Genomic DNA, 69,197 nt, shown 5'->3' with positions numbered 1-69,197 from the left:
GAAGGGTTTCTTGGAGAGTTTGGACTTGGCCACGCCCCTCAGAACTGTGACGACCCGGTTGAAGAACCCGACCAAATTAATCAAACTGAAAGGTTCCAGATGGAAACCTGTTTAAATACAAACCCCGCCCTTCTGTTCTGTGTAAAAACGATATCAAACGCTCTTTGAGTTCTTGCCCTGGAAACATTTACCTGCAACAAACACAGGATGAGCCAAAATAACCTGGTCGCCGTGGCAACCAATAAACACAAATACACCGCCGGACGGAATGGAAAATGAAATCCAGAAATGAATTCATCAGCCAGGAAAAGAAGGCCGCGTCCATCTTAAAGTCAAATTAACAACATACGCCCATATATGGTCAAGAAGACCTTTCTTAGGTTCCTGCTCGGTTCCCGTCTGGGTTTGTGGATGGAGAAGAGAGAATTCAATCAGATTTCAATGATGGGATAAAATAATGTGCTGCAGCTGGTGCCGATGCCAGCTGGCTACACCCCGGATGAGACGCCAGGTCATTCAGCTGTAACGAATAAAGGCTGATGAAACGAGCTGAATCCACAAGTAAATGGTATTCAGCTGCAAATCCAGACATGTTACTGGTGTTATCGTGTGTGTGTGTGTGTGTGTGTGTGTGTGTGTGTGTGTGTGTGTGTGTGTGTGTGTGTGTGTGTTGCATCACCAGTATGGATCTCCATTAGTCTGGATGTGAACATGTGACAGTACCAGACCACTTGGATCTATGGCTGGTAAAAATAGCCTGAAGCAGCTGTAGCCTGTTGCTAACGCGCTGCGCCTGCAGCAACACAACCGGACCGCCGCGTCCATAAATCAGGCGTTAACTTCCTGTGTTAAAGGATCCGCCGACACGCTGGCGTTAAATTTGACCGAGTCGCTCCGAAATTTTAGCGTTTGTGACATCAAGCACCTCCGAGATGCGAAATACGTGTAGACAGGAAGTTACTCGTGGGCAATCTGTTAGCCGTTTGACCTCTAGAGCCGGTGACCCCGTGTTCCAGGTTCCACGCTGATAGTTTATATTTCTTTTTCAACTTTTAAAGCGCCAGATGTTCCGTTTGTGAACCCTTGAGCGGGCGACGCCCCGTTCGTGACGCGCAAAGAGTCCCCCGTCCCCCCAAAAACCAGACCCCTGATGGATTGGACTCGGTCCCAAACAGACCCAACAGCAACGTCGATACCTTTAAATTTCAAATCGGTCACGCAGAGCAAAAAAAGGGGGAGGCGCCAACGCCTGGCAGCCAAAGCGCAGGGCATAATGAATCAACAGCATCAGATATCGACAGGTAGGTAATGGAGCGATGAGAGAGAGTGACGGAGGACGAGTCCAGGTGGGATCACGCCCCCGAAAGGGAGAGGTGAGAGTGAGAGATGATGGATGGACGAGAGGGGAAGGTGCGTGGGGGGGGGTGATATGACAGGTATCTGGTGAGTAAGGAGGGGGCTCGGGGCAAAATAACTCCTCACCAGGATTACACATGGGAGTCCGTGTGCATGTAAAACACGCCACACGTGTGTGCATGCAGGGCGTGTGCATCACACATGTCGGTGCAGGGAAACCGTGGCCGGGGAGGCGACAGGAATCAGGAATGATGGGAAGGGAAGGATGACAGGACCGACGGTGGGTGAGGAAGGTCGTGGCGACCAATCGAGACACGCCTCTGCTGACGCCGGTGCGATGGGAGTGATGGAAGAAACCTATAGGTGTGTCGTCGCTACGACGACGGATGTGTCAACACGGAGGTTCAGTTAGCCAGGAGCATCGTTACAGGAAGTCAGAATGTCGTCGGCGTAGGTGAAGATGGCGGGCGGACCACGCCTCCTCCGCGCTCCCCTACATCTGATTGGGCGTCTGCGATCCGAGCAGCGTGAGTCATCTCAGGAGGACATGCGTGTGCAGAAACACGTACATGTCAAAACGAACGCACACTCAACGCTAGCCCACGCACACGCGGCGCTATTATCAGCAAGATCGCATCCGCATCAGGTTTCCGTCAGGACTTCTGGCCCCGGCAGCCCACATGTGGAGGACATGCGGACGCAAACACGCGTCGCGTGCGCACGCCAAGCACACGGAACTCACATTGTGTAACACGCTGGATTTATGTAAGAGCGTCGCACGCCCACTCCCTGGTCGACAGTTCGCAGAGCGCCGAGGTAAAAGAGAGCAGGAGAAACAACAGACCGGGAAAGTTTCTAGCCAGGAGCTCGCGCTCGCTTGAGAACCTCCCTTTCTCGAGGCTGGAGGAATTCCAGGCAAACGTTCCGTTTGTGCAAAGCGACAAACTCCAAAAGGGATTTGATTACATATGCGTGACGATAAGAACGCGGCGACCTGGAATGCCTCCGAGCAGGAGTCCGGCGTCCAGGAAAAATGGGAGTCTCTTTCTCAAAGTTTACAGCGTGATGTTTAAGCCTTTTACTTGATTCTATTTCTACGTCGGACTCCGGGTCGTCAGAACCCCAAGCTGTGGTGAATCGGCATCATTTCATTCCCCATCCAGGAACTTCCAAGTTGGGGTCGCCGGAGGCTTGACAGAGTCCTGCGCGGAGACAGTCCACGCTGGATTGACCGCTCTGGGACGCGGATCCAGCCGGTTCGTTCGAACCGGCTGGAGGCTGATAAGTTTTCCTTGGCATTGCCGCTGTTGTTTTTGCCGTTAAGTTTACCGGCAGCCCGTTTGCTCGAGGCTGTTGCTAAGGAACGCATCCAAGGAATTCCCACACTGTCTAAAACATGCAAAATCCTGGTTATCGTGACGTTTTCAGTGCGAGACCGTCGAGCGTTCGCGTCCTAACGGACGTGTGCAATCGTGCAGGCAGGTGAGGGCATAATCCAACAGGAAGTGATGCAACAAACGATCAGGAAACAGGGGAGGACTTCCTGTCCTGACGGGGTGTTGGGTGGTTCCCCTTCTGTTGGGGCAGTAACTGAACTGGAACCAGGACAACTTTTTTGAGATTAAAGCCACCTGTTAGCAACATCACAAAACCGCCCTCTGGTTTGCTTCCCTGCAGAGATTCGAACCTGAACCCCGTCTCGAGAACTTCGTTAACCCAACAACCTCCTTGTTTCTTTGCCCAGCAGCGGAGAAACTTCCCTGTCTTCCTCGCGGTTTCCAGGCTTTCCTGGATGCTGTTTCCAATCCGTTACACTGACATCCGGCGCCGGTGCGAGGTGTTCCCCCTCCCGCATCCAGCCTTCCTCTCACAACAAACGAACGAGTGCAGCGCGAGGCGAGCGATCCGTCTAACAACAGGCGCGATCAAACGCTCCCCTTCGGTTAGACGGAGCAGAAAACTCGAGACGATTGCATCATTCATTTCCCGCCAAGCAGCATGTCGCGCTTTCCTTCCATCTGCTGCGAGTGAAACGCGTGACGTTCCTCCGTCTCTCGCCACAGACTCTCATTTAGCCGGGAAGCTTCTGCTCAAGCTGTGCAGCAATGTGCCGGAAAAGATGTTTCAGGTGTGAATCATTACCAAACGTCTATCCGCTCCCTCCAAGACGGGACCTTCAGAGGCGACACTCGGTATTCCACGCGTGCCGTCCGTGTGTTTTCGCGAGAAGGGTCAAAGGTCAGGGGGGAATGTGACGCATCACTTCAGCATCTCAATCAGGAGCTTCCTGGGAGAAGACCATCCCCAGACATCCTCTGAGAAACATCTTCACCGTAAACGATGCCAGTGGAGACAAATGGCTCTTGGACGTGTCTATTTCCTGTCCGTTTTCCTTCACTTTCTTCCTTCAAACCTTTCTTTTCTTTTCAAAACCAGACCCACCGACAACACCGACACCCCTAAGCGCTGTCAAATAACGTGCTGTGTGAACAAAAAAATGTATGCAAACTTAAAGAAGTGAGATACGTCAATTAAAAATAAATAAGCCAAGTTAACTTGATTATTTTAAGTGGGCAATACTTCATACTTCAAATTTATCAAAAAACTTGAATATTTTAAGTCCTGCTGACTTAAAATAATCAAATTCAGGTAACATTTATTTTAAACGCACTCTCCCTCCTCGCCTTCATCTCAGAGGAAACTCTTGAAGCTCTTCTTCCTCAACCGCCGTCCACTTGGAGAGTTATAGCTATAATATCTCTGCCTGTCTCCCGCCTCCAGCGTCACATACGCTCCACTTTCCTTAAGTAGGCTTCTGCTTTTTTTTACCGTCAATGAAAAGTGAAATGATTTACGCGGACAGTCGTTTCCCACCATCAGGTATGGTGAAGTCATCTCTGATGTGGCGCCAGGCGGACAGTCCGCACCTTATTACGATCCTCGCTGCAGGCTAGCCACGCTAGAAATAGCCTCCCAACTAGCCAATTAGCTAGCTTAGCATAGTGATTAATAGAGTGGTTATCCATCCAGTGGAGACCATCATTTACCCAACGTGAGCTAAAAATATTTCTCCGCCAGCTTGAAGGATGTCCAGCATCATGTGAAATTAATTGTGTGGCGTGTTTGGTGGCAGAACGGCTTCAACCATCTGCAGCCATTAGCGCAGCCATGTCCGCGCGTCTCGTTTGCACACAGGTGTGTAAAACCTCTCCATAACGACCACGACCGTCGTCAGGCAACAGTTATAAATGAGACTCGGCTGCCGGCTGTTCCAAGAAAATGATGAGCTAAATCATGTCTGTGCTGCTTTTATACGGCTGTTTAGCGCCGTAATTCATTTAAAAAACAACCAGCTTGCAGCGTTTAGTCATTTCAGACCTGACTGCCAATAAAACTGGGCTGGATCTGCCAGAGAACGAAGGGAGAGGAGTGGAGGTAGAAGTGACGCGAGCGAACAGATGGAGACGACAGCGACCGAGTAACAGAAAGAGAAACCGACAATCAAAGTTGTGATCAAAACCAGATCGGTTGCACCTGAACGCGCACAAGCCTTTGTGTGTTTTCAAACTTCTTTGGATTTGGAAGCGATCACCCGTTGTCAACTGAATCGGGGTTGCGCGTCTGTTTGGTGCTAATCAAGCGTCGACTTCAATGAGATGAAGGCTTTCCTTTGTTTCGTTTTCCCGCTGACATTTATAAAGAATTCAACAGGAAGGTTGGTTACCTGGGTTGTTCTACTTCTCACTTTTTCCACCGTCTTAATCTTAAAACCAAGAAGAAAACACTTCATTACAAACATGTGATGCAAGCTATTGAGAAAACAGTTAGTCCTCAACATACGAACATCCAACTTACATACAAACATGCTTCAACATACCTATCGTCCTGCAGTTCCGCTTTCTGCCCCGTTATTCTGATCTACTGTACAGTAACATGATATCATGAGCTTTTAACAGTTTTCTAGTGACTTTTAGAGTCCAGTATCTGTGGTGGACAGACGTTAATCCAGAGAAACGACCTTAACTTGATTTTTATTTTTCAAACTAATAATCAGAACGACTGAACTCTAAACAACCTGAACTTTAATTTAATTTATTATGGGATGTTTTAATGTTGTGTAATTGTTTCTGGTCAGTCTGAGGGAATAGAACTTTAGTATTTAGAGTAGTAATGACATTACTTTAGTATTTATATTATTGAGATTACTCTAGTATTTAGAGTAACACTGAGATTACTTTAGTATTTAGAGTAGTAATGACATTACTTCAGTATTTATATTAGTAGTGGCAATACTTTAGTATTTAAAGTAGTAATGACATTACTTTAGTGTTTAAAGTAGTGATGAGATTACTTTCGTATTTACAGTAGTAATGACATTACTTTAGTATTTGGAATAGTAATGACATTACTTTAGTATTTAAAGTAGTAATGAGATTACTTTAGTATTCAGACTAGTAATGAGATTACTTTAGTATTCAGACTAGTAATGAGATTGCTTTAGTATTCAGACTAGTAATGAGATTACTTTAGTATTCAGACTAGTAATGAGATTACTTTAGTATTTAGAGTAGTAATGAGATTACTTTAGTATTTAGAGTAGTAATGACATTTATTGACCTCAGATGGAGATTATAGATTGAATTAATAAATAACGAGTTAACAACAGCGTCTCGGTTTGTAAGTCTGAAAATCTACACGTCTGCATCTGATAGGACGACGGCTGCAGGTATGAATTCAGTTCTCCTGCAGGACGATTTCGATCGTCTCTGACATTCGGTGGAGATAAGAATATTAACATATCAGATTGTGAAATAAAAAATCCATACAACATGCAAACAATTCATCCCGGGAAGGATGCTGTGAAATCTGTCGACTGCGTTGCTGCAGGGGAAAATATTTTCAGATATTTGTCAGAAAAGTTTTTTCACTCAGGCAGAAAGTTTCCACGGAAACACAAAAAAAGCATAATCAACTTTTCTTATTTAAAGTTTTACATGCCTCAGCCGGGGCGTCCATCGCTACGCCCGTCTTACTTTAATTGCAGTTCATTTTTGGCCACGGTGAGAATCGCTTGACCTTTGGACAGATGTGATGTCACCGCCGCGCCATCAGGAGGCGAGTCCCCAGACGGGACGCTAACAGATCGTATCTGACATTTAGACGCCTCTGCTGGGGCTTGATGCAGCAGCCGTGGGAGGGGAACCGCACCGGAGCATCGATTAGCGTGTGGGCGAGCTAACAAGCATATTTTACATTTAAAAAAAAAAAAGATCTGTTTCCCGCTACACTGATGTGATCGTGTTACGTGGCTCTAAAAAAAAGGCGAAGGACAAACCGAACAGATTGGTGTTATTTGAAAATCAATTTCAATACAACAAACGTCTGTTGTCGTTGTTGATTTTGCTCATTTTAGTGAATAATTAACAAACGCAACCGATCGACCCAAACCGATTCAACCACTCCTAGATGAACTACTCCATATTTGTGGACGTTACGTACGACAAAGAGAGCAAAAGAATAAGACGTCAGTTTAAGCTCGTTCTTTAAATTTCCCAATTTGAGATAAATGAAGTACATCTTATCTTATATTACCTTATATTAGAGGAAACAACATCAAAACATCTACAACAGACTTCTGAATTTAAACTCTGAGCTCATTAAGCAGGAAATCCTGCATGTTTTAGTTGTGTATAAAAAACACATCTTTGCCCAACGATGGTTTAAATTATTTCACACTAAAAAGCAAAAGTTGATTCAGGTCGAAGTCGACTTCTTTTATATTTTTTAACTGTTTAACCCCAACCCATAACTGTCCTATGTCCATAAAATATGGACATAAAAGGGGAATTCCCAGCAGGGAACAGAACCTTGGCAAAGACTTCACTTTGAAATCCTGTGACTCGCTAACTCTTGCTATCGCGCGCTACCTTGACTGCAAGCTACTATTTTGTCATCTGCATTTCATCACTAGCGCGGCGCTAATTAACACAACAAAGAGCTCGGCGTCCCGAGGTGACGGCACTCGGAGGAAACTCCGACCCCAGGAAGGCGATAAGGCCGAACAATGGGCAGTAAAGATAAAAGATTCCGCTCCCGTTTTCATATTTCAGAAAAGTAGTTAAGGAAGAGAGCAGAGCCGACGCGGGCGTGGAGAACATCCATATTTATAGAGGGCAGGTGCATTCAATCTGTTTAATACGGGTTCTGTTTATGGAACGTCTAACAAGTCTACATTATTTTTTACGCGTTTGTTTAATTCAGAGGAAGTCGTGAACGTCAGGTCGAGACGTTTCCTTAGATAACAATAAAAAGTGCTGTTGCGATGTTTTTCTTTAACGGCCGTCCGAACATATTGAATCTCCGCTGAGTTGAATACCCAGAATGCCTCTGGGCTCCCGGGATGGAGGCAATAATTACTTTTAATAAACAGCTGCCGTGATGAGAGAGAATAAAAAGACAGTGAGAAAAACGGCTACGCTGTTGTGAATAGTCGTAATTACAGCCGGATGGATTGATAATTATTCTCCGTTTTGTCCCGACTCTGAAAAGGTGATGAAGAAAAGACGGACGGCGAGGAAATCAAATCTCCTCCTCCCTCAGGTCCGGCCATTATGGCTGGTTCTGGATGACACTGATCCAGAACCAGCCATAATAAGATGTGGGTCTCGCCTGCAAGACTGCAAACCTGTTGATTTAGGTTCCAATCCTGGACTCTTGGGGTCTTGGGGTCTGAGTGGTGACTGAAACACCCCCGCAACGGTGGATGGAATCAGTTTGGACAGTCTAGACTCCAGATCGGGTGAAGAGTCCGGACAACTGGACAAATCTTGGAATAGATGTTTGATTGGGTTCTGGACTTGGGTGAGAATGCCTCCCCATCACCAGATATAGGAGGCCTTCCAGTTCCAGTTTCCTCAAAGTGTGAGGAGGCCTCATGGGAATCAAAGAACCCTCCAGGAACATCTCAGAGGCACCCCATAAAATAGAATCATGGCTTCCTGGGAAGCCAGGACATGATCCGAAACCAAAACTGAGACCTAGTTTAAAGCATCACATATTATTAAATTGGGTTCGGGTCCCTCTTAGAGAGTTCTTTGAGAATGATGCTGACAGAAAACACCTCAACCTTACACACCGTCACGCCTCCCCCACGCACACTAGACCTGGATTACGAACCGCCCACATCCTGTCAGGCTTAGCATCCATCGCTCCTCCAAGCCCGTCACCAGTGTTACATCATCAGGTTCATGTGACTCCATGCCAAACCGAGCCCTTCATTAAAATATGCAGATGATACCAGCCTGGTTGTGTTCATTAGCTTGTTTACCAGTAAACAATCTACTCATTATAATCTCTGAAGAGCCGATGTCAAAAAAGACAAGACGGAAGCGTCTTTCTTCAAAGTGTTAATCCAAACATTTCCTGCCCCCTCCTCTCCCTGGAGGTCATTACTGACACCCACTAACCCCCCCCTGAGACAAACTATTCTAAGCGACTGCTGGCATTGTGGCCACCAGTGTACCCTCGACTACCATCGAGGAGCCTCGAGGGCTTGAAAGCCCACAATTGGTCGGAGCTTCTCTGGGGTACTTCTCTCATTGGCTGCCGTGGTCCCCCTCAGAAAGTCCTGACGAAGCAGGCCATTAAATGTTCCCGCACTTGGCTCGGATCCAGACCCACATGAGTACCTTCAAAGACAGGAGCGGGGTTTTAGTGAATCCCGTCAATACCGGAGAGAAAGTTTCAAAGCAAAGCAGGAAAGTTCCAACAGGGCTGGAGGTCGGGGGTAAAAAGGCGGCTCAAATCCGGGAGACACCCCCGTCTTGGCACAATCGCACCGCTTGTCTTTGCTTTCCAAAGTCCTGGAAGCCAAAATGACTTGGAAGACGGTCGAGACTCGCAACTGAAGTCGACGGCGAGAACCAAACGTAACTGTTGGGACCAACCAGCCAGGCTGGGTTAATTTTAGAATTCCTGAGATATAAAAAGACCGAAATTCACAATTTGACTTGCCAAGCGTTTGCTCGCGTTAGCGTCTTCCTTTCCGTTAGAACCACTTCACTAGAAGAGTGAAGCTTTTCAAACCGCGGATTCATCAGATTCCCTCAGAGCTTCGAGATTCCTTATTTGGTAAATGAAAAGAGATTTAAAGTTCTGAACCAAAGCGGACCAAACCCATCAATCACGCTAGCCTCATCAATAGTCTCGGCATAGCTCAGACTTTCACACCACAACAGCCAACGGGCGCCATCGTCAGAACCCTCTGGTACCTGATGCAAGACTTGTAACTGGAAGAGACACTACTTCCTGTTGGGTCACCAACAATACCTGAAAGCCTTCTGCTCGGAGCTCCCCCAACATCAGAACCAGAACCTCCAGCAAGACTTTCTTCCAGGGCAGAAAACCCAAAAGAACCCACGAATTTTAAACGATTCTTTCATCCTGAAAACCTACGTCTAGATGCAGATTTTCAGTGGAGCGAACTGACTTTCAACCGAATGAAGGATTTTACATTTGATCAGAAAGAAAATCACAGCAAATGTCAAACGTCTCGACTTCAAGGAGCTCCTTTGATTCTGGTTCTTGAGGATCCATTGAACCCCTAGAGGCGATAAGGCAGAGATCCGTCGCTGTCTAGTCGGGTTACCGCGGCAGCGCAGGAGGCTAAAGGTCGCCGAAAAGAGAAGAGAGATGATAAAGGTGGATGTAACAGCTGGTGATTGATTCCTAATCTACCTATATATCGGTTATTAATTGATCAGCTCAGTCAGGATTAATGGGATAAATAAAGAATACGTTTAATCCACCAACAACCAGGATCCATCAGGAAGACTTCCTGCTTTCCTTTACCAGATGCCTCAGACGGGACTTCCTGTTTCTTGACCCTCTGGGATCAGAGGTTCAGACACCAAAACAACAGAACGCTGAGTCGGAGTCCACGTGGCGGGTTCCAATGTGAACCGCCAAATTGAAATTAAAACCACCCGCCTTTAGACGCCGTCGTCACCGCCGCGACGCTCAGACATACGATGTGTCCCTGAAGGCCTCGTTTCCTCTCTTCTGTCGGTCGTTCTGCGTAAAGATTCGCTTTTAATTATCAGCTGGCTGCCACCGACACGAGAACCCACCGCTGACGAGCAGGTGTGGAATGACAGGGACACACACACACACACACACACACACACACACACACACACACACACACACACACACACACACACAGTAAACAATGATATTGCAGGCTGCTTGGATTAATTACAGGTACGGAAGAAGTCGAGAGGACAGGAGGTGCAGGATGGGAAAAAATAGAGCTGCTGTTGACGCTGAGGAGAAAATAAGGTGCTGGTGGTGAGTAAACCAAACTAACCCCCCCTATACCCACATCCCGGGGGGGTCAGGTCCACATCAGAGGATCCACAAACACAGGCTGGCGCTGAAGGACCCGGTTTAGTTGTGGTTTTAGCTCATCGCTCACAGAAAGCAAACATCCCGACAAGAACGACGCTAACTCTGCCAAAGTCTGAATAATGAATAGAAAGAGAGTTCTAGAAGAGTTCTAGAAGAGTTCTGTGGTTTACCGACAAAAACAGCAGAACCACAAAGTCCAAACAAACGTGTTGATTCTAAAAGTCAGGAATAAAACATGAGAAATAAAACACAGAAAATAAAGAAGAGAATCTCCTGACAAAACCAGAAAACACTCAACTGAAGGCTGACCGCGACAAACGGAGAATCCCGTTGGATTGGAACCCTGATTTTCAGGACTAAACCGCCTTCTGAAAGCGTTTCCATGGTGATAAAGTGAAGCCAAAGCTCTGATGCTGGATTAAAAAACCCGTTAAAGGAAGTTTCTCTTGTTGGAAGAAGGGAAACACTCTCACTCGTCCTCCGGGAAGTCGAACAAAAAGCTGCTGAACTTTTTTGTTTTTCTGATCAGATGGAATATCTGAAGAACACAAACGGAGATAAATTTACCTGAAAGGAGATTTTGTCTCTATTTTTCTTTTCTAGTTTTTTGTTAGAAACACGTTTTGCATTGATTTATATTATTAACAAACCCAAACGGACAAAAATGCATCGTCTGCATAGAAGGAATATGGATCCGACCTCACGGAGACTAAATAAACATGTTTCAAAGTTTAGCAGATGCTAACCCTTTGTTAGCCTTTAGCTCACAGCACAAACAGCACCTACAGGCCACCGTAGTTGAGGACAATAACCCAAACCGGGTCATCTACAACAGAACATGTAGAATTAATGTGGGTTGTCTGTGGCGTTCTGATCGTACTCCATCTCCGTCGGCGTTGCATCGATTGTGAACGCGTTGCATCAGATGGAAATGCCAAACTTCAAAGATTCCACGCTGAAATAATGAGCGCTAAAGTTCAGATCGGTTTTTCTCTGGAGTATTGACTCTTGGGAAAATTACAAAATGATACCAAGTCGACGTGTCACGACGCTCCGATCACCCCACCCCACCCCAAAAAAAACCTTGTTGTTGTTGTTGTTGTTGTTGTTGTGATCCCAGCGACGTCGCCGGGGTGCGTGTTGTGTTTACTGTCTGGCACGGATACCTGGAATTCTGCACGCCGTCGGAGGAAGAACAGATGTCTTCCTCCTCTGCTCCACTTCGGGAACCGAGAACAAAACCACAGCAACAATGGAGGCCAAGTTCCTCCTCGCCAAACGGTCTATAAATACCGGGGCAGATGGTTAAAAATGTAAAGGGAGCGAGGGAAGACGTGGAGGCGATGAAGGGATGGAGGAAGACGCGCCGGCGCCGTTAAGAAAGGGTTGATCTGAGCGCCGCGCCGCCGCCCGAGACTCCCACGATGGAGATTCTCCTCCAATTAGCCAATAGGGATCCTCCAACGGAGCAAACACACCTACACACACCTCATTAATACACTGATTGAGGAGCCGGCTCAGTATGTGTGTGTGTGTGTGTGTGTGTGTGTGTGTGTGTGTGTGTGTGTGTGTGTTCTAAGTCCGATAACACTGTCAATCAATCGATTGATCGATTGATCCCTTCATGGAGGAAACTGTCCCGACTTCAGCGATGGAGGAAGGCGTCTCCGTGTATGTTTAGCTCCTCCTCCCCCTCCTGTCTCTCCTTGTGTGCCAGGGTGTGGCTACCAAGTTAGTCTCCGCCCACCTGAGGGCGGAGCTTAGCTCCTGCCCCGCCCTGGAACTTGTTTTTCTGGAGCTTTTCTTTTTGGATCGGCTTCGTTTTCTCTTCTGCATCTCGGGTTCTTAACTTCACGCCGATTTGTGCGTCGCCGTCGGAGACGCGTCCGATCCCTGACTTACGAGTTTTCCCGAACGTTCCGGCTGTGATCCGCACGGCGTTTCATTTCGGGCGCTTGGAGGCGCATCTCAAACTTTCTAAATCTTGTTATTTATTTTTTTGTAGCGTACACCCCATCTCGTGTACGCTACCAGATGAAGGAGTCAGCCTTCAGACGTCTGCAACAAGCTAAGCTAATGTTAGCGCACGCTCATCTCATTTTTAACAGTTTTCTGGCCTTTTTTAAATGTGTGCAGATAATATAAGCTTATCTTTTATGCCCAGAAGTTAATTTTAAACTTCCTGACGTGGGCTGCAGCCTTTAAAAATAAACCCAGCACTAAAAACGTAATGAAGCAATCTGTTCTTCTTTCTACTCTGCGTCCACTTCTTCGCTAATATTCCAATATTCCGATCCTCAGTTGAACCGTTAGCGACTTCAGAGCTAAAGAGCTTCAGCTTCTGACGGCAATAAGAAATAAAAATCAGACAAATGTCAATAATCACCAGTCATGCAGCAAAACTACGGATGTGGGGGGTGAGTCATGTGACCCAGCTGATCAATCCCCTCCTAACGGGATCGTTGGGCGTTTATTTCCTGACAGTCGGAGGCTGAACGAGTTTAAAGGGAGAAATGGAGACGCGGCCGCTGCTGAAGCGTTGGTTTGATGCTGTTTTTGTCCCATCAGCCCCGTCACCGGGCGCCAGCGCACGATGAAGATGTTGTGATGCTGAGAACGTCATTAAAGTTTGAAGACACCTGGATACCGGTGGGGAGGAACAGGAAGTGGGGAGGAAGGGGATGTGGGGAGAAAAAGGAGGTGGGGTGGAAGAGGAAGTGGAAGTGGGGAGGAAGAGGAAGTGGGGATGAAAAGGATATGGGGAGGAAGAGGAAGTGGGGAGGAAGAGGAAGTGGGGAGGAAGGGGATGTGGGGAGGAAAAGGAGGTGGGGTGGAAGAGGAAGTGGAAGTGGGGAGGAAGAGGAAGTGGGGATGAAAAGGATATGGGGATGAAGAGGAAGTGGGGAGGAAGAGGAAGTGGGGAGGAAGGGGATGTAAAGAGAAAGAGGATGTGGGGATGAAAAGGAAGTGGGAAGGAAGAGGAAGTGGAAGTGGGGAGGAAGAGGAAATGGGGGGGAAGAGGAAGTGGAAGTAGGGAGAAAGAGGAAGTGGGGAGGAAGAGGAAGTTGGAGGAATAGGAAGTGGATGTGGAATTGGCAAGCTGCTGGTCACTGGGTTAACCGCCGCTCAGCACGCACACACACACACACACACACACACACACACACACGCACACACACACACGCACACACACACACACACACACACACAGGTGAGAACTTCCTGTTCTCCTCAGATCATCAGTTTATCGATTATTTCACTCATAAAATGTTCCATAACCAAGACGATAAAAGTAATAAAACACACACCATCCCATAATAACCCCGTCCGTTTCTCCTGGTTGTTCTCCCCCTTCATCAGTCCTCCTCCCCCACCTCCAACACTCCTTCTGTTTGCATGTGTGTGTGTGTGTGTGTGTGTGTGTGTGTGTGTGTGTCGTTAACGATTGGCCGTCGCGGTCGGGGGTCCTGATCCGTGAGAAGCATCGATCCCGTTCCGCCCGGCGCTGACGGAGGGACGTTTGTTCAGACGGCGGCGCAGCCCAACCGGGTGGAGACACGTCTCCTCGTTCATCCCGCCCCCTCGCAGAGGAACACCGGTCAAGGGGGAGGAGCCAGTGAGCCGTTGATGACGCTCATCCATCACCTGCTGATGGTTAGCGGAGCGGTCCTGATGCTGCTCATCCTGTCGCCGACGGCGACGGGGCCGTCCTAACCCCCGATCAGCTACCCTGACACCTCCATCCACGATCACAGGTGTGAACGACCCCTGGGGGGGCGACCCTGGTCACCAATCTGAGTCAATAATCACACACCACCTCAGCGCCCAGCTCTGATTGGCTCCTTATCATCGGCCTGGCCCCGCCCACCTTCTCCATCACCACCACCTTGGCCGGAGACGTGGTTTGGGAGCGATTCAGTGGATAAGTGGATTAGATGGGGGGGCGGGAGGGGGGTGCCCTTGAGAAAATGTCCATTTGCTCTGGAGCTGCTCTCTGTTTCTCCAACGGCGTCCAGATTTCCTCCCGTCCACAAACGCACCACGGCGGCGGCGGCGATGGCGTTTCGTTGCTGTGAAACGGCGTCCCCGTTTCAGGTCGCTTAAGAAAACCAACCCGTCTCCCGGCGGTGACATTTCCTGACATGTTTGCAGCAGGAAATCGTTTTATTGGTCGACAGGCGGTGAACGCAGAGGGAGGGGGCGGGGCGTCCAAAAAACCGGTTCACGCCAACCGGATGATGCTGTTTCCATAGCAACGATTCTCCAGATTTTTCAGGTTCTCCTGAATAAAAGTCTGGAAACGTGAATGTCGGTGAGAGAGTTTGACGCTGTTTGGTTAAATTCTCTTCAGCCAATCAGGTGACAGCTTGGAGCTGATTGGCCGCTGAGACGGGTTTGTTTTTCTGGCTGTTTTTTTTTTTTTTTTGCGTTTTTATGTTTCCTCTTTTATTTTGAAAGGTCGTTCGCTTCAATCCTGAGATAACGAAACAGCGTCACCGATTGGAGAATCATCATCACCGCAAGCCCCGCCCACCTAAAGGGCGTTAAATAAAGAGGCGGAGCCACGCCGGGGAACAAAAACGGGTAGACAGTTACCGCTGGGGCAGCTAAGTGGTGGAATACTAAGTGGTGAAAACCACGCCCCCTCCCGGGTCAAAGGTCAACAGGCGGGCTGAGGATGACGTCATCTGAACAGTTTGACCTGCTCTGAACAGGTACAGATGACTCCACCCCTCCCTCCGATCCGACCTACCAGGGTTATTATAGGACACCCCCTCTACACCCGCCCCCCATCACCGCATCACCATCAGAGCATCGATCACACGCCCTCACCCCTGATCAGCGATCAATGATCTCATGACCCGCAGCAGCAGCAGCGGTCTTCAAACCAGCTGAACGAGCGCCCCCTGCCGCCTGATGGGGGGGGGGGTCAGCGCAGGAGCGCTAAGGGAGAAAGAGGGGGGGGAGACCTGTTGACCCATTATTGGACTGAAGCGCATGATTGAAAGCTTCTTTTTTTGGGGGGGGGGGTGAACTTGTTCTTCTAATCAATAACCAGCAGAGCCCCGACATCCCATGATAATCCCACTCCAGAAACAACTAAAGGTGTGACGTCCCTGATAATAAAACACCGATAATAAACCGGGGGCGCGTTCCGTTTTGCGCATTTCTCCACAGCCGCTCCGCAACAAGGCGCGAAACTTGAGGCGCAAAAAGAAAAAAAACCTCTGCGACAAAACTTGTGCTAAATAAAGAGACAAATCCACTCCGCTGTGACCCCCCCCCCCCCCCCCAGGGAATAAAATCCACACAGAATAGTGAGAAAACGCTGCCTTACCTTCCCGGACATGAAACAGGAGCGCGGCGACAGTTCAGGAGAAAAAGCCGCTAATCCGTTAATTGCGTCCAATCCGGCCGTTAACTCCACACCATCTGAGGGGGGGGCGGGGGTGATGGGGTGGGGGGGTTCGATAGATCCGAGGGGTTCAAACCCGACGCCAACAACATCCGAGCGGGAGCGTCCCCGCGTGCGCACCGCTCCTCCTCATCCTCCTCAGGTCTGAGCGGAGCGGCGAGGAGGGAGCGGACGCGGCGCGGCGCGCGGCGCGGCGGTGGTGCGGTGCGCGGCGCGGCGCGGCGCGGCGCGGCGCGGCAGGCGCGGCGCGGCGCACCTCTGGAATCCACGTGCCCTCCCCCACCCCCAATCCCACCCCCCCTCGTCTGGTTCCTACTTTTATGTTCTCCAGGAGGCGCGTGCTGCCGATGATGATGATGATGATGATGATGATGATGATGATGATGATGAAGGCTCCCTATCCGCGCTGCGCCCCCCCCCCCCGCAGAGAGGAGCGGAGGAGTCGGGCTCAACTTTCACTCAGGGGTCCCCCTCCCCCCCACGCGAAACAGATGCCCCCCCCTTGTTGATGATAAAGTACCGGGGGGGTCTAAACTCCCGGTGTCACGCGCGGGGGGGGGGGGTTCCTCAGCCGGTGCCGGTAAACCTCACGGTGCGTTTCCAGGCGGGTGGGGGCGGCACCAACAGGCGGACGCGCTCTGGGGGGGTAGAGGGGGGGGGCACATTTATCAGATGGAGACTCGGTGAACGCGGACACAGGTGTGTGTGTGTGTGTGTGTGTGTGTGTGCGGGCAGGAGGGGGGGGACACAGGTAGGGGGGGTAAAAAGACCTTTGAGGTGTCGCGAATGAATATTTTAACAGCGGGGGGGGGGAGACGGGGGGGGCTACAGGAAGTGATGGAGCGTGAATTCCTCCATCGATCCGGATCGGAACCTGGAATCGATCCATCTGAAGCTCCGAACTTCTCCTTAACACCAGGAGAGGAGGTTGGGATGGGGGGGGGGGGGGGTGCGGGGGGGTCGAACCGGGATTGGAGCCCAAATTCAAACCTTAGAATAAAAAACAAAAAGAATTCCTGTCATTTTAAAAAAGGTTGAAGAAAAACTGAACCCGCAGTTTATCTAACCCCCCCCCCGACCCGACCCCCACCCCCCCACACACACCGGAACGCGCTCTATCTGGCGGAGAGGGGCCACCGTGACAGCACGCTTTATCAAAACTTTATTAGATTCCACCCCCCCCCCCCAACGCGAACACAACAAGGAAGGTCAAGCAACCTCCAAACACCCCCCCCCCCCCAGGCTGAGCATCCCGGACCCCGGTCACGTCCCGGCCCTATGCCCACTTGTTCACATACATCCCACTGATGGGGGGGGGGGGGGGGGGCTGGGGGGGCACTGGAACATGACGTCACCCCTGATTGATTTTCATTCTAAGCCTCCACTTGTGTTAACATCTCTATGGAGACACGTGCTGGTGGGGGGGGGGGGCATGGAGGGGGGGTCAGGGCAAGGTGAATAAATACTAATTTACCTGATTGAGTATCGATCAGGTAAATTAGTGGCCCGGGGGCCTCTTGTGGCCCCGACCCGGGGGTCATGTGGCCCCCCCAGAGCCAACGAGGGTGAAGACGGCGTCTCAGAATCTCCTTCCTCTCTTCTTGTTGAGGAACTGTCGCTTTTGTCTCTCCGAAGGGCGTCGAGGTCACATGACCTCCAGGGATGAACACAGAGGTCACATGACCTGGGACACACGCGGAGGTCACATGACCGTCACGACAAACAGGTCGACTCGTTTCACAACGACTGAGCCTCAAACTTTGACCTTCCTGCTTTTAACGGAGCCCCAGAGGAGCGTTGGTGTTCTCCCAACACGCCGAGAGCGACGGGCGTGGCACGATGGGCGTGGCACGATGGGCGTGGCACGATGGGCGTGTCCCGACACCGATGAAATCCGATTACAGGAGTAATCGATTACAAATGACACCTCTACTCAACCAGTAGATAGATGGATAAATGTTTGCCCACACATGTTTCTCATGTAGCCAACTAGAGACTCTACACCTACACACACACACACACACACACACACACACACACACACACACACACACACACACACACACACACACACACACACACACACACACACACACACACACACACACACACACACACACACACACACGGTTAAATGGTGCTTTTCCAGCGATGCCCATGAGCCAAAGAATTTCTCTGCTCTCAGCACGACTCGCATTTTACTGTCTGCCAAGTGTGTGTGTGTGTGTGTGTGTGTGTGTGTGTGTGTGTGTGTGTGTGTGTGTGTGTGTGTGTGTGTGTGTGTGTGTGTGTGTGTGTGTGTGTGTGTGTGTGTGTGTGTGTGTACTTGTCACAGAGCATCTGTCAACACATGCTACAGCACACACGTGAACTGACAGCCACGCCTCTAAGTGTCGTTCATGTATTATTCATGGCGCAGCGTTAGCGTTAGCCGTTAGCCGCAAACAGGAAGTGGCCCGGATCCAGGGCGTGGCTAAAGCCCAGATTAGGGGCCTGTGACAAACACACACACAACCTGTGTGACACCTGACACACACACACACAGACACACAACCTGTGTTGTCGTCTCCGTGAATCGACCAATCCGGTAGGTTAATAAAGTGGGCGGGGCTGAGGAAAGAGGCGTGTCATTCTCCTGGCGTGATCCCAGTGACGTTTCACCTGCGTGATGCTTTCAGGACAGTCAGGAGAAACGTAATTCTAAGCGACAGCTGGATCCTAAAGGTGACTCTGATGGGGCGTTCAATGTCAGCGGGACGTCTGAAACGTCCAATCAGGCGCCTCACCACCTGCCAGGCTCAACAGGTAAAGAACAGGCCGACGCCCCCCAGATCGGTTCGCACCGGGGTGCTGGAGGCAGGAACACCTCCTGCCCCCTACTGGCTGCAAATGTTCTCCTGCCCCCTACTGGCAGCAAATGTTCTCCTGCCCCCTAGTGGCAGCAAATGTTCTCCTGCCCCCTAGTGGCAGCAAATGTTCTCCTGCCCCCTAGTGGCAGCAAATGTTCTCCTGCCCCCTAGTGGCAGCAAATGTTCTCCTGCCCCCTACTGGCAGCAAATGTTCTCCTGCCCCCTAGTGGCAGCAAATGTTCTCCTGCCCCCTACTGGCAGCAAATGTTCTCCTGCCCCCTACTGGCAGCAAATGTTCTCCTGCCCCCTAGTGGCAGCAAATGTTCTCCTGCCCCCTACTGGCAGCAAATGTTCTCCTGCCCCCTAGTGGCAGCAAAAGTTCTCCTGCCCCCTAGTGGCAGCAAATGTTCTCCTGCCCCCTACTGGCAGCAAATGTTCTCCTGCCCCCTACTGGCAGCAAATGTTCTCCTGCCCCCTAGTGGCAGCAAATGCTCTCCTGCCCCCTAGTGGCAGCAAATGTTCTCCTGCCCCCTAGTGGCAGCAAATGTTCTCCTGCCCCCTAGTGGCAGCAGGTTTTTGTTTCGATGTTTAGAAACTCGCTGATGAAGCACGAGTCTGGGGGATGAAGGTGAGACGTGAACTGTGACAAAGATATATAGGGTCCCTGCTCAAAGTGGGGGGTGTCACCAACAAGGTGGGAGGGGAGGGGTGTGGCGGGGGGAGGGGAGGGGCTTAATCGATTCTCTCTTCACTTCGGTCCATTCTCCTCAGAGGTCAAGGTCACCCGCCGGTGGAGTTGGACTTAATTCGGTTTTCACTGGTGAAAGCTTCGACGATCTTGATGGGAGGGGGGTGGATGAGAGTGTGTGTGTGTGTGTGTGGGGGGGGGGGGTTCAAAATGACCAGACCCCTGAAAGGTCGTTGAGGTAAAACGATTCAAAAGCGGCGTCCGCTCGGAGAATGTTAATCCGTCCAGTCTCCATGTCGTCGTGTGCATCAGTGCCCCCCCACCCCCACCCCCACCCCTCCGCCGCCCCCCCCTCACCGCTCCTTCATCCGTCCACACTAGCCTCTCTCTCTTCTGCTTCATCTTGTCTCCTTTCTTTTCTTAGCTGACTCTTGATCCCACACCTGTCACCCCCGCCTACACACACACACACACACACACACACACACACACACACACACACTAACACACACACACACACACACACACACACACACACACACACACACACACACACACACACACAGGTAGTCCTCAACATATGAAACATATGCAACTGGTTCTTAGGGGTTGTTACTATAGTAATCTCATTACTACTGTAAATACTAAAGTAATCTCATTACTACTGTAAATACTAAAGTAATCTCATTACTACTGTAAATACTAAAGTAATCTCATTACTACTGTAAATAATAAAGTAATCTCATTACTACTGTAAATACTAAAGTAATCTCATTACTACTGTAAATACTAAAGTAATCTCATTACTACTGTAAATACTAAAGTAATCTCATTACTACTGTAAATACTACAGTAATCTAATTACTACTCTAAATACTAAAGTAATCTCATTACTACTGTAAATACTAAAGTAATCTCATTACTACTCTAAATACTAAAGTTCTATTCCCTCAGACTGACCAGAGAAAATTCCAGGACATTAACACATCCCATAATAAATAAAATCCAGGTTCAGGTAATTTAGAGTTCAGTCGTTCTGATTATTCGTCAGTTTAACAATAAAACTGTAGTTTCGGTCGTTTCTCTGGATTAACGTCTGTCCACCACAGATACTGGACTCTAGAAATCACTAGAAAACCGTTCAGAGTTCATGATCTCATGTTACTGTACAATAGATCAGAATAAAAACACGTAATCGTGTTAAAATACGTACGTATAGTTCCAATATCTACCGTTAAACGTCGCTCATGATTCAGGTGATTGTTTTAATCCAGATTAGTTTACTGAAAACTGATAATCCTGATAATTTAATCCTGGAGGGGAAGAAAAAACTCTCTTCAGTTTAAGATCATCAACAACAAGAGTCAGTGTCACTGTAGCATGTAGCATGTAGCATGATCCACTGTAGCATGTAGCATGATCCACTGTAGCATGTAGCATGTAGCATGATCCACTGTAGCATGTAGCATGATCCACTGTAGCATGTAGCATGTAGCATGATCCACTGTAGCATGTAGCATGTAGCTTACCTTCAGAGTGAAGGAGGAGGAGGGAGGAGTCATTGTGGGTCAGAGTTGTCCTCAGAGAGATGGTCACCTCTCTTCACTAGCTTTGCTTTATACTACACGGTAAACAGTAAAGTATCCGAGATAAGAAGCCTGACGCTCTGAGATGCTAACAGACGACTGTGGCGTTGCTGCACTAGAGAACAAGACAGTGTGTACTTTGACGTTTGGGGTAGAGGAAGCGTACATTTTTATTTTGAAGAGAAAAAAAATTCACTTCCGGTGTGAGAGATCAGTGAACCGGGCGGTGCTGCCCCTGGAGGTTGTGGTAGAGAGGGGAACTGCAGGACGATAGCCGGATATAGTGAAGCACGGTTGTTCATATCTCAGAATGTTTATATGTTGAGGACTACATATACACACACATATACTGTATATGTGTGTTTATATATACATATAGATAGATAGACAGATAGATAATAGGATAAAATAATAAATAAGAGAATAAAGAGAAGTGAATAACTCCTGGTGTTCCTCTCCGTGGGGACAGAGGGGAGCTGCTGCCACCATGAGGCCAACAGGGTCACTGCAGCAGGACCGGGTCTGGTTGGATCCACAGGTCACAAGAGATCCAACCGATGCTCTGCTCAGGATCCCTGACATTAATAATTAGTGATTATTAGTGACGATTAATGTTTAATAAACCCTTATCTTAACTGTACTGTTAGTTATTGATGATTATTGGTTATTGATTTGATCTAAAGGAGACTCTTTTTTTTTTCTTCAAACAGAATGATGGTTAATTTTGGATATTTTTTTATTTTATTTTTACTTAGATATGAATTTATAAAAGAATAAAAAAAGAATATAAAAGACAGACAGAAACTGCTTTTGACTGACAGCTGAACTATTTCTCTTTAAAAAGCTTCAGAGCTGAGACATTTTAATTTGAAATAAGATGTGAGACACTACGGGGGCAGGGTTTATTTTATTTATCACTAAGTAAATGAAAGACTTTACATTTTTATTTGTCGTTAAAACTCCTCCTCCCGTTCTCTTGTTGCGTTGGAACTCGACACGGAAGACTGGCGAGTTCACATGAAACGTGTTTCACGGCAGGAAAGTGACCGCAAACCTGTGGTGCGTTCACGTTCCACACGTACACTTCTATACTCTGACGTTTCTGTTTTATTTCTAGTAACAGAAACTTTCCTGTCTGAAGACTGTGGTGATGGTTGATTGAAGTTAATTTGAATTATCAAATTCTTATAGAATAAACTATCTAATAAATTATTATTATTGTTTATTTGTAAATTAAAGTTAATTCACACCTCCCCCCACGGACCGACACGCACGGTCACGCTCTGTTCTCCTGCTGCCCCTGAACGTCTCACAGCTCCAGCCCCACCTCTCTGCCGCCCGGACAGGTACAGGTGAGGAAACTTCAGTTTATTCTTACCCCTCAGGTGGGAAACTCCACCCGGAAAGTTTTCCCCGCGCTTCCCGCTGGGTGGGTGGGGGGTGGCGCACAGCAGCGTCATGGCCGAGTCCCAGCTGACGTGCCTGGAGGACGGGAGCATCGGGGCCGGGGTCCCGGAGAGCCGCCCGGAGTTCTACTACAGCGAGGCGCAGCGCGCCGCCGTGGAGGAGCTGCTCCGGAACGGCGACGGCGCGTTCAAAGTGCGGCTCCAGGACGACAACACCACCGACTTCCTGTCGGCGAGAGAGGTCAAGGTGCTCACGACCACCTTCAGGGGGTACGGCGATGACGTCACGGCCCGGTCCGGGTCCGAGAGCGGAGCCGACGCGGATTCCGGGCTCCACTCCACCTACTGGCCCCAGATGTCGGACACCGAGGTGCCGCCGCTGGACATCGGATGGACCGGCGGGGGGGCGTTCAGGGGCGTGACCCGCGTGACCATGCACGCGCACCCCCCGAAAGATAATGGACCTCACGTGAAGGAGGTGGTGAGGAGGCTGATCCAGGAGGCCACGAAGGTGAGGGGGGAGGGGGTGCGGACAACGACAACAGACGGGATAATAATAATAACAATAATAATAACAATAATAATAATAATAATAATAATAATAATAATAATAATAATAATAATAACTATTATTATTGTTATTGTTGTTGTTGTTGTTGTTGTTATTGTTATATATAATAACAATAGTAATAAAAATAATATTAAAAATAATTGTTCTAATAATGATGATAATAATATAATACTTAACAACATTAATGATAGAAACATTAATAATAACATTAATAATAACATACTAATAATTGCTGTCATTAACTTTATAAATAACAAGTATTTTATCATTATTTCCATATTACTATTATATAAAAGATTTGAACTTTTTATGAAATTATCTTTTTTTTTTCATTTTAATTATTATTTATTATGACTTTATTATTTAAATATATTTTCCAGCTTTATAATTCCTTCATGTGATTAGATTTGATTTTTAATGAACAAAATCCCCACTTTTGAATAAAAATTGAGGACGAATCGAAACAAACGCCCTCCTTCCTGGTGTCCACCCCCTGGTGTTGCCTGTCTTGTTGGTGGCGAGGTGAGAGGGGGATGCTGGGAACACAAAAGCGAAAGAGAAAGAGTGAGTGATTGAAGGAGTGAAGGACAGGCTTTATGAGGCTATAAAGCTTTCATAACCAGCTCATTGAACGTTCACCACAGGCCCGCGAGCTGGTCCACATGTTCAAACTGGATCTGTAGCTTTCACCGGGAAACAAGAGGAAGTAGTCTGTCGAAATCCTCCGTCTTAGGTTCAATCAGATACAGACGAGCAGCAAGTTGCTTCCCATTGATATTTGTTGATTGATGATCTTATCATATTTCCTCTAATCTCCTCCTTCACGGTAACTCCTGTAGAACAGTCATCCAGGGAGGTCAGACTCGTCAGACTTGTCAGGGATCTCACACTTCCTGCTTGTTTCTCGCGCTGTGATCGTCCTTTCAGATTCTGTCTGGCCTCCTTTACGTTACATCACACACTTCAGACACTCAGCATTCCACCCCAGTGACACACGGGGGTGGAAACGACTGGCCTTCAGTCCACAGAGGGTCGTTTGTTACCAGGCTAAAGACCGTTTTCCATTACTTTTTTATTTCTGGGAAGAGCTGAGCTCAACATTTCCCATCGTGTTTCCACCTCTTCCTTTGGTTTGACTTCTGAACCGTTCTGGTTTTGGCCAATTCTTTGGTAAAGGTCGGGTTCTGTGCTCTCCTTTTGTTCTGGAGAGGCTTTAGATCTCTAATCTGTCGGTCTGACTGACCCGCCTACAACTGGAGAAAGAGTCTGAAAGTCTGAGCTGAGATTTTTAAACTGTTTCTTTCTGTAAATGTCTTATTTTTTTACCTTTAACTGCTAAAGTTCTTTTTTTTTATTTGGTTCCCCTCGTTCCCGGGGTGTTCCTGTCAACATGAACCCCAAGCTATTACCTTCGCTAAAGTGAAATCTCTGTGCTGCTCCTCTTGCAGCTGATCGCCATCGTGATGGACATGATCACGGACCCTCACATCCTGCAGGACCTGATGGACGCCGCCCACCGCCGCTCTGTTCCCGTTTACATCCTGTTGGATAACCAAGGCGTGCCACACTTCCTGGACATGTGTTCCAGGTTGCGTATCGGCGCGCAACACCTGCGGGTATGTCTTTTAGTTTAGTGTTTTCTTTAAACTAGACATCAACACCTTTGTCAGTGTTCGTGTGGCCTTTTTTTAAAGTTGGAGTGAAAGTTTGACGTCAAAGACAATTGAAAGAGTAACTTTATAAAGTTAGAACAGACTCGTTCAGATGTCCTCCTGGCACAGAGGTCAGGACAGTGTTGTCAACCTGTTGAGATCATTAATTCAGTTCTGACTGTGACCCTGCAGAACATTCGAGCCAGAACGCTTCAGGGAAACGGCTTGAACTTGTCCTTCGGCAGACTTCCCGGGTCGCTGTGTTACAAGTACATGCTGGTGGATGGAGATAAGGTCATGTTTGGCTCCTACAGGTGAGTTTAGAGCGTGATCCCTGCTACCCGTAGTCCGTAAGAGATTTCTTGGAAGCCCCGTCCAGTAAGTCTAGATTTTGTCTGCTTGATTTCGTCCCAGTTTCTGCTGGGCTACGTCCCGTATGGACCGGAACATGATCACCGTGATGACCGGACAGGTGGTTGAGTTCTTTGACTTGGACTTCCGTGAACTTTACGCCATCTCTGAGAAGTTGGACCTGTACAAGGAATTCCACGTCAGCCCACCTGCACCCGACAAGACGGCGACGTTGCGCTCCAAATCAGGGTCCAGACGGCCGTCTTTAGTGACCACATCCCGCTTCCAGGTTACCTTAGGGGATTCCCGGAAAGATAAGATTAAGATACCTGCACACAAATTATACAACCCCAAGTATTTACTGGCAATGGGGGACATCCCTCGTCCGACAGGGTCTCTCCAGGAACGTGGACCCAAAAGAGGGTCAATTCTGGCCTTGACTCCAGAGGAAATCGAACCTGGAACGTTACGACAGGCCAACAGCGAGAAGATTGAGCGGTTCAGTCCACTGCCCGCTGACGCCCCAAGCGAAATCTTCGACTTGCCAAATGGAGACAAGCAAGACAAGAAGGGGTGGCCCATGTTGAAGAAGAGATTCTCCAAGGCAAAATCGTCCAGTAAGCTTTCAGTCAACTCTGTCTCAGGCGAAACGGACCGTCCACCAACAGATTCCAACACTGCAGAGGAGAACGAGGACCGGCTGGACGTCATGGTGAGGTCTCCGTCCAAGTGGAAAATTAAGAAGCTGCACAAACTGGGACGGAGGACGGCGTCTGAGCAAGCGGTCAACACCTCGCAGGACACAGACAGTAAGTCAGGATCAAGGTTGATAAGTTTATACTCAACATGGAAACCAGAACCAATCCCCAACCAGTCCTAAATCAGTAGGGTTAGTATGAAGCGTCCTAAAACAGAATCAATCCCCAACCAGTCCTAAACCAGTACCTACTGGTTTAGGTCCTAAACCAGTACCTACTGGTTTAGGACTGTGTGTACCTACTACCAACAACCCAACCGGTTTGTTGGTAGTAGGTACACACATATATAGTTTTATAATGAAAAATAAACATGAACATACAGTACATACAATAGTAGAAACACAATCAGGTTGAGATGAATGGATGAATTTGACGTCACGTCTCTATTTCCTTGCAGGTATTAACAGTAAATCTAAGAGAAATTCTGCCTGCAAAGTGTCCTGAGGATCCTACAGTCGGACCAAATCAACTCACGCATGAATGTCGGCAAACAGTCTTAATCAAAGTGTTCTGGGAAACAGAGAACACACCTTGTAGAGACCAGGAAGTATCTCTAGCAGTCTGTTTGCTCTGGACCTTGTTGGGTTTGAATGATGCTGGTGGGATTTAGAGGGATATTCCGTCTTCACAGGTATTTGTAACCTGAACTGCACTCAGTTGTTTTGCACAGAAGAATATAATAATCTTGTTGTTTCCTTGTGAACAATTCTTACAGATAATTGCCCCAGGTAGTCTTGTTCATTTTGCTTGATAAAAAAAAAATACTGTAAATAGCATGAAATACAAATATTTTCCTTTCATGTAAATTCTGAAGTTTGACCTTTCAAACTTGGTGTTAAATCTTACCTAAGGCATTTACACACCAAAGTATAAGGCACCACTTTGATGGCAGTGCCCCCTGGTGGTGACATTGATGCAATACATTCCATATTCTAGCATCTACCACAAGCCACGTTCCTGCCTGTTTTCTGTTTCTCGGCTATCGTCAACCTCAAAGGGGAACCACAGGTCTGTTGGGAACTCGATGGGTTCGTTTAGAGGGTGGAGACGTGGTGCAACACCGAAACAGGAAGTCAGAGCGGCAGCAGGAAGAGGCGTTTTAATAGAATTTTATAGATTAATACTACCAATCAGGAAGTATGAATACAGATTATTTACTGTAATATTTTAACATTTATCTACACTCCTGGTGAAAACGTGTTGACACCAGCAGATAAGTATTCCTTAAACAGAAAGCTTGTTCTACAGAGAGGAAAAGGAGTGATTTAATCAAACACAACTGACGTTTTATGACAGTTAATCCTGTTCTCCATGGATCACAACTTGTTTTTACTGTTTTTATTGTCTTTAAGGTTAACAGGAAGTTTAGTCGAGTGGATGTGGTGGGTCTACGTCAGCACTGGGCGGAGGTTAAAGATGGTTTTATCTGCTGTTTGAACAGGATTGAATTACCGTTTAAAGTGTACAGGTCAGCTCTGCGATGGTAAACCCAGGATTATTATAACACAATGGTGGTGATGATAAGCTAAATGGTTAAATAAAAGCTTCTCAGCCTGTTTCAGCCTCCATTTGTTCACTTAGACCAGGACTTCATTTCTATAAGGAGAGCGTATAAAACGAGTAAGCTATAGGGTACTTCAGTTATTAAAAAAAAGCTAACTTCCCGCCACGTTTTGCATTAAACCGCTGGTGGTTTAACACAAAGTGTTTCACCACACATGCAAACTCAGAGACAGGAAGTTGATGGTTTCAGAGCACAAATAAAAACACAGCTGTCAGTTATGGATCCATGTCAACGGGTATCTAAGTTCTATTAAATAGTTCTGAGTATTTAAGACGTGCAGCGCTAATGCTAATGGTTAAGAGATGGCTTTATTTACAGTTTACATGTTTTTACACACTAAGGCTAACTTATTGCACTGTGCTGATAATGGCAGATGAAATATTAATGATCTGAAGACAGTCTTGGTTTGATTATAAAAGGTGCTCTATGTCATTCTATAAAGTACAAGAAGTTTTTAAACATAATTCCTGGGGAAAAAAAAATTCATTCATCCATTTACCAGTTCACAACTGGACCAAAATGAAAAAACAACTGTTCACACTCACGTTCAGTTTCTATATACACATATAAAGAATTAAAACCACACACACACTAGTAACAGTCAAATCATGCTTGACAGTAGCATTACCATTAGCATAACACCCCTGAATAAAGAGGTGAAGCTGTTGAAAGATGCATTGATATGCATGACATATGGTCAACTAGCTAACTCCGCAGAGGACTAGTTCACATGCACAGGTCAGTCCACGATGCGTACCGACGCCGACATTAGCTTCCACCAGTGATTCCTCCATGAGCGACTGGAATGAGTCAGTTCCTGGTGCGTCTGACACCGTTTAGTCCCGTCTGTGGAAGCAGAAGTAGAAACATGGATCCTTGTTTTAGCTTGAAGGACATCCGTCAGTGTCTGAACTCCTTTTGCTCTGAATGGGGCAGCAGTTGGGGTGTATTTCCAGAAACGTCCACTAGGGGCTCTGGATGGGTCGGTCGTGAGGAGTCTGGTTTATCACCTTCTTCTTTCGGACTGAGACCAGGTCGTAGAATGGATCTTTGGTGATACTCGCCCTGTTTGACGCCAAGAAGACGGCCATGATTATCAAACCATGATGCTGAAGACATTCTTGGTTTTTATCCCAAACAAAGCTCTTGAACCTTCAACCAACTTCGTAAAGCATTTCTTCAGAGAGACCAAAAATAGTCCATTTTTAATGCAGCCATTAATCACGGGGTTTAAAGGTTAAGACCTGATTTAGATTTAGAATTAGCTTAGCTTTAGCTGTGTTTGTCCTCGTTAGATAGAATACAAACCTATGTCCTTACAATGCGGGAGAACGAGTACACGTGTGAGACGTCCTACCTGACGGCCTTGATCCACATGTCTCTTTCTTCTGCGTTGGCAGCACATATGGTGTAGGATTGGTGTTTACCCTGCACCACCCGGCCGTCCGTTTCGGTTTTGCAGGCTTTAATCTTCCTTCCTGGACTGTTGGGGTTGTACAGCTCCAGGCAGTACTAGACGACACCAGAGCCACGTGATCAACATGCAACGGATCAGTCAACAGCCTTGGTGTTGAAAGACGACGTCTTACCGGTTTGCGGGCATAAGAAACTTCTCGCACGCAAAGGTTCTCCAAAGGGATGATGCCTCGAGGTTCCTTATCCTGTAAAACACCAGAATCAATCAGAGCCGCCCCTGATTGTATTGCTTTCGTGCGATTGGACAGCATCTGGAGGCTTACGGTGGTGAACTCGAAGTAGTAGAGGCAGTTGTCCGTCAGGATGAACCATCTCCTCTTCCAGGTCTTCACCCGACCTCCTGGAAGACGAGACAAAACGTTTCTTAATGCGAAATGGAGAAATGGGCAAATATTTATTGGTAACTTTTAACTTTAGTCCAAATGTCGGTGTAAAATTAGTCGTAAACTTGCCGCTCTGGGGTTTTACCAAGTTTAAGGAGCCAGCCTTCTCTATCGGGGTTGAAGAAGGTGTGCGTCAGATCATTCCCATCATCCAGCGGGATTTTGAAAGGCTCGTTGCGAATGCTCTCGAACAATTTCTGAGCAGAGAGGAAGTGTTCTTATTAGAATTATTCCTTTTACTTTTATTGTCCTTTTCAAATACACTCTCAATGATTCCATTTGAGGTGGATCATAACCACAAATAAAATTTTGAGAGACGAAAGAAACATTTCCAACCAAAATTGACAATTTCTTTTAAATAAGCGTTTCTGTTCCATCTTGTTCTCCAAACAGATGAAAACACTGGTTTCATGACGTCTTGCTATTTCTGACATTCCTCCAAATCAAATCTACTAAATTAAAACTATAATTCGGTTTCACTTCAAGTAAAATATCGACTCTACTTCTTCTTGTGTTCTCTTCTCTAGAAATGAAACCTTGAAACTGAGAAACAATTCAATAAATAAAACCATCACTTTCGGGTCAAGTTTCCATCCACCTATCCAGTGTTGAAAACCAAACTTATATTTGGTTTACTCAGCCTTTCAGGATTTTGAGACATCTACGTCATAAATTTGACATGTTTTACCTGAAAAACGCACGCATCTGCATTTTCATTGCGAAAAAATTCTGGATTTACCCAAAATTATACAAATTACAGCTCATATATACAATTTTTTTTTGGACAAATTTGTCAGAATGTTCCATTAGATTTTTTCTGGAAATTATTTCACGGTTTGGGCTTTAAAGGTCTAAACCCATCAAACATATCAAGAACGTTTTCCTCCCAGGTGCTAGTCACCTCGAGTAGCTCGTCCGGTAGGTTCTCCCCGGAGTTGATGCCTCTGTTCATGGAGATGAACCGCTCCAGGGTGGTCTTGTCCTTCACACAGGGGTTGTGGAGGCTGGTGTTCAGCATGATGATGGCGAACGACAGGATGTAGCAGGTGTCTGGCGTGGCAGAGGAACACGGTTAGAAACCACAGAGATCTGAGTCCCAACAGGAAGTGGACGTTTTAACCAGGATCACCTGCCGACTGGAAGACTTCAGCGTTGCAGTCGCAGTAGCGCGTAGCGAAAGCCTCCATCATGCGGTCGATCTTCTGGGCTTCGCCGGGGAGACGGAAACTCCACAGGAACTGTCTGTTGGGTAGGAACACAATGTAGTCGCGTTATGTTCGTGATTCCCTAGGAGAACCCGGTCCGGGTCTAAAAGGCTTCTTTGGTGTCGTGAACCGACCTGAGGGCCTGGACCAGGTTGAGGTCTGAGAACTCGTGCAGGTCCACGAAAGCCTTCAGCGTCTGGAGGTGGATCTCCTCCCTGGGGGTCAGATGGAAGTCATTCACAGTCTCCATGGTTCCCCTCTTTCCCAGAGTCTTACAGCTGATTCCCTTCCTCCTACTTTTTCCTGTCCCTCTCCCTATTTTTCCCTAATGATTTTAACACCTCCCCTAAATCTCTTTCTCTTCCATCCTTTCCCTCCTTATCTGTAACATCTCCATTCTTTCTTCCACCTGGTCCTCCTTTTCTCACCTCTCTCCAAGAAAGTCTCCGATGGCCGTCTTGTCCAGACCTTCCTCCTTGTAGAGGAACTCGGCAAAGACCTGAGGGCTTCTGTCCAGCAATTTATGTTCCACCAGGTAATTAATACCCTAACACACACACACACACACACACACACACACACACACACACACACACACACACACACACACACACACAAACACACACACACACACACACACACACACACACACACACACAAAACATCTCAATTAAAACACACGATTGTGGTTGGTCATTCATGGATTGTACCTCCTGTTGGCCACTAGGGGTCGTGTGAGTCATCTTCATTGTTAAAAAAAGAAGTTTTTTATCTATTTATTTTTATTCTTGGTATTTAGAATATTCTAAACAACTAAATATTCTGTTGGCATCAGTGAGGACTGAGGAGGTCGGGGTGGATGGATGGGCCAAACTCGTCTTTTATGTGCTCAACGCGCTGACGTCACGTGAATACCGTAACACACACGTCTTACATCATATCTTTTCGGACATCTTTGACTAATTTGTACTTTGGGTAAGCGGACGCGTTGACAGGAAGTGGTTAAATGTTCTTTAGTCACATGATTATCTCATCTCCGGTTGCTAAGCTATAAAGATCATTTACTGCTCGCTGCTTCTGTAATCCCAATTCCTTAAAACCAATTTCTCTTCCTCTTTCTTCGCCCATGGAGAGTTCAGAAAGGAAACATTAACATGATGCATTCCTATGCAAATTTTATTTTTTTTAAATGTCCAACTTACAACTGAATAAACTTTCAGTCACAGAATTGTAACTTTTCTGACTTTTGAGCTTTGAAGCAGGACGGTCGCTTTGCATCCGACATCTAGGCGATCTCAAGCGCTTCAGAGTTGACCTACATGCATGTAGGACGTGATGCCTGACGTGTCAGTCAGTCAAACCACGAACTGTTGAAGCGGCTTCAGGTGGTTTAATGACAGGAAACCAGGCAGTGACCCATTTCAGAACGCCCGGCGTTTCACACTTTTCCCTCGTGTGTTTGGGCACTGATGCTAGCCTTGATGCTACGGTTGATGCTACACTTAATGCTACAATTGATGCTACGCTTGATGCTACTCTTGATGCTAGCCTTGATGCTACGCTTGATGCTAGCCCTTTAGCCTCCTCTAACAGAAGAGCGTAGGCCTCTTCGGTAACCACACTTTGGTACGATGTCCTAAAGTAAACCTCACTGAGTCTGTTGTCGTGACGACGGGTGAAGTCAAAAATCTCATGACCCCGGTGGCCATTTTTAATCCGTTGGCTGTCTCCCGCTCTACCTTTTTGGGGTCCATGTTGAATTTCTTCTTCCCGTTTGAGAAGCGTTTGCTCTTCTCCAGCGCCTTGCTACAACCAGAGGAATACGAATTAGCATTATTAGCATTCCATAATATTTTATAAACATGCAGGTCCAGTTAGGGATGCTTTCTGTCAGCCTGTTTTATCTGACATTACAATTTATAAGTCAATAAATTTAATTCCATTTTCGCGTGATCTCTATTTTTTAAGCCTCACTTGAAACCCAAATTCAAATTTCAACGGGAGCAAAAGAAAAAAAACGGGAAATTCAAAATTAGAGTCAAAATCTGACATAATTTTGTTGAAATTTCTCAAAAAAAACAATTGTGAAAATAAATAAGTGAAAGTGTTTAAAACTCACTTTTCCTCCCCAGGCTTGAAGCTGAGAATTTCCTCCATGATCTTGTCGATTTCCAGCTTTAACTTCTAATCAAGACAGAATGAAAAACAGAATTTATGATTTGTTTCAAAATCTGTGCAGATTTTGTGAAAAATTCTGAATTTAAAAATAATACTTGGATATCATCCAGGAGGTCTTTCTTGTAGGTCTTGATGTTCTCCAGCTCCATCTTCTCATCAGCTGTAAAATCTGGGAAAACTAAACAACAAAAACAGAAAAATCAGAATAAATGAATAATAAATTTAACAAATTTGAAGTTGTTGTTTTTTTCACGGTAAAACTGAAACACCCCAAATTAAAGATATCGCAATGGTCAGATTCCAGGCTGGAATCGAACCTGTCGTTTGTGTGACTCTGGATTTGAGCTGGAATTTCAGATTTCTGGAGTTTAACTTCCAGTTTGAACGTCTCTCCACTTCTGCTTTTATATTATTGTCACCAGAATAATAGAAAAAACAGACTCTGAGCTCAGAGTCGGACCTCCTCTTCCTCATTTCATCTGAGATCAGGTTGCGTTTCCATGAACCGCAGAGTTCAGAAGGTGAAGAACACCTCAGAGCATCCTCTTCATCATTATTTACCATCGGTTTTTCACCGACTGGTCAGAACGGAGCTCATTTTGATCGACTTTTATTTTAAAACTCTTGTTAAAATGAGGAAGAAAAGGAAAAAGTGATTCCAAACCAACATTTATTGATTCAGTTCTGTCTTAATTCTGACTTTCCCAGGTTCTGCAGTTCATGTAAAATACGAGAAAATGACCTATTTGACGTAATAATGTCATAAAATTTGTGCCCATTCCACCAAATTAAAAGATTCACTACTTTTTTTTCCCACAGGTTTACATTAAGACAAACCTCATGCAGTTTTGTGAAGTTATTGATCTCTAAAATCAAACAATAATCAATAATCAAATGATGTCTTACCCATTTGGTCGTCCGTCATTTATATTCAAGGCCGAGGAGGAAAAACAGGCGACGATAAACCCGTTAAATGGAGAAATGAAGATTCTGGTTTAAATGAAGCAGATGAGGGGCGTGAGACTCCTCCTCTTCCTCATCCATGGGTCTGAAAGCAGAGGAAGACGAGGACTTCAAAGTAAAACGGATGTGTGTTCACACGTCTGTTTCAGTCCGAGGAAGTGAAAGGAAACACTTCAGATTGTTCACATTTAAAACCATTGGAAAGTGAACAGAAATTAATTCAAAGACATTAAAACAAACCAGATAAAGCTAAAAAAAAAAAAGAGTGGAAGTGAGTTTCTTCTGGTCACTGATTGGATGCTTTTATCTTGAAGATCTTATGATCTTCTTTTAGTTTTTATTGTGGCGTGTGAAGTCGCGTTCACACTGGGATTGAAAATTAACAAATCTGGATTTTGTTATCTACTTATGTCCTGACGGGAATCAGGAACCTTCTTCCATTCAGACTGGCACCGCTTTCACACCTGATCCTAAACCTGATCCACATCCGATCTTCACACCTGATCCTAAACCTGATCCACATCCGATTTTCTGCTGGTGTGAACACTTGCAACTCTTGAGGCTTGACTCCTACTAAGTAAACATAATGTAGGTCACTTCCGCTTTCCTGGGTCACATGATTGATCAGAAGCCTGTCATTGGTTATTGATGAAGAAGGAATTTCTACTGAGTCTCTCAAATAATAATAATAATAATAATAATAATAATAATAATAATAATAATAATAATAATAATAATAAAATATTATTGTTGTTGTTATTATTATAAATAATAATACTTATTACTATTATTATTGTTATTGTTATTACTATTATTATTACTATTATTATTGTGATTAATGGCAGGGACAATCTGATAATGGGGGATTAGAGGCTAATCGTCATCGCGGTTACATTTGGGGTCATCAGTTTGATCAAGTGACGCATGAGCGCCATCTGGTGGAGACAGATTGTTCTAAAGGGAGAACGAAGGGGTTTCTGAGCGAGAATGAAAGGGTTAAAAACATGATGAAGGTGGAATCCTGTTTGTGACTCCGATCGTCTCTGATCAGAACATCATGACTGTTTGATGAATGTCGGTTCTCCCCCAGCAGGTTTTACCACATAGTTACAGTGTGTGTGTGTGTGTGTGTGTGTGTGTGTGTGTGTGTGTGTGTGTGTGTGTGTGTGTGTGTGTGTGTGTGTTTGTGTGTGTGTGTGTGTGCAGCAGATACACACACACTAGAACAAAAGAGGAAAAGTGTAACAAGTCTGCTTGACCCGCCCCTCCGGCCCGGTTCACACCTGATCCTGGTTTAGACGCGTTTAGACGCGTGTCATCGGCATAGAGGAGTGACTGGTGCAGAGATGGAGGAAGCGAGTCAGCTGGGGGGTGAGGGAGGGGTGAGGGAGGGGTGAGGGAGGGGTGAGGGAGGGGTGAGGTAGGGACTTCCTGTCGCTGCAGCTCCTCTGCCTCTGAACTTCCTTCCTCCCTGAGTCGTTTCGGAGCGAGGAGCGCAGCAGGATGCAGGCCATCAAATGCGTGGTGGTGGGAGACGGGTATGGGTTCCAATCCTCTTCTCATTCTGCACTGTGGAGGGGGGGGGGTGGGTTTTGGGTTTTTTTACGTTTATTCAACCTCGAGTAACAAGTCCATCAACTTCTGCAGCGATGCGTTCAGGTACAGAGTAGATGGGTGAGTCTCCAGGTGTGTGATCGGATCCAGAGGCAGGTGAGCAGGGTTGAACTCCGACCAGAAGACAGAAATGAAACCTCTTTCTGTCTTCAGTCGCTCCAATTCCTGGACGACTTTGATCTACGCCCGTCAGAACAACTCAACTTCACCAACTTCAGAAGTAAAAGTAGGCGGATTGTTTGTGCTGATTGCAGGAACTCTGTGATGGAATGGTTCCAGTATGGATCACATCTCAGCTGGATTATTTCCTCGTACGTGAGCTTCCTGGTGTGGGTTGGATGCCACACCGATTGGCGCCTGAAGGCCGTAAATAAAGTTGGTTATTGGTTCTACGTTCAAAGATCGGACTCTGGTCCAGTTCTGGTTCCGAGGCAAAGTCGCTTATATTAATAGAGCCGTAAAGAGGAAGATGGAGAGCGTTGGTGGAGGTGGAGGAGGTGAAGCGAGTCAGGTCTTACACCAGGTTCGTTTCTTTTGTGGTTGACATGGTTTAGTTCTCTAAACGCAGTTTAGTTCTCTAAACGTGGTTTTTTACGTGTCCGTTGGGGTTTGGTGCAGCCGGACCTTCAGAATCAGAGTCTTTGTTGTGTTTGAACACATGTCGAGAGGGCCGCTGTCAGGTCGGACGTCTAAAGCTTCCAGTAAGGGGGGAGGAAGAGGAACTTACCCTCTTGGAGTTACTGTGTGCTAACATGTTAATGTAGTCTTCTTCTTCTTTTCCTTTCGGCTTTTCCCTTCAGGGGTCGTAGTACCGTTCGATAAAGGTCCACAAGCAGTAGTTGTATAAACGTACCATTGCAAAGATTCTCTTATCAAAATTTAGGTCTATTGTTTCGACGATATTTTGACCAAATGCTGTAAAACTTCGAGATACGAGCTGCTTGATATACGAGTGTTTTGAGATGCGAGTCGTCAGTCTGTCCACGTTTATGTTTGAGTGATGGGCTAAATTTCAAGATACAAGTCGTGTTTCAAGACACCACAGCTACAGTATGTGACGGATGGATACATCAGTGAGACCGTATCTCGTTCTTTACCACGTGTTGGCGGATGTATACCACATCAATGAGACGGATCTCGTTCTTTCCCACGTGTTGGCGGATGTATACAACATCAGTAAGACCGGATCTCGTTCTTGTTGGTGGAGTAAAGACGTAGCTCGTGTGTTCTCCTGACTTTAGCGTTTCTTTTGATTCTTTATAGTTGTTTACGTAACCTTTATATAATTAATTATACACAGGTAAGGTCTGCATCTCTATTGGTTGATAAAAATATGTTTGTCCAACTCGTACCAGGAGGTTCTCCTGTAATTAAAGGGGTGGGACACATGATGAAGACGTATCACATGTATCGGGGGGTTCCACAAGGCTCCATCCTCGGACCTCTGCTGTTTCTGATATACGTAAACGTTGTGAAACTGGGGGTGACGTGGAATCTTTCCTCGTATGCGGATGATTCCACCCGGGCGTGGAACTGGACGCGGTTCTCGGGTGGAGACCCGGTTTGATGACTGACTGCTGGGGGTCAGAAGTCCGCGTCGCCGCGTCTGATCTGTGTGATCCGTGTTCAGAGGCGAGAAGACTTTAAATCACACGTGTGGAAAGAATGAAAACAAATTTGAATTCCTGTTTGACCACCTTTTGGTGACTTTGATGTCTGACACTACCCAAAGAGACAAAGACTTGAAGTGGAACCAGGAACTACGGGATGCTGTAAAACCAGCTCAGAACCAGGAGACATGGTTCCTGTTTGCAGGAACCGGTTACTGCTTCTACTTATAGCACATACATGTTCTTCTTTTTGTTAACTACATGCTAATGCTAAATATACCCACAGAGGAACACTCATAGACTGTCTGGTCGGACTCAGCTCTGGATTTGATTCGGTTTTCAGGGTCGATCTTTGACGTGTTCCCACCTGTGTGTTTTAGGGCTGTGGGGAAAACATGTCTGCTCATCAGCTACACGACCAACGCCTTTCCTGGGGAGTACATTCCCACAGTGTGAGTATAACACCCCCACCCCACCGTCAGCATCATGTGACGATCTCAGGTAATACAGAGGTGACAAACAACAGGAAACAGACGTCTGCACATGCTCAGAAAACACTTCTGACTAAAAACGACTCGGTAAAAACGCTGGTTTTAGCTTTATTTGCTAGCTAACAAAGTGATGAAAGTTAAACCTTTCAAAATAAAGGCACATGGTGTTTTACTTTGGAAAGACAAAAACGTTTAAGGACTATTAATCAGACAGAATGTGTAAAGCCAAACTGATTATATAGATATATATTAGGAGTTTGAGGCTTTAACATTTTCTTGATATATAAATGCAGATGCATGTGTATTATATATAAAATCATACACATGCATTTGCATTTTCTATGTAAAAAAAAGTCTGGATTTGACCAAAATTATACAAATTATCATTGATATATACAAATTTTTGTACATTTTTTTTGGATATTTGTCATAAGGTTCCATGAAAACTTATTTTCCAAAAATTTGATTTTTCTATCAATTATATCACAGTTCAAGCTTTAAAGTTTTACATTAAATGTGATGTAATAAAACGAGATAAAGGGGGAAAAAAACCCTCAAATATGTCGTATTAAAAGAAAACTCAGATATTACTAAATTTTAAGAGAAGGGATTTATATCTTCTAGCATCAGGCTGTAACTCAACTAAACCACAACCTGAGTTCACTTTGAATTTGCTAAAAGCTGTCATTTCATGACTGACAGCGAAAGGAAATAGGAAGCAGGAAGTTGCAGAAACAGCATTTGTCCATCAGCGTTACACAAACTAAACTCATAGATGAGTCAGAACGGAAACTTTCAAACTTTCCATTTGTACCTGACTGACTGATGTTAGCTTGACAGACGAGAACAGGTAGATAAACAGTTAAAGAGTAGATCAATAAGACTGCAGTGCTTCTTCCTGACCACATGGAGGCAGCGCAGCATCAAAAAAGGTTATTTAATATTGTTTATTGGGTGGAATTGAGAAATCGATGCATGTTAGTTGTATTGTAAAAGAAAAAATTACAACAATACCTTTATCACTGCTATAAAGACACAGAGGTAGTATTAAAACTTTTATTGTTTTGCTCTCCAGAGCTCACTTCCTCACGCCGCCGCGCCTTGATGGCATTTCAATGGCGGCTGTAAATCAGGTGATTGATCGTGTGGTGAAAGGCCAGCTCACTGACTAATTGATTGATATCCCTGCTTTTCACAGGTTTGACAACTACTCAGCTAATGTGATGGTGGACAGCAAGCCGGTCAACCTGGGCCTCTGGGATACAGCGGGACAGGAAGACTATGACAGGCTCCGCCCACTGTCCTACCCACAGACGGTATATCATCACAATCACACGCCCTAGATACACTGAGGTCACACTGTAGGTGCCAGACCCACAATAAGACGACGCAACACTGAGGAAGAGTAGAGAGAAGCTGCTTAAAGTGCAAAAAATCACAAAAAACATTTAAAAAAAAAAAAGTAGTCAACATTATGAAAATATTTAAAATTGGTGAAGGCATTTTTTGGAATGAGAAGTTCATTTTGACTCCAAAAGAATGAAGAAAGTGTCATATTTATTCATAAAAGTTTTTATTTTGAAAGATTACACCGCCATCTACTGGCCTGGAGTCACACGGCAGCGTTTTTCCTAGTTTTGGCGAGTTGTCGGTGAATTGGGGCTAAATTAATTTTGTCCTTAAACACGTGTAGAGTTGGATTCTTCTTCTCCTACCATCAGCTCTGCTTTCGTCTCGTCTTCTGTCCATTTAGGATGTTTTCCTGATCTGTTTCTCTCTGGTGAGCCCAGCGTCCTACGAGAACGCCAGAACTAAGGTGAGTCACATTTATATACGTCATCTGAAGGAGTTTTAGTTAATTAGATAATTTATCCTGAAAAAAAGTTGCTTGTTGTGTATTTAATGAATAAAAGTAATAATTTAACTATTTCTACCTGAATTTATTGAATTGTGTGGAGAAACAAACTAAAAAACGATGATTCCTGTGTGTCTCTTAAGTCTGATTCAGTGTCCTTTGTGACGTCCTCTGAACTCTTTACCGTCGTGTCATTTCTTTTAAATTTAGAAAAATGGATTTAGAAATGTCTTAAATTCTAGATTGAGTCCTTGTTTTGTAGTTTTGTGATAGAGACATTGAAAGTTTGCGAACCTGCTGGCCAGAAGACTTTCAGTGGACGTCGTCCGTCCGCCTTTACATCCACGTCATAACGTAAAGTTGTGAGTCCCATTGAAATGGGCAATGTGAACACTCTGAACTCTTTCATGCACAACACCGTCAACTCAAGGACTCATCCTCTGGCGTTCCATATTTCCTGTACTGTGATGTGCGCAGCAACAATGGGGCACTTTCCAAATTGGACATCTCATAAAAACCACTCTAGGCTCTTAGATCCCATACCCTCCAAGAACATCAATAAAATAGCATAAGCTTGCTACGTCAGTAATATTGATTATGGTTTGCTTTGTGTGTTGCCATAGTAACAAGAGACTGGAGTGGTTCCTGTTAGGTTGGTTGGTATGAAGGGGAACTGTAGAGGAAGACCTGTTAATGGCAAAAACGACAAATCTGTGAAGGGAAATTTCATAAATTCCTTAGTGTAAAGGGATTCAATCAAAATTCAACCCCCATCTTTTAAATACAGATACTTACCTTATCCCCTGTGTTTGTTTAAGATCACGAGACTTCATGTGTGGACGTATGCACTGGAAGCCTTGGCTTGAAGTCAGTCTTTTTAATCTTACCAGAAACTTCCTTCGAGATATTTCCTCCATCACGATTGTTCCACAAGTATGTCGAAGCTGAACAGCTAAGTGTGAAGGAGGTCAAAGTATAATGAGATGTTGGAGTGTTGAGCAGAGAAAGGATAGCCAGAACATTAGTGACCAGTCACCACATGTGTCTCAAGTCCGTCTAGAGAAGTCCAACACAAGTTGTTCGTGACAGGTCTACAGGTGTAGTGGTTCAAGCCCAGTGACTGGTCTATCGCCGTCAGCAGGTCCTGCATGAACCAAGTCAGTGTCAAATCTGTGGTCTCTCAGAAAAATCAGGTCATTAAAGTCCATATTTTATGTTCAAAACCTTTGTTACGTCATTCACTGCAAGTCAATCTAAAGTCTTCACAATGATCAAGTCAAAAACAGGTCTTTAGATCAAAAAGTCAGGTCGGTTTCAGGTCTTTTATGTCAAATCTTTCCAGCACTACTCAAGTACAGGTCAGAGAAGACTGGTATGTCAAAAGACTTTTTGGTTGATACCTCAAGACCTTTCAAGTCAACTGAAAGTCCAGCTTCAGATACGTCGACTCTATCCCGCCTCCCCCGTCTTGTCTCGTCAAGAGATTTTGCTTTGAAATCTTTAGTAGAGTCGTAATGGAGCTGGTTCTCCAGTCTCACATCGATGAAGTCCAAGTCAAGCCTCAAGTCCTTCAGGTTAATTTCTGAAGCTCTGGCGTGATTTTGGAATAAATCTTCACTTGAAGGTGAAGATTAGAAACTTTTCACGAGATTCGAAGATGTCTTTGATTTGACTCGGACTACGGAAGATGATAAAGTTGGCAAAATTCTAGAAAGGTTTTATTCCCCTTTAAGTTATTTGGTTAACAGACGAATAGAAGCGTCAGAATGATTCCTCAGGAAATACCCAGAATGCTTTGTGAACCTCTCCACTACAAGAGCTGGATTCAGCAGTCAGACACTATACCAGCTCGTGGGCGCTGACAGAATCCACTTCATTCTCTAAGTAGATAGCATCTGTCATTTCCTCACAGCACAGAACGGGTAGAGAGATGATAAAAGAGGCAGAAATGAAGGGGGGGGGCAAAAGAAGGAGATACTTCAGAAGAAGAAAGAGGAGAAAGAAGGTGAGAAGAAGACGAGGCAACATCACTCCTGCTCTGAAAATATAAAACCACGTCTTTCCATGTGTGTTTGTAATCTTCCTCCCTACCATCTCCCACCCCTCGCCATTTTCTACACCTCCTTCACTCGTCTCTCCTTTCATTTGCTTTCTCCAGTGGTACAATGAGGTTCGCCACCATTGCCCCACCACCCCCATCATCCTGGTCGGCACCAAGCTGGACCTGAGGGAGGACAAAGATGCCATCGAGAAGCTGAAGGATAAGAAGTTGGCCCCCATCACCTACCCCCAGGGCCTGGCCCTGTGCAAGGACATCGGTGAGAACGACTCCGACAGTTAGGGTTAGGGTTGGGAAAAACAATTTGGACGGTTGGCTAGATCGCATCCGACGGTCGAATGCTAGATTAATCCGCCTCTACAGCCGATATAGTTGTTTTCTTCAATATGACACCAAAATATATTTTATTACAGAGCGCCCTCTTTCCTCGCGGTTAATGTGTTACCTTTTCCCACAATGTTTAGACTGTTTAAAGCACTTTTGTGTCACCTAAGTCCGAGACTCACAGAATGTAGCGCACTTCCTGATGCCGTCAGCCAATAGAATGCGCGTACGGTATCATGTGACTGCCTACCAAAAATCCGCGATGAGGTGAAGTTGCGACTGTTGATGCGCGAATGCGCGACGGCATACTGTACTTTATTAACCCATGATTAAATGTCTACGTGGTATTTAAGAGAGGGGTCGTCTTCCGTTTTGGAGTCTTTCAGCTTGTAGTCTTGGTTTTAAGGATCTGGATGCTGAAACAAATTCATCGCAAAGAATGAAAATGAAATAATTTGGATTGCGTGTTTGTGTGTGTGTGTAACCACAGAAGCTGTGAAGTACCTGGAGTGTTCGGCTCTGACCCAACGGGGCCTGAAGACGGTGTTCGATGAAGCCATCCGGGCCGTTCTTTGCCCCCAACCCGCCAAGAAACCCAAGAAGAACTGCTCGTTGCTGTAAACGGTGAGAACGCCCGAAAAGGGAGAGAGAGAGAGAAAAGACGGGAACAACCCAACGATTGTGAGGAATATCGATCTGGTGCTGTGCAGCATCTGATCAATGACGGATGAAAGTCTTTTTGGGTCACAAAAGAGAGATGAAACGATTTCAGGGATGTCAGGCTAATATACGGAATGTTACAGAACTCCAATCGTTATTTCCGAGCTCTTTCCAATTCACCTGGGGGAGCGATACATAATGCAGTGAGCCGAAACGATCCGCCGCTCATCAGACGGACAATCCAAACCTTTTCCCTCCATTACCAGCCTAAAGAGACAAAAGGGAAGACAGGAAATAATTCGCAGTCGGTAGAATTAGCATAATAATTGCAGAACTGAAAACACCCTGCGGGGGATTGTCTTCTACAAAGCTGACACTTCTTTGGGGCTTGTTTTTCTTCCTAATGTTGAAACAGGAAGTCATTTTCTTGGACGTCCTTTCTGATTCCTTTGGTCTTCGTTGTTCCAGATGATCGACGGATGGCGGTGAGAACCAGATGAAGAACGGCGAGGAAGACGATGTCATCTCATATTCCTAGCGGAAAAACTACAACGATCATGTTTTTGAGCATAAAAACCAACGCCAGCCGACGTCTCGCGTCCTTTTCGGGTCGGTCACCTGACCGTCGGGTGTCTTCAAATACATTTTTCTTGATATTTGCAGAAAAAGCCTTGCAGTAATATTCATGCTTACTTACTCAGATTAGTATTATATTTTGGGATGCGGTTAATCGTTTGTAACAAGAATGTCGTTTCTTCACGAGGAAGGAGCTGAATTTAAAAAAAAAAACTTTATTGAAATGTATTTTTGTTGAATGTGATATTAAAATAAAAGCTATTTGTTTACAGCTAGCACGAGTGTTTCTGCTTTCGTCAAACACTTGGCGGCTGTTGCCGACGGCAACATGCCTGATGATCATCTCAACGTAATGCTAATGTACGCCGGCGTTGCTAACATCTGTCACGAGATAATCTGTCTCACTTTACCCCCCTGGAGGGCATTAGGCTCGCGATATCAATCTGCCCTGTTTGGTCTGATTAATGACGGCTAATTGATGAATGACAGAAATTGGATAAATTGGGGGGGGGGGGGTCTTTTCACCATTTGCGAAGCATCGCTCACTATTAGTGTCAGCATGTGTGTACAACGGGAATAACTCCTGGGGAAAAAGGGGAATGAAAAGATTTCAAATAAAAGAGGAATCTTTCTGCCCAATTTGAAATCTACCCTAAATTCCCATACAAACAAACAAACAAACAAACAAACAAACAAACAAGCAAACAAACACAGAATGACAACTTCCTGAAAACACTCAACCCACCTGAGCAGGTAAAACAACGCAGATGACGCTAATTGCTCCATGCTAGCAAGAATGCATAGAGCATGAATAATAGGGGTCCTAACGCCACACCCTGCGGTACATCCATTGTGTTTTACTAGCGTATTACTAGCGTTAAAATTTAAATGTGAAGTGACATACAGTAATCCCTCACTTGTTCACACTTCAAGATGCACGGCTTCACTACATCGCAGATTTTTAGTCGGTAGTCACATGACTCCGTACACACATGCTATTGGCTGACAGCCTCCGAAAGTGCGCTGCGTTTCGAGACTCACGGAATTACTGTAATATGAATTTAGCTTTTTTTTTCTTATTGTACCGCTGTGTCTGCAACAGCTACCAACAAACCAAAGGTCGTGTTGGCATGTTGTGCTAAATGACATTTGGACAGTAGGTGCAAATTACTTGGGGGTTTTTATGCAGCTGTTCAACAAATCTTTGCATAAATCACTTCTTTCTCTTGCACCTTGAAGCTTCTACCCCCGGCGGAGCGATTCTTTGATCTGGTAGGCCGTCCTTTGAGACGGGATCCTTTGTATCGCTGACTCGATGATTACAGGGAACTTAGGCCTGACAGCTTTGATGGGGATCTAAAGGGAAAAGCATTAATCTGGTCTTATCTGTAAATGTGCAGTCATGTTGAATACATTTATAACAAGAGAGCGCTGTGGAGGGAAGCATCAGGTGCACAAAGAAAGGTACACCACCTGATTTGCACAGCAAATTGTCATCGGCGTAGAACTGGTTTCTTTTCACTTCATGAATATTTCCGTCTAACTGGGAGAACCAAAGCGACCACCGGAGGCAATTCCTCGTCTTCTTCAAAGGAAACCGGTTCGTTTTCACACATTGATGATGGATCTGATTGGTTATAACAACGTTTGATGAAAAGGTTCTGAAACCACCGAATTAAAATGACTGAATCCAATCATTTCACAAAGTCACAGATAAACTTACAGCTGGAAACGTGACGGCTGTGGGCCGAACACTAAACCCTGAGGTACACCTTTTGTGTTAATTCTAATATGGTCTAAACATCTGAACCCAGATCCTAAATAAATCCAAAGACAAACAGAACAGACCAGGAGTTGAAGTGTTTCTGGCTGTTTAGGACTTTCATGAACGTTTTTGTTTTTATTTTTCAGGTATACAGTAGTCCCTCGCTTATTCGCGTTTCAAGATGCCCAGCTTCATTACATCGTGAATTTTTAGTAGGTAGTCATGTGATACCGGTTGTCTTTGAACACGTTAACCATGAGTAACGAGGGATCACTGTATAAATTCTTTATTTATCCTGGAATTACGTAGTTGGTGCTTGTGTTTGGAATTCTTTTTCAGATATCATTAGAAGACGGCAGCGTTTCCATCGTCCAACAGTTTCAAGTACTCTCAATGGCTTCAGCTCTAGAAAAAAGTTATTTTTTATGTTGCTCATCATTTTCCTTTAATATCCCGCAGGTTTTTCTGATATTTCTGGCCTACCCTTTCAGAGAGGCCCGTCCTAACTAACGCCAGCGATCCAGGGATCGGCTGCTGCCTGACTCACTTTCACCCTCCGACTGTTTGCTTGCAAATTGTTTGCTGAAGCCATCCACACCACATTGAGGCTGGTGCTGTTTGCAGAAGCTATTTACACCCCACTGAGGCCCGCGCCACCGGCCGGAACCCCCCTCTGCCATCCTGAGGCCCGGTCGGCATCGATTCTCTCGGCGCTGATACCCGCTGGGAGCGGCGGACGATGGCATTGCTCAGGATTCTATTTCCTTTTCTGACCGTGTGGGACTGGTGGGCGAGCGACGGCGCCTGGGTGAGTGTTAAACCTGTTCTTCACATCAGTTGCTGCACAACTAACCTTTAGAATTACCCGATCTACAGACAGATCTGATTTTAAATCCTTGTCTGGCCTTAAAATTATTCATCTTAATGTGTGCAGTTTGTTTTTCAAGATGGACCAAGTCCAACCAACGGATGCTGATTCGTTGTCATTTGTGAAACTTGCCTGATCGGATCTGTTGCTGAAGGAGGAGTTAGTTTGTAGCATTTATTACCAATGAAGACTGTCCATCAGAGGGACAGCACATGTTAGAGGTTCTGGAGATAAAGTCAGAGAGGCCAGACTGAGATGGTTTGGACATGTCCAGAGGAGAGATAGTGAATATATTGGTAGAAGGATGCTGAGTTCTGAACTGCCAGGCAGGAGGCCTGGAGGAAGACCAAAGAGGAGGTTTATGGATGTAGTGAAAGAGGACATGAAGGTAGTTGGTGTGAGAGAAGAGGATACAGAAGACAGGGTTAGATGGAGGACACTGATTGGCTGTGGAGACCCCTGAAGGGAAAAGCCCAGAGGAGAAGAAGAAGACCAATGAGGACCCAAGAAAGGCAGCTTCTTGCTACTTTAGTTCGATCAGAACCTGATGGAGGTCCAGCTTTAGGGAGGGCAGATAAATGTGCCCCAATCTCAAGTTCTCGTTTTATTTTAGGACTTTTTAAAAAGACTTCCTGTTGGTTGTAACAAGCGTCCAATCGGGACTTAAATATGACTGTCTGTGCTCTAGATTCTACTGTCCACAATGGGGGTTCCACTGGGTTCTGTATTTGGTCCCCGCTTATTCATTATTCACATCAACGATCTGGGTCTAAATGTGTCAGATGCTAATTTGCGTTTTTACGCTGATGACTCAGTTTTTTACCGCCGTGGATCAAACTCTCGTTCGGACCTCTGAATCCCCGCAGGAGGACTTGGTTTGCGTCCAGATCTCATTACTTCAGCTGGAACTCGTTCTCCACGCAAACTAGACGAAGATTATGTGGCGTTCCGTTTCTGGGAAGCGACCCCCGTCACCGGGGGAAATAAAAGAGAGGCTTTCAAAGCCGCGTGAAGGAAGTTAAAACTGGGTTTTCACTTTGAAAATAACTTGTTTTGTTGTTTGAATTTAAAAAACGCTCTTTGGGGCTGCAGCTTCACCTCCATTCACATGACGACTTGTTGCCTCCTGCTCCATTTGCCCCTGCTGGGAAGGGTAAAAAGGCTTTTTTTGAGTGCTTTTGGATCAGAACTGAAGCCACTTCAGATTTTTTTTACAATCTGCTTGTAAATGCAATCGGTTTTTTCCCTTTCATTGGTTTGCCCATGCTTTATATTTTTGCAACTGTATTTTCTATTTCCTGAGAGGCTCTTCATTCAAGTAAAGCTTAGCTTTATTTTTTGCCCCCCCCCCCATGCATAATTTGAATCCAGTCTTCAGAATTTCAATTTTCCTGCTTGCTTCCATTATGAACTGGAATCAGCTGAAGAGGAGTGATGTCTCTCTCTCTCTCTCTTTCCTCTGTGGGGGGGTGAGGTTGGTGGGGGGGGTGGTGAGGCGGGGGTGAGGCTAGAGGCTGAGCTCTGCATTCATTCTCTCTTTCGCAGCAGTCGACAAATTGGACCGCCTGGTTCTGGTGAGTGTTTTCTGATTTCCTCTTCATCTCGGTCGTATTTTCCGTTTCACAGTCGAGTGAAGACAAATAAAAGGGGGGGGGGGTGAAGTTTAGATGGAATATTACCTGATGCCGTCAACGGAACCAGTTCACACCTCGACCCGGGACTTTAACGTTTTGTTTGTGTCGTTATTCGTGAGGAGGTCTGAATGTGGCCAAAAACGATGTAAAGGTCTTAAATAGAACTTTAAATTAAATAACATTATTTGTGCTTTTATTCTGAAAGGTTGACATTAATGAAATGCATTCCTTCAGATTAAAAGCATGGAAGAATCCCACTTGTAGCTTCACCTGAACACACTTTCACATCCATGCATCAATTATTTTAATGCTTTGATAAAATAAAAACTGCATGTTGGAGAAATATAAGATTTGATGCACGTAAGAATTTAAGAATAAAAATAGTTGGGACCCTCTGATGGGGGGGGTGGAGAGGAGAAGGAAAGGAAAGGGAGGAGGTGAAAATTATTAAATTATTAAAATAAAACGTGTTCCATTCAGGACGGATGTGAAACGCTTCACGCCGGCGTGTGATTTTAAGAGAACACACGCCGTCGTTTCCCTCCTGATGAAGTGAGCGACCTTTGACCCTTCTTTTGTAGAACGGCTGCTTTTTATTTAATTGCTGGACGTTCCTGTAATGCGTTGGGTTCCGTTGTTGGGGCCACGCTGAGTGGGTAGACAGTTAATTGTAGCTCACACTTTATTAACACACACAAAAAAAGTCCACTTTGCGCTCCCTGGGGGGGGCCGCCTGCCTCCCCCAGGTGGGAGCGACTGGTTCCTAAAAGCTGGTTTAACTGGTCCGGGCGACGCAGAGAAGACCTGATGCGAGCCGTTAAAGCTGTTAATTGAATGAGGAGCTGTTGGGGGGGGGGGTTGGGGGTGGCAAGAGGGGGGGGGGGGGTGAGACAGATGAAGCACCGCCCAGCTGCTGGCGCGTGTCGCCCTTCCAGTCTGGATTGAACGCGTCGTAGATCATTCATCCGTCAGCCAAATGAAATCAGTGTGTGTGTGTGTGTGTGTGTGTGTGTGTGTGTGTGTGTGTGTGTGTGTGTGTGTGTGTGTGTGTGTGTGTGTGTGTGTCAGTGGATCAGGATAAAGCTGCTTGAAGGTTTAAAATATGTATATTTGTTCTAAACGTCCATGAAGTCTCTTAAAATGAAACACAGAAGGGGAAAAAAATTACCCATCATGCATCAGTCACCTCGGCTGAGCTACGACTGGCTCGTGTAATTCTGATCCTGGGGAGGAGGAAGCAGCTGTTCATCCTCAGTGTGACCCATGTGACCCAGCTGTGGGCGGGGTTAGTCCAGCAGTGGGCGGGGTTACTTCAGCAGTGGGTGGGATTAGTTCAGCTGTGGGTGGGGCTACTTCAGATGTGGGCGGTGTTTGTCCAGCTGTGGGTTGAGTTAGAACAGTAGTGGGCGGGGTTGCTCCAGCAGTGGGTGGGGATAATTCAGATGTGGGCGGTGTTAATCCAGCTGTGGGCGTGGTTAGTCCAGCTATGGGCGTGGTTACTTCACTTGTGGGTGTGGTTACTCCAGCTGTGGGTGGGGTAAATCCAGCAATGGGTGGGGTTGACCCACGGGGCGTGCTCCTGGACACGCCCTGTTTCTTGAGCCTCCTCCTGGTCACACTGAGGAGTCGAAGGCGGAGCCTCCGGCCGCCAGGCCCCTCCCACAAACCACAAACCCCGGGCTGACCGAGACGAGCGGCCCGACGGCATCGATTTCCACTCCGCCGTCTGATTTCTCTGCAACCGAGAAGCTAAAACATAATTTATAATAATCAACAGAGACGGGGCATCAGCTTCATGTGGGGGGGAGAGCAGGGATGGGGGGGGGCAGAGTGAGAAGGTCACAACAAACCAAACAGGATAATTATCTCAGACAACAAATGGTCTGGAGTCATTCAGGAAGCCTGGATTAACGTAGTCGTCCAATCACGTGTCCTCGTCAATCATGTGATCAATACTGTTTACTATTGATAACCTTTAGATCCTGAAACGTGTTGCAGTGTGAGACCTCATGCGTCCACACTGTCTTAATTTCTACCCATAAACCTGATTAAAGGATCAGATTACAAACGGTTTAAATTACGAAACGAGCTCCAAAAAAAAAAATCCCGTTTCTGGCTGAAATAATCCCGTTTTTCCCGGCGTTCCCGACGCGATCGAGTCTATTCCACCGTTTAAAGACCAGTGGATTGATTTGGGAGCCATTTACAGACAGGCTGCAGCTTGATCTGATAGCGTTAGCATCGATTTTCTGGCGGCGCAGCGAGAAAACCAAAACAAGACGATCTGTGCAGGAAAATAACGAGCTGAAAGAGGCTAAACCGGACCTCAGGGCGGCGATTTGACTTCCTTGTGGGATTATCGTCGGAAGCGTCGCAGCCGCGCGGATTTAAAAAAAAAAAAAAAAGAATCCGAACTTTATAAAAATAATTGGAAAAGTTTGACGACGAAAAAACCCGGGTGGGCGGAGCCAAAGCGTCGCCCGCGTGGAAAACGCTTCACACATATTAAATCCGAAGCCGCATGACTGACGGGTAATTTTGTGGAATAATAAGATCTATTAAAGCATGAGGCATCCATTAGCGTAGCCATTACTCGTCAAATTGGCCCTCCTACACTTTTAAAAATGGCGCCCACGCCGTTCGGGCTCCGCGGCGCCGCGTTCCCGAAGAAAAACAACTCCTACTCCCAATTTATTAAAAAACACTTTGGCTTCGGTTCCCGGTTTAGTTACAGATTCTGGACGTGTTGAAAAAAATGTTTTTGTGGAAGAATCAAATGTAAAGGTTCACCATAAACCAGAGGAAACACACACACACACACACACACACACACACACACACACACACACACACACACACACACACACACACACACACACACACACACACACACTCATCGTCGCCTCTTAGCGTGAACGAATCAAACGCCGGCTCTTCAATCAGCATTTCCTTATCTCTGCCGTTTGTCTCTTTTCATTTATTTGCTCGGAGCGCGGCCCCGACGGGCGGCGTCTTGACCCCTCCGTCGCCATGGTAACGCTTTTTTTTTCTTTCCTTCTTTTCCTCGAAGCCGGTGGGAGAAAGACGGACAAAAGAGGCGTGTGCCCCCCCCACACACACCCCCACCACCACCCTCAAACCCCCACCCAAGAAGACAAATTGTCTCTCTGCTCTTATTGTGTCAGAGATTAGAAGGACGGGTGTATGCATGTGTGTGTGTGTGTGTGTGTGTGTGTGTGTGTGTGTGTGTGTGTGTGTGTGTGTGTGTGTGTGTGTGTGTGTGTGTCCTCAGAAGGACATTCAGCCAATACGCTCAGTTTTGTGTTTTTGTGTAAAACCACACAAACTGAACGCTGACGGCGGTTATTTCGGCGCTGGCGGTGAAACGACGACCCCAAAACCAACCTGGTTTAAATTTAGTCAAATTAATTTTTATTTTTTTTACAATTTTTAACAAAAAATATTTTTGTAATATTTATGTATTATTATATATTTTTTAATATTATTTTATATTCCACATTTTCTAAACTTTGGTGTTTTATCTCATCTGGAAGCTAAAACCAATCCAATCCATGGTTTTATTTTTAGCCGTCACTCTGAGATGGATCTCAGCAATTCTGGTTGTTTTTTCCGCGGCGGTGCGTTTATGCAGGTTGGGGGGTCCGCGCGGTTTGTTCTTAACAACGCTAATTATGAGCAGTGGTTGCGAGGGACGGGGTGTGCCAGTGGGGGGCCTGGGGCTCATAAAGAACCCCGACCGACTTCGTAAACAAGTCCGTCCTTTTGGAAGCGGAAGCGGCGGGTTTCTGTTCGGGCGTCGGCTCCTTGTTGTCGTTGTAACGAAGGGGAGGCAATCCAGCTGATTAGCGTTTTAGTATTCTACCAGCTGCTACTGCTCTGATAACTTCTCAAACTTAAATGTGTGCATTTACGACAGTTAGCTTTGTTAGCTTAGCGGAAAAATGGAGGTAAAATCAATACAATCTCGATCGTAATGGATCAATCATTCCCGTCAATCTGAATGACTTTAGAGTCCGTTCCCTGTCAAGCACATCACCGTGAATTGAAGCTAGCTCTGACGCTAACTGTTTAGCTTCATCTGGAGGAGATCGCTGCACACGATTAGCGCTCCAACGCTAACGACCCCAGCTCCAGTTGGGCGTGGCTCCACCAGCGGTTGTGGGGGAAGGTGGTGGTGGTGCTCATGGGGGGGTGGGGGTGATTGGTCCTGATGGATGGTTAGCTTGCTTATCATTTCCTGTTTTCCCATCATTACCGGCTCTGGCTTCCATCTGCTATGTGTGAACGAGCTCCATCTGCTGCTCCCTTCAGGGTCCGTCACCGATGGGATCGCCTCCACTTCGGTCGCCTCCTTTTCCTTGACGCCTCCATGGAGCTCCTCCAGGCCACCCGGGCCACCTCCCTCCCCCAGGACACCCCCACATCCTCCTCTGTACCTTTCCCGCTCCTCTCCACTCCTTCCGAACACTTCCCCAACTTCACCCCGTTGGACGGCGCCTCCCTGTTGAACACCTCCTGCCAGAACTGCTCCACAACCGGATCCGGGTTAGTCCCCGGCTGGACCGGGATCTTCATCCCTCTGATTTATGGGATGGTTTGCGTCGTTGGACTGGTGGGAAACACTCTGGTCATCCACGTGATCGTCAACTACACCAAGAACGAGTCGGTCACCAACATCTACATCCTGAACCTGGCCATCGCCGACGAGCTGTTCATGCTGGGGCTGCCCTTCCTGGCGGTCCAGAACGCGCTCCTGTCCTGGCCCTTCGGCTCGCTCATGTGCCGGGTGGTCATGACGGTGGACGCCATCAACCAGTTCACCAGCATCTTCTGCCTGACCGTCATGTCGGTGGACCGCTACTTGGCGGTGGTGCATCCCATCCGCTCCTTTTGGTGGCGCCGCCCTCGTGTGGCCAAGGTCATCAGTGCTACCGTCTGGGCGGGGTCCTTCCTGGTGGTCCTGCCGGTGGTGGTGTTTGCCGATGTGCTGAAGGATGATGGGAACTGCAGCATCGTGTGGCCCGAGCCGGCGGAGGTGTGGAAGACGTCCTTCATCGTGTACACCTGCACCATGGGGTTCTTCTGCCCCCTGCTGGTCATCTGCCTGTGTTACCTGCTGATCGTCATCAAGGTGCGGGACGTAAAGCCTTATTTTCTGGTTTCATTTGTTCAAAATTCTCCAAGACCATGCAGGGTTTGGTTCTATTGGGGGGGTTCATGTCCCTCCAGGGAGTCAGGTATCCACGGAAATTCTTCTTCTGACATTTTTCTATGATCATAAAGAAATAAAACAAGTTCAGCGAAGCATCTTTTCAACAACAGGCAAGTCCTGTCTTTTATAGTTAGACTGTTGTTGTGGTTACAATACAAAAACACAAAAGGATATTGCAGATAGTCCTCTACTTACAAACGCAACCGGTCCCTAGAGGTTGTTCTTAAGTTGAATTGTTCATAAATCGCTACTTATTATATTTCAATCTCCATCTGAGGTCATTTAATGTCATTACTACTCTAAATACTAAACATGGTCATTAATGCTATAAATACTAAAGTACTGTCATTACTACTCTGAATAATATAGTGATGTAATTAGTACTCTAAATACTAAAGTAATCTCATTACTACAACTAAATACTAAAGTTCTATTCTCTCAGACTGACCAGAAACAATTCCAGGACATTAAAACATCCCATAATAAATAAAATCCAGGTTCAGGTCATTTAGAGTTCAGTTGTTCTGATTTTACGTCAGTTTAAAAATAAAAATCTAGTTTCTGTTGTTTCTCTGGATTAACGTCTGTCCACCACAAATACTGGACTCTAGAAATCACTAGAAAACCGTTAAAAGTTCATGATATCATGTTACTGTACAATAAATCAGAATAAAAACATATAATCATAATACGTACGTATAGTTCCAATACAGTTAAGCGTCACTCATGAGTCACATGAACGTTTTAATCCAGATTACGCTAAACTTTAATCCTGATGATTTAAACCTTGAGAAGAAGAAGAAAACACTTCAAGGAACAGTCGGAGTTAGCTGTTGATGATCCATTGTAGCTACTGTAGCATGTAGCTTACCTTTAGAGAGAAGGAAGAGGAAGAGTTGTCCTCAGAGATGTTCACCACCACCACTATCTTCACTAGTCTTTGCTTTACAACACATGATAAACAGTAAAGTATCCAAGGTACAAAGCCTGAGTGAATGTTTGTAAGTCAGATGTTCTTATCTTGAGGACTACCTTTATCCACCACTATTTCTAAAACACCAACCAAACAAAAGGTGTCAAAAATATTCTTTTCTGTCATATCCCATGTCAAGTTACCCAAATCTCCTGAACATGAGTCTCACTTTGCACCTTATTGGTCGGCTCAGCTGATTAACTGGTAGACGTATTATTTCATACAACTCTTTGTCTTTTTAAGGTGCGTAGCGTCGGAAAGCGAGCCCAGGCCACATCCTCTCGACGCAGGAAGTCGGAGCGTAAAATCACCCGTATGGTGGTGGTGGTGGTGGCGGTGTTCGTCTTCTGCTGGCTGCCGTTTTACGCCCTGAACATCGTCAACCTCGTGATGGTCCTCCCGGGGGACTTCAGAGGACTCTACGTGTTCGTGGTGGTGCTGTCGTACGCCAACAGCTGCGCCAACCCCATCCTGTACGGATTCCTGTCCGACAACTTCAAGAGGGGCTTCAGGAAAGCGCTCTGCGGCGCCTCCCAGAGGGCCAAGAACCACGACAGGGCCGTCAGCGAGGTGCAGCGGCCCACCGAGGAGTGGGGCGGCATCGTGCTGCAGGTGCAAAAGACCGAAAGAGTCACCAACCAGCAGAGGAACGATGAAGACGAGGAAGCCAACGGGAGGGAAGAGGCCGTGCCGATGGGTGAGGTATGCAAAGCGTCCCAGAATGGAAACCACAGTGTGGTGAAAGAGGACTCCAAGACCGGCGCGGCGCCGAGAGGGGACCCTGAGATGGAGCCGTCCAGGCAGGAAGAACCAGCCGGGAGGGACTCAGATCCGATGGAGGCCGGATCCAGTAGCTGGCCGCACCCCGGAGAAACCCGGAATAGACAGTCTCCACTTGAAATCAGCTATTTGTAACCCAGTGGAGTCGGGTTCTTCTTGTTTAAGGTCCGGTTCCTACGTTTGTTGTTCCACATTGGTGTTTAAACAGCTGTAAATATCAGCAACGGTGAGCTAAAGACAATAGCGCCGCTAACGTCTGATGCTAACATGGGTAAGAGTGTAAAATAAAGATCAAAATGTTGGGTTTGAAAACGACTGGAAGACAAAGAGCCTTCAAGATGCAGTAATCTTTCGTGCATTCGCGCATCAACATCGTTGATTTTTAGTACGTAGTCACGTGATACCGTATGTGCATTCTATTGGCTGGCGGCGTCAGGAAGTGCGCTACGTTCTGTGAATCAGACTTTTGCGAGACACAAAAGTGCTTTAAACAGTCTATCAGAGTGTGGGAAAGGGTAATAGAGATAGAAGGTGCTTTAATGTCAGCAAGGAGAGGCTTCAGAAACGTTTAAATTACCGTAAATAATAAGATAAATATATCGCGGAATATATATCGTTATATCGCAGAATTTGTTATTAGCGTGTGTTTCCTGGAACGCATTAGCCACGAGGGATTACTGTACATCTAAAAACAGACAAAAACAGATCTTTATGCGTGTTTAGCCGTGGACGTCAGGGAGGCGGGGCTTAGCTTCCAAACGGACCTGAATACTATTCAGACGTGTGAAAACCAGCATGTAAAGTTCGTCCGTGTTTATGCTTCGTCGCCGCCGCCTTTCAAATGTAGATCGTACCGTTTGTTGTTTTTAAACTTTATGTTCAGTCTGTAGTTTGAAGCTGGGCGACGCGTCTCAGTCGGTGTTACCGTGATTTCTTGTTCTTCTCTTTGGGTTCGGAATGACGATGCATGCTTTTCGAAGTCAGACCCCCACTACCCACCCATGGTTGAATCCGGTATTTCTGCAACTTTATTAGCAGCGTCCTCGTAACGTTTCGTGATTTAGCGTCGCATTGGTAAGAAAAGTGCTGAGTGTGCGTTAGTTTATTAATTGTAGCCTCTTTAAATAACCGCACCGTCGTCCTGTGGACACGTTCACGTGTTTTATTCCGTGTTGTTGGAGCTTTCGCTGGCGTGTTCAAGCCGTTTAACATGGCAACAGCTTCATTTTGCTGCGGCAGTCATGAGACTTGAACCGATGCACAGACGCACATGTATGCAACTTTTACGTGTTTGCCTCCATGACCTCGACTGTAAAATCAATGTTTTGTCATTAAAGACTCAAAATCAATAAACATTAATCTTCAATTTATTGCAAAAGTCATCTTTTACAAACAACATCCGGGTCTGAACTGGAGTCAAATTAAAGTTTATTCAGCACCGGAAATGAAACGAGCAGCACTGCCCTCTAGTGGCAGCGACGACAACAGGTGGCAGCAAACAAAACATGTCTTCTTTTGGATGACATCACAGTTTAAATCAGGTCAGAACGTGCGGTCGGAGACAGGGAGGTCATTTGATGAATGACTGGAGCGCATCTGAGCGCCGGATCAATCTCTGCAGGAACTAATGAGACTAATTTCCGATCAATCCACCGATTGGCTGCGTCACTGCTCGGGAACGATGTCTCCGATCCACTTGAGGTAAGGCGGGTTGCCCTGGTCAATCGGGAGGCTGATGACCTCGGCGACCTCGTAAGGATGGTTGGAGCTGGAGAGGAGGGACGCAAACATCAGAGGTGCGAGCCGTAACGTCTGACCGCGTAACGACACGGGCTTGAACCTACCGGACGAATTCAGCGAGAGCCGCCACCTTGGAGCTTCTGGTTTTAATCATCTAGACAGGAGAGGTGGTTTGTTTGATTACCCAGAATGCACATCAGCAAAATAGCTGATGTAATAACACAGAATCTGTTGAATTAGAGAACGACACCCACCAGCAGCACCTCGCTGTCCTCCTCGATCTGACCCTGCCACTCGTATCTGGAGGAAAGACGATGAAAACGGTTCAGTTTGAGTCCAAAACGGAGACGTCATGACGCTGTCGGTGATGTTTTAGCGCCTGAAAGCATCGATTCACGTTTACTTGTTAGCATAAGCTGAAATACAATTAAATAATGAACATATAATTACCATATTTTCAACTTTTTGTGTCAAACAATCATTTTCTCATGTCAGCTGTGAGCATTTTTGTAATTTATGTCACGTAAAACCAAAAAAAACCATCAAATAAATCTCACATTTATGGTTTTGATGGGTAGAAATGTTTCCCTCTGAGCAGGAAATGTGTTCATTAAATTAAAATTAACTATTTTAATCTAAAATATCATGATTTATCCATTCGTTTTATTTCCCACCCCGTCACACTTGTTAGTTTGCACCAGAACGTAATCCACTTCCTGTCAGTGACATCTCTAACAGGAAGTGATGTCAGAACGCCGTAGGTCAAACTTACATGGATGTGACTGCTGGGACGACGTTGACGCACGCCGCCAGCTTCCTCTGCACGATCCCCCTGAGAGACGGAATGACCAATCAGGTGCAGAGCAGAGGCGGGACAAGTGGACGGTATGTATCGTCCAATCAGAGACGTCCCACTCACCTGGCTAACTCTTTAGCGACCGTGTCGTTGGGACACGTGACGAAGGCGGCCGAGTGTGTGCCCGACGTGTACGTCTCAGACGCCATGGAGAACGCTCGAAGTCCCACAATCCTCAGCAGCTGGAACATCAACGCGCTCAGGAGCACCGTCTGGGAAGAAGAGGAGGAGGAGGAGTCCTTTTAGGGTCAGGTGTGACGTCACGGAGGTGACTCTGAACCCACGACCACCGAGTGAACGTCAGTCATGCACGGTTGTGCTGTGACGCGGACGTGACGTCACACTCACCACAGCCAAGGCCTTGAAGGATCCACGGGGCAGCGTCTCCTCTCCAGGCCGGCCGAGGCGCATTCCCTGCCGGGTCAGACCGCAACCAGTCACCGCTAACGTCCAACAGAGCGTTAAAGACGTCATTCACGCTTTTAGTTCATGACGTAAATTAAACACGTGACGTAAGAAGCCTTACAAACAAGAGGTGCGACGAGCGCGCGACTCGCCGTGAACATTTAAATAAAGTTTGCTGCTAGCTGAACAGCTAGCAGCTACGTGAGCGCTAGCGGTGACGTTTAATGTTATTATGACGCGATAATAATAAATAAATAAACATAAAAACAACAACAACAACAACTGGAGTAAACCGTTCAGTTATTAAGAGGAGGTGAAAACAGTAAACACGCTAAAAGCAGCTTGTTTGTTTACCTGCTCACAGCTGCGTGTGACGGGAGGCTCTGCCGTAAAGTGCGACGGCCGTGTGTCGTAAAGCTGTCGTAAATCACTACGTTTGCAGCTCCGCAGCTTCAGCGGATCTTAGAAATAACATTTTATCGACGGTATTTACTACAAATAATTTGTGTTTAGCTGTTTTTGATTGTTTTCGTTTAGTTGGAGGATTTCATTAATATAATTAAATTAAATTTAAAGCAAATTCATTTCAATTCAATTACATCAAACTAAATTTAAAAAAAGAATAAAGTTTTGTTTTTTTTAAACATATCTTTCTTTATTCATTAATCAACTGGGGGCAGAACAGCGCAAACACAACCCATTCAAACTACAGCTGGTTGTAATACCATTGTAGACCTGCAGGGGGCGCTCGATGCCCTCACGCCTGCTTGTGTTACCAGTTCAATGCAGGGCGCTGATCAGCAGCCAAACACATTTCTAGGACACTCAGAACGCAGCGAGTGCGGAGATCCTTCATTAAAGCCACCGCTGGTTGTGACTTTTAATCTGTTCAGTTTAAACTGGAAGAGGAAACGGTTAAAATTAATTTTCTCTGGAAAAACTGGTCACATCCTGCAGGACTCAACGTGAATGTATTAATGATGATGATGATGATGTGTGTGTGTGTGTGTGCGTGCGTGCGTGCGTGTGTGTGTGTGTGTGTGTGTGTGTGTGTGCTGTCACCATCACTTTAGTGATTTTCAACATCCAGCGTTAGCGGATGACCGTGTCGTGGTGGTAATGCAGACAAGACAAGAATGTGCTTTATATTCAGTGTGTGTGTGTGTGTGCGTGTGTGTGTGTGTGTGTGTGTGGCAGAAAGCCACTCTGTTTGATAACATCCACCACCTCCCTCACACTCTCCTCTCTTCGCCCCCATCCTTGATTAAAGAATGAGCCAAGCGTGTCACACACTGAAATGCATGCAAGCACACACACACACACACACACACACACACACACACACACACACACACACACACACACACTGGTGTGACAGGTAGCTGATGCACTAGCGTTAGCACGTTGGTATTAGCGACATTTACAAGAGCAATAAGGAGCGATGGAGGTGGGGGGGTGGGGGGGAGGGGCTTGTTCCCATGGAAACTGTGCAGTCAGCACATCTGTCCGTGTTAGCGCTGTCCTGTCCCGTTGGCATCCTGCGGCCTCCCCCCCCCCAGCACGCGCTCACACGTGGGACACGCACCGCCGCTGACCTGTGACCCTGTTGCCATGGCGACCGCGTAGCTTCCATCCCAACTCTCAGAGCACCAGAACATGTCGTGTGGTCGTTCGTGTTCGACCGACACCAGACATCCTCAGAAGTCGCCACCGGCGCCCGGCGACTCGGTTTCCTCGATGCACCGCCCCCTCCCTCGGTGACTCCTCCCCCCCGTCCTCCTCCTCCTCCTCCCCCTCCTCTTCCTCTGAGCATGAGGAGAATCAATATGTTTTCAATTTGCAGCAGAGCCGTCCTCCTCTGCATCCTAATCAGGCTCCGAGGGCCGTTAACGTCCGGGGGGGGCAGATGGGGGGGCAGATAGAGAGAAAGGAGGGGGCACTAACAGGTCAGGGTTTTCTGGAGTTCCACTAACGTCTCTGTCTCCTCACGACCAAAACAACAAACAACAAACAAACAAACAAATAAATGAAAAAGACAACATGGATGCAGAGTTGATCATGTCTGGGTTCAATGAAGGGGTTAATGTTAGGATTAGGATTAGGGTTAGGATTAGGGTTTCAGTTACCAGTGTTTGGGTTAGGGTTAGGATTAGGTGTTAGGATTAGGGTTTGGATTAGGATTAGGGTTTGGATTAGAGTTGGGTTTGGGGTTAAGGTTAGGTTAGGTTAGGTTAGGTTAGGTTAGGTGAGGTTAGGTGAGGTTAGAATAGATTAGGTCAAGGTTAGGGTTTGGGTTAGGTTTAGGATTAGGGTTAGGTGTTAAAATTAAAGTTTGGATTAGGTCTAGGATTAGTGTTTGGGTTAGAGTTAGATTTAAGGTTAGGATTTGGGGTTAAATTTAGGATTAAGGGTAGGTTTTAGGTTTGGGATTATGGTTAGGATTAGGGTTAGGATCAGGGTTAAGGGTTAAATTTAGGATTAGGATTTGGGTTAGAGTTAGGATTAGGGTTAGGTGTTAAAATTAAAGTTTGGATTAGGTCTAGGATTAGTGTTTGGGTTAGATTTAAGGTTAGGATTAGGATTAGGGTTAAGGTTTGTCTTGTCTGTAGACCCACATGGACCATCTGAACACTGTGGGCGTGTCTCCGTCCAGCGCATAATAAAATAAAAAATAAAAAATAATTAGTTTTAATCTGATGCTAACGAGCTGCTGATGAATTAGATCACGTTTCAGACCCCGGCTTCACTTCTGACTCCAGGAAATAGCTTGATGAAACGTCTGTGTCGGTTCTCCGTCATCCAGCTCAAAAGCGGTTGAGTCGACCCACTGGACGCTGAGAACGCTCTTGAAGACGTTTCTTCAGTTCTTCATGAAATTAAACTTGATGACGTTTTTTTTTTAAATTCCCTGATCCAATAAATCTTCACACAAATGCTTCCACTGACAACCAATGACGTGTCCACGCTGACGCAGATCCACACATCTCTCCCTTTTCTACATAAATCTGTAACGGAGCTCACCTCCACAGGAGGCCGACGCCCCCTGCTGGCAGGTAGGTAGAGCAATTACAAAAGGATTGTAAAGGATTGATTGAACTTGAGTGTTTTTCTAGAAATGACATTGACGTTTGGAGACGAGACCCCTGTGGGGGCCCTGTGGGGCCCCTCTAGGGTCCTCCACATCCACACAGGAAGGAGTTCACCTCCAGCGACGGAATCCTGGAGACAAAACCTCAGAGGGATGAGAATCCACAGCAATTAGCCCGTCTCCCCCCTCTTTGTTCTCATCCCGCCGCTAGAACTCCTCATTTAAGCCGTCGCCATAGCGACGGGACGGAAACACGGGCGCCGTTCATTCAGTCGCAGTTTGACCTCTTTGACCTTAAATATGAGATGATGATGAGCGCGTACGGCGTTACGTAAGGGTCAAAAACACCAAGTCGATGAATTAAATTCACATTTTATTCTTTTTTTTTTTCTTTTTTTTTTGCGGATCTAAAATAAAGAATGAATTAAATTTTAATTCCCTTATTTTTAATGTTCAGATGATATCAGCTGTACTGTTTTCTAAATTGTGCGAACTGTTTTTTGTTTTATTTAGCGTTGATTTAAGCTAAAATAAAAAGGATGATAAAAGTATCAGAGAACAAGAATAAAAATCATGTCTGAAAAAGTTCAATTTCATTTAAAAAACAAAAAAAAACCCTAATTTTTCCCAGTGAATTCGGCGCGCTGGAGGAAGCTTGTGAATTATTCTTTCTGTGTTTTTTTACTTTTTGAAGTTTCCGATCTGTTTTTCGAGCTCGACGGCGTTGATGATTTATTAATATTATGCAAATGAACCTTTAAAGGAGGTCAGGTCAGGAAAAAATTAGACCAAAATGAAAAAATAAAACTGGAGATTTCTGAAATAACATGTTTCCTGCCCCCCTACCTGCCCGTGTGTGTTTGGGGGTGGGGTGGGGTGGGGGGGGATGCTGTTTGTATTTCAGAATAAACTCATTTTAATGAATAAAAAACACCGTGTCAGCGCAGATTCTTCCTGTTTATGAGCGCATCGATGATCTGACGGGGGCAGAATCATTATTCTGAAGGGTCAGCTGGTCGTCCCTGGGGAGGGAGTTAGGAGGTCACATGGTCTCGAAGAGGAAGTCACCTGATCAAGATGGAACCAAGCTGTTTATATTCAGCGAAACAGAAAAGCGTTAAACAAACCAAAAGAAGTGAAACTTATCATCTTCATCATCATCTTCATCGACTTCATCTTCATCTTCATCTTCATCTCCATCTCCATCATCATCATCACTGGTGCAGGAGGAAGACGATGATGCCTCGCTGCTGGCGATGAAGGTTTTGTTTCCTGTCCTTTGGTTTCTGGCCGTCAGCAGCAGGAGCTCCAGGCTGGATGAGAGGAGGAGGAGGAGGAGGAGGTGGAGGAGGAGGAGGAGGAGGAGGAGGAGGAGGAGGAGGAGCAGAGTGGAATGTTAAACATGTCCTCTAGACCTGAGGAGGAGGAGGGAGGGCGTCCGACATGGCAGAATGTTCCCCCGTCCTCCTCTGTGTTCCTGTCCAGCGGTACTTCCTCCTCTGTAGTTCCTGTCCAGCGGTACTTCCTCCTCTTCCTTCTTCTACTTCCTGTTTTGTCTTCTTCTTCTACTTTTCCGAGTAGAAGAAGAAGACGGAGGCCCCGCCTCCAGCAGCAGGGCTCAAACATCTCATCCCCTCCACGAGGAACCGGTTTCCATCCAGGAGTCGGCGGAGGCAGTTCCACGTCTCCAGGCCCCGCCTTTTGTGGGCGTGTCCAACTGGGAGGAGGAGACAAGAAAGAAAAGCTACAATTAGCATTTTTTTCGGTGGGGGGGGGGATTAGCTTCCTCGTCCAGAGTCCGACGACAAATTTCATAATGGAGCTACATCCGTTAGCTTAGCCGTTAGCTTAGCTCACTGGAAACATGCTAGCTTGGCTACCTCTTTCTATTTTGTGCGGATTAAAACACAAAGCAAAACTTCTGAATGCGTTACAACAAAAGTGCATTGAAGCATTTTGTTAGCGTTAGCATTAGCCAGGCTAGCATTGTCCTACTGTTTCCAGTTGTGGACTCAATCATTTCCTGGAATCAGCTACAAACTTAGCATCACGACGTACGTACTATTTATGTCCTAACAGAATAAAATAGCGTGATAGCGTAGCAGCTAGCTTCTGTACCCTGCTAGCATAGCGACTATCTTCTGTCGTATTTCATTTAGAAATCAGGGATGGAAGCATGCGGAGGGAGACATTAAAAACTGCTGAGTCATCACTAGCCGGCGACAAGCCGACGCCTCCTCGTGACGTCCAATCAGACGCTGCGGCAGCGACGGCTCGGATTTTGACATTTAATTAAAAACTCCCAGAAGGCCTCAGTGTCGCTTAAAAACCTCCAATGAGGACAAAATCAATTGTTCTGGGGGGGGGGGCATCTTCAGGGTACATGTCCTTACAAGCGGGGTGCGTTCCATTCGACGGGCGGGGACACCCCAGAAGGGGTGATTGGTTGTGTGTTTGAGTCCCCGTGAAGGCAGCCAATCACAGGAGGGAGACGGTTGCCGTGGAGCCGGCGGGGGGGAGGGGAGGGGAGCTGTCCGTTTCGGCACCACACAGATGGGACGTCCCCCCCCCAAACCTTTTCACATGAGGGTCGCGACCCATTTAGAGACGTGACTCTGTGGGGGGGTGCGGTGGGAGGGGGTGTGTGAGACAAACCACACCATGGATCACTGGGCTTTACCGCCCCCCCATCTATTTCTATTGAAGCCATCCAAGCCCTTAACTGCTGGGTCAGGTGTTAAACACTCGCTGCCCCCCCCCATCCCTTCATCATACCCCCCCCCCCCCGCTTCAACAGGAAGTTAAAACGCATCAGCTTGAAACAATAACTTGGTTATAATAATCATGTGACACCTTATTGATCCCTGTTGGGGTGTCATTTCCTTTTCTAGCCCCCCCCCCATCTGAAAAGGTCAGAGGTCACGGGATGGCGCTTCTCTTCATTTCACCTCAGCCATTTGAACTCGTGTGTGTGTGTGTGTGTGTGTGTGTGTGTGTGTGTGTGTTTTACGTGGCGGACACACACCTGCTGCTGGAATGAGGTCAGACCCCCCCATGAACCTCCATAAAGGGGGAGGGGGCTGTCTGGGGTTCACCTCAATTATTTTAGCTCAAATTTAAAATTTGACAAATTTATAACAGATTTATAAATTTTTATATTTTTTTTAAAAAATAACTTCTTTTTTTTTTTTAAATTCCAAATTTAAATCTGACTCGTGACGTGACGTCATCACTTCCGTCACCTTTTGCTTCCGTTTCAGCCGCCTAGCCCAACTTTAACGTTCATCTGATCAACTTCATCATTTGTGCGGCTTTTTTTTGTTTTGTTTTGTTTTTGTTGTTGAACTGAATCGATCACATTTGGCTTCTTATCGATAGATAATCAATTAAAAACATCACGTGATTCTGCGCAGATTTTTTATTTTTTTTTGCAGTGCGCTTGTTTTTGCGTAAAACGCTGTTGCTGCGCGGATCGCCCCCCCCCCCTTTCTCTCTCTTCTGCTTCCTCCCATCATCCCCCCTCCCTCCTCTTCCTCCTCCTCCTCCTCCTCATCCTCCACTTCTATCTCAGCTCCGCGAAGAAGGAAGCCGCGGACGGACCGACGCGTCTCGTCGTGAACCGGACATTTATTTTATTTTATGTTATTCGCGGATCCACGCGCGTGACAGCCATCCTAAAACACGCATCGCTTCGCGCGGATTCCTCACGATTCCCGCGCGATGACATCGGTGCGTCCGTGATCCGGGATCAGGTTTTTGGATGCCCGAACCCCCCCCCCCCCCCCACCACCACCACCCCCAGGAAAGCTTCGTCCGTCCTCTTCCTCCTCTTCACCCCCCGGTGATGCTCGGCCTCCCCGCCTGGATGCGCCCCGCTCCCCGCGGTGCGTCGGAGCCGCTGCCCGCATCCGCCCGTAGCAGGTCGCGGGAGGAGGGTCCAGACACCCCCGATGGAATCTGGGGACCGGAATTTTAGGAAAAAAGGAAACGTGTCGTTTGGTTTCTACAACTTCATCCTCTTCTTCCTCTTTTTCTTCATCTGGAAGGGAGTGGGGGGGGGCTGATCGTCCCTGGTTGGTTTGTTCCCCTTTCCTCCATCATGACATTATTCCACATCCCATCCTTCATTTTTGAGAGTCTTTTGGTTTGAATCCCTTCTTTTTATCCCCCCCCCCCACACACACCTGGTTCCTTTCGTTCCGGCATTCTGGGCCCTGCTTGCCGGTGCCCCCCCATCCCTCAGAGATGAGCCTCCATCCTTCCACCGGGTGACATAGTCCCATCACACCCCCACCTCCAATCAGACGCCCTCGGCTTGATTCTAATTTTCTTTTATATTTTTTGGGGTGGGGGGGGGGCCCCCCTTTTGAAGGAAACCAGGCCGCCTCCGTTCCAGTCTGAACCACCCTCCGCCCCCACACCCCGGCGCTTCTTCATCCTCACTCAGTATGAATTAATTCACACTGTGTTCATGCGTGTGCAGGTGTGTGTGTGTGTGTGTGTGTGTGTGTGAAAGTTTGTCTCGGTGAGTGTGTGTGTGTGTGTGTGTGCGTGTGTGTGTGTGTGTGTGTGTGTGTGTGTGTGTGTGCTCCATGCATCACCTTTGACGCTGTGAGGATTCTACCTGGTCCAGTCAGCGGATGTGACCTCATGAGGGTCTAGAACCCAAGAAGAACTCGTCTTTGTGGCCCCCCACCTACTTTTTTTTTGACATTTAGAGGCCTTCCTTCTCCACTAACTAGGCCCCCGCCCCCGGCCGGGTCTCTGCTGGGACCTAGAAGTGTTTTTAGGTCACCGTTTTATCCGGAGCAGCTCGCTGCGACTTGGGACTGGAACTAAAAACTTCTGGTTTGACCTATCCATCCACCTCCCTCCCCCCCACCCTCCATACTCACCCTTAATTTTCATCTCTAGGCCGTCCCACCCAAGAACCAACCATACGATTTCCCCCGAGCTCCCCTAATTCCCCCGCCCCCCCAGCGGCCCCCCGCTACCGCCACCCGCCCGCCGCCGCCGCCCACCCCCCATTTTCCGAGCTGGCGTGGCGACGCAAACTCACAAATATTTACTTCCTGTACATCAAGAAGAAAGGGGGCCCCCCTTTCGTGGAATGCGGCAACATGGGCGTGTTTGACCGCGGGGTGCAGATGCTGCTGACCACGGTGGGGGCCTTCGCCGCCTTCAGCCTCATGACCATCGCCGTGGGAACCGACTACTGGCTGTACTCGCGCGGCGTCTGCAAGATCAAGAGCACCAACGAGAACGAGACCAGCAAGAAGAACGAGGAGGTGATGACGCACTCGGGCCTCTGGAGGACCTGCTGCCTGGAGGGTGAGTCCTTCCATCCATCCAACCATCCATCCATCCATCCATCCATCCATCCATCCATCCATCCATCCATCCATCCGTCTATCTACCTACAGTATATACGCTGATGACATCCTCTTCTTCAGAGGAGATCAAGCTATCTCTGTGGTTATTGGTTTTTGTGTTGACCTGGGTTCCGGTTTCGGTTCTGGTACTGGTTCTGATCCTGGTTCTGGTCCTGGAATGGAGGTAGGCGGGGCAAACACCTGTAGCAGCCTGTGATTGGATGAAGAAACAGGAAGTGTAGAGTACGTTAAAGGTTTTCCCATTCTGTCGTATTCCTGGTCAGGTCTCTTTAGGGAATGCGGCCCCAGTGATCCGTCTTCATACCCGTGACGGGTCGGGGGGGTTCGTCTTCTTCCTGAACTTGTCCTCATTGGCTGAAACGGGGTCGTGGGTTTCGTCTGTCGCTAACGACACAAACAGGAAGTGGATGAGGAAAAGACGCGAAAGTAGGGTAGAAAGACGTGAAACCGTTCTGGTTGGGTGCTGACACGGGATATCAGACAGGAAGTTGATGCAGAAAAGGAGGATGTGCTTCTTCATACCTGGAGCCAAATGGTAGAAAGGGGAGGGGCCTATGGGGAGTCAGGGAGGAGTCAGGGAGGACTACTTGGTTGTAGGTGTTCTAACGGGACACATCTAGTGTACGTACAGGAAGTCCATGTATGTCATGTCAGTCTTTCACTCTAACTTTGTGGGCAGATCCAGCATCACTTACCCACAATGCCGTTCTCCACAAACACCCGTTGCTATAGGTAGCTCCTCGAACCCGGAGGCGTATCGATGTTACGTCCAACGACAGGAAACTACAACGAGCAATATTCACCTCAAGAACACATTCAGTTTGTCCACATCAAGCTCCTCCCCCTGGAATCAGGTGTTCAGGTGTGATTCGGATCAACCGAGTCGCCGGATGACGTCATCAAGTCAGCGCCGCGCAAGTTCCTGCCGGTTCCTTTCAGGACAAAGTGACGTTTTTAAAGACAGAGAACAGTAAATGAGACACACACACACACACACACACACACACACACACACACACACACACACACACACACACACACTCTTTAAGTGGCTTTACTTTTCACACTCTGCCTCCTTGGCACCGGCGGTTGGAAGCGGTTTGGCGGTTGAGCGTAGGGAGGAATCGCGCGTCGCTTTAAGGCGCGCTACGGAGGAGAGAAAAAAGAGAGGGGGAGGAAGATGGGGGTGGGGTGGGGTGGGGGGGTGAGCAGTCGTGGGTTTCCGTCACACCCCCCCGGGCTCCCTGCGCTATCTTTAACGCACAGACCCACGTTCCATCCGACCGATCCCGCCCCGGCCTTTAGCGTCTGACGTCACCGCGCGTAAACCGGGACTTGACGCACGTGGTTCCCACGTGACGGTGGCGTGACGTGTATCCATCACAGGCGTGTGTGTGTGCGTGTGTGTGTGTGTGTGTGTTGGGTCCGGGATGTAATCAGATTACAAAAGGAATCTGCTCACGCGTCATGTAGCGCTCCAGTTTGATATGTAACCTCGTCCTAGACGAGGTTTCCTCCTGCTGCAGACCAGCGTTCCTCTGCCCTCACCTGACCCCTGGGGGGCAGGAAGCCGTTGAACCTCCATCTGAACAAGACTTTTAATGATAATTAATTGCAGTCTTTGTTGCCGATCAATGACGACCTCCCTCTCATTTCCAGCCTGATGCTGACTAATAGCAAATCAATTAAAACAGAAAAGAAGCGGCAGATGATGCGTTTGGCTTTAAGGGGTTAAACTAACCTAAAAGTAGTTTCCATGACAACAAAGACCCCGTCCTAGAGGACACACTTGCATGTGGGAAACGAACCAATCACATCAAACTTTGTGATGAAAGAGAAAACGTTCCAGTTTTAGGAGGTCGGCGCCGGCGCCCGTTCAGAAAGCGCGACAGGAAGTGACAGGCTATTTCTGGCGTGATGGAGGAGCGCCGGCTAGCGAGACGGGAGCCATTGTTCAGCGAGCGGCGGCGCTCCGCAGGGGGGGGGGGGGCTGCTGTTGATACTGTAATACGACTGGCTGACGGGTCACGGCGGCTGTCAAATCAACACGCGGCGAAAACCTCTTAGCGCCGCAACGCTTTAATATAACGCGCGATAGGATTAGCTTTTATTTCTCTGGCGGGTAAAAAGTCGAGGAGGAGGGATTTTAAATCAGACCAACACGCAACACGCGTGTTGGTGTGTGATTGTTCATGTCTGATGGACGTTTCAGAGGCGTTTCAAAAGGTTTTTAGGTTGTTCTTTTTTTAAATAAAAAAAAAAAGTCAAATAACGAATAAAAAACATCGTTAACGACTTTAATGACAGAATCTGAACGTTCAAAATAACAAAAAGATCTGAAAACAGCTGGATTGTAGATTGATTGACCGTTAGCATGTAGGCTGGTTCAACACGTCGTAAAATGATGTCGTTTATTTGTTTGTTTATGAGTTCTTTGTTGTAAACATTGTTTGTTTGTTATGTTTTAGTCTTAAACATATTTATATATTTATATTGTATTATTTTTACACACCAAAAGTAAACGAACAAAACTAACTGATCTAACTGATCTAACTGATCTAACTGATCTAACTGATCTAACTGATCTCCTCTCTTGAACAGCGGGATGCTAACAGGGTTAGCGGTGTGACTCCGCTATGCTAACAGACGGTCGTGCGGCGTGTGTCGGGGCGGAGTCCGGTCGCCGCGGTAACGGGAGGGCGTTGTTCGTCTGACAGGACAGTCGGAAGGTGTTGGCACCGCCCCACGGTCTGTTTAACGCCTGGCGGGGGAGGTGCTGTGTGTGTGTGTGTGTGTGTGTGTGTGTGTGTGTGTGTGTGTGTGTGTTGGCCCACTGATTACTTATACACAATTGGGCAAAATTGGCAAAAACATTGGGCACACACACACACACACACACACACACACACACACACACACACACACACACACACATATTAGTGTGACATTAAGAATAATGTCTGATGACATCAGAATAATGTCTAATGACATCAGAATAATGTCTGATGACATCAGAATAATGTCTGATGACATCAGAATAATGTCTGATGACATCAGAATAATGTCTGATGACATCAGAATAATGTCTGATGACATCAGCACACAGGAGCCTCTTCCCGACACGTGAGCTGAGTCGGACTAAAACGAGGCGATTCAGCGTTTTTGGGAATCCCGTTGGCGTTGACGTCGGTGCGGTGACAGCAGGACATGACGGCCTCCGGCGCGGCTGTTTGTTTGTTTGTTTGTTTGTTGTTTTGCTCGGATGCGTTGACAAACAGGTGACACACACAGAAAATAAAAGTTTGGAAGCACTTCCTGTTCCCAGCCTTCTCGTCGCCGGTTCAGGAAGTGTTTGAACACGAAACGGCGTCCATCTGCTCGCCGTACGGCGGCGTGTCGCTCCTCTCACGTTACACGTTTGTTTATCTTCGAGCTCCAGATTGTTTGCTGATGTCAGTAAACA

General features: G+C 46.6%; 7 protein-coding genes across 10 annotated transcripts in view; 4 read left to right on the top strand and 3 right to left on the bottom strand.

The window, feature by feature from the left end:
• The window catches only part of LOC137599871 (voltage-dependent T-type calcium channel subunit alpha-1H), a 15,753-nt gene extending 10,478 nt beyond the window's left edge, over positions 1 to 5,275 (bottom strand). Inside the window, exons 1-2 of the mRNA XM_068321073.1 lie at positions 5,234 to 5,275; positions 5,081 to 5,119 (exon numbers count right to left, since the gene is read on the bottom strand). The gene's annotated coding sequence lies outside the window, so the exon portion shown is untranslated. The remainder of the gene's footprint in view (positions 1 to 5,080; positions 5,120 to 5,233) is intronic.
• A 17,348-nt stretch (positions 5,276 to 22,623) lies between these two features.
• Positions 22,624 to 27,758, top strand: fam83fb (family with sequence similarity 83 member Fb). Its single transcript, XM_068322403.1, has 5 exons — positions 22,624 to 23,220; positions 24,729 to 24,896; positions 25,125 to 25,246; positions 25,347 to 26,092; positions 26,439 to 27,758. Exons 1-5 carry the CDS (start codon positions 22,762 to 22,764, stop codon positions 26,483 to 26,485), a joined length of 1,542 nt encoding a protein of 513 aa, XP_068178504.1. The 5' UTR covers positions 22,624 to 22,761; the 3' UTR covers positions 26,486 to 27,758.
• A 136-nt stretch (positions 27,759 to 27,894) lies between these two features.
• cyth4b (cytohesin 4b) lies at positions 27,895 to 33,900 on the bottom strand. 2 transcript variants are annotated; one of them, XM_068322406.1, is made up of 13 exons: positions 33,754 to 33,899; positions 32,943 to 33,025; positions 32,789 to 32,853; positions 32,409 to 32,475; positions 31,098 to 31,216; positions 30,804 to 30,884; positions 30,594 to 30,706; positions 30,366 to 30,514; positions 29,550 to 29,661; positions 29,345 to 29,421; positions 29,195 to 29,266; positions 28,963 to 29,117; positions 27,895 to 28,670 (listed from the first exon to the last, which is right to left on the bottom strand). In XM_068322406.1, the coding sequence occupies exons 1-13, from the start codon at positions 33,770 to 33,772 to the stop codon at positions 28,571 to 28,573; spliced, it is 1,212 nt and encodes a 403-aa protein (XP_068178507.1). In that variant the 5' UTR covers positions 33,773 to 33,899; the 3' UTR covers positions 27,895 to 28,570. The 2 variants fall into 2 exon arrangements, with proteins under 2 accessions (XP_068178507.1, XP_068178505.1); XM_068322404.1 differs by having other exon boundaries at positions 28,963 to 29,266; positions 33,754 to 33,900.
• Positions 33,901 to 35,262: 1,362 nt separating this feature from the next.
• On the top strand, positions 35,263 to 43,266 carry LOC137600140 (ras-related C3 botulinum toxin substrate 2). Of its 2 annotated transcripts, none has more exons than XM_068321573.1 (7): positions 35,263 to 35,348; positions 37,415 to 37,486; positions 38,724 to 38,841; positions 39,279 to 39,341; positions 41,539 to 41,698; positions 42,254 to 42,387; positions 42,839 to 43,266. In XM_068321573.1, the coding sequence occupies exons 1-6, from the start codon at positions 35,314 to 35,316 to the stop codon at positions 42,382 to 42,384; spliced, it is 579 nt and encodes a 192-aa protein (XP_068177674.1). In that variant the 5' UTR covers positions 35,263 to 35,313; the 3' UTR covers positions 42,385 to 42,387; positions 42,839 to 43,266. The 2 variants fall into 2 exon arrangements, with proteins under 2 accessions (XP_068177674.1, XP_068177673.1); XM_068321572.1 differs by having other exon boundaries at positions 35,264 to 35,348; positions 42,892 to 43,263.
• An 8,390-nt stretch (positions 43,267 to 51,656) lies between these two features.
• Positions 51,657 to 54,387, top strand: si:zfos-169g10.2 (somatostatin receptor type 5). Its single transcript, XM_068321071.1, has 2 exons — positions 51,657 to 52,418; positions 53,716 to 54,387. Exons 1-2 carry the CDS (start codon positions 51,657 to 51,659, stop codon positions 54,385 to 54,387), a joined length of 1,434 nt encoding a protein of 477 aa, XP_068177172.1.
• A 1,214-nt stretch (positions 54,388 to 55,601) lies between these two features.
• Positions 55,602 to 57,665, bottom strand: LOC137600311 (protein CutA homolog). Of its 2 annotated transcripts, none has more exons than XM_068321865.1 (7): positions 57,608 to 57,665; positions 57,197 to 57,291; positions 56,912 to 57,060; positions 56,765 to 56,824; positions 56,247 to 56,292; positions 56,097 to 56,146; positions 55,602 to 56,020 (listed from the first exon to the last, which is right to left on the bottom strand). In XM_068321865.1, exons 2-7 carry the CDS (start codon positions 57,257 to 57,259, stop codon positions 55,918 to 55,920), a joined length of 471 nt encoding a protein of 156 aa, XP_068177966.1. In that variant the 5' UTR covers positions 57,260 to 57,291; positions 57,608 to 57,665; the 3' UTR covers positions 55,602 to 55,917. The 2 variants fall into 2 exon arrangements, with proteins under 2 accessions (XP_068177966.1, XP_068177964.1); XM_068321863.1 differs by having other exon boundaries at positions 57,197 to 57,262; positions 57,608 to 57,656.
• A 7,725-nt stretch (positions 57,666 to 65,390) lies between these two features.
• Positions 65,391 to 69,197, top strand: part of LOC137600348 (voltage-dependent calcium channel gamma-2 subunit-like) — a 14,356-nt gene continuing 10,549 nt past the window's right edge. Inside the window, exon 1 of the mRNA XM_068321928.1 lies at positions 65,391 to 65,672. Coding sequence (XP_068178029.1) covers positions 65,462 to 65,672 — 211 coding nt within the window. The 5' untranslated portion in view covers positions 65,391 to 65,461. The remainder of the gene's footprint in view (positions 65,673 to 69,197) is intronic.

Source organism: Antennarius striatus, chromosome 8, assembly GCF_040054535.1.
Source record: "Antennarius striatus isolate MH-2024 chromosome 8, ASM4005453v1, whole genome shotgun sequence".
NCBI classification, from domain to species: Eukaryota; Metazoa; Chordata; class Actinopteri; order Lophiiformes; family Antennariidae; genus Antennarius; species Antennarius striatus.
Note: the sequence above shows the minus strand (reverse complement) of the source record. Positions and strands in the feature narration are given on the sequence as shown.

Bases quoted from the DNA above. Each gene is read 5' to 3' on its own strand.
- cyth4b (XM_068322404.1), bottom strand. The intron at 29,662-30,365 runs GTGACTAGCACC...CTCTCTGCTCAG, and splicing joins TACCGGACGAGCTACTCGAG to AAATTGTTCGAGAGCATTCG. The intron at 29,267-29,344 runs GTAAGCCTCCAG...GGTGTTTTACAG, and splicing joins ACTACTTCGAGTTCACCACC to GATAAGGAACCTCGAGGCAT.
- LOC137600140 (XM_068321573.1), top strand. From the start codon at position 35,314: ATGCAGGCCATCAAATGCGTGGTGGTGGGAGACGG. The intron at 37,487-38,723 runs GTGAGTATAACA...TGCTTTTCACAG, and splicing joins GGGGAGTACATTCCCACAGT to GTTTGACAACTACTCAGCTA. The intron at 38,842-39,278 runs GTATATCATCAC...CTGTCCATTTAG, and splicing joins CACTGTCCTACCCACAGACG to GATGTTTTCCTGATCTGTTT.
- LOC137600311 (XM_068321865.1), bottom strand. From the start codon at position 57,259: ATGCGCCTCGGCCGGCCTGGAGAGGAGACGCTGCCCCGTGGATCCTTC. The intron at 56,293-56,764 runs GTAAGTTTGACC...TCTTTCCTCCAG, and splicing joins GTCCCAGCAGTCACATCCAT to ATACGAGTGGCAGGGTCAGA. The intron at 56,021-56,096 runs GTAGGTTCAAGC...CCTCCTCTCCAG, and splicing joins GCTCTCGCTGAATTCGTCCG to CTCCAACCATCCTTACGAGG.
- si:zfos-169g10.2 (XM_068321071.1), top strand. From the start codon at position 51,657: ATGGAGCTCCTCCAGGCCACCCGGGCCACCTCCCTCCCCCAGGACACC. The intron at 52,419-53,715 runs GTGCGGGACGTA...TGTCTTTTTAAG, and splicing joins ACCTGCTGATCGTCATCAAG to GTGCGTAGCGTCGGAAAGCG.
- fam83fb (XM_068322403.1), top strand. From the start codon at position 22,762: ATGGCCGAGTCCCAGCTGACGTGCCTGGAGGACGGGAGCATCGGGGCC. The intron at 24,897-25,124 runs GTATGTCTTTTA...GTGACCCTGCAG, and splicing joins TCGGCGCGCAACACCTGCGG to AACATTCGAGCCAGAACGCT. The intron at 26,093-26,438 runs GTAAGTCAGGAT...ATTTCCTTGCAG, and splicing joins CACCTCGCAGGACACAGACA to GTATTAACAGTAAATCTAAG.